This window comes from Toxotes jaculatrix, chromosome 15 (genome assembly GCF_017976425.1).
Source record: "Toxotes jaculatrix isolate fToxJac2 chromosome 15, fToxJac2.pri, whole genome shotgun sequence".
Classification (NCBI taxonomy): domain Eukaryota; kingdom Metazoa; phylum Chordata; class Actinopteri; family Toxotidae; genus Toxotes; species Toxotes jaculatrix.
The window spans coordinates 21161852-21233940 of record NC_054408.1 but is presented as its reverse complement, the minus strand read 5'-3'; the positions used below and the strand labels follow the sequence as shown (position 1 = coordinate 21233940).

At 39.5% G+C, this 72089-nt stretch overlaps 2 protein-coding genes across 4 annotated transcripts in view; both read left to right on the top strand.

Moving 5' to 3' along the window:
* tfpia (tissue factor pathway inhibitor a) overlaps positions 1–22736 on the top strand; it is a 34752-nt gene extending 12016 nt beyond the window's left edge. The window contains exons 2-7 of the mRNA XM_041057746.1: positions 8142–8342; positions 17695–17871; positions 18890–18967; positions 19176–19235; positions 21547–21735; positions 21841–22736. Of these exons, the coding sequence (XP_040913680.1) occupies positions 8142–8342; positions 17695–17871; positions 18890–18967; positions 19176–19235; positions 21547–21735; positions 21841–21896 (761 nt within the window). The 3' untranslated portion in view covers positions 21897–22736. The remainder of the gene's footprint in view (positions 1–8141; positions 8343–17694; positions 17872–18889; positions 18968–19175; positions 19236–21546; positions 21736–21840) is intronic.
* Positions 22737–23547: 811 nt separating this feature from the next.
* On the top strand, positions 23548–52499 carry LOC121194282 (calcitonin gene-related peptide type 1 receptor). 3 transcript variants are annotated; one of them, XM_041057066.1, is made up of 13 exons: positions 23548–23621; positions 41403–41511; positions 42151–42304; positions 42507–42617; positions 43429–43541; positions 44073–44164; positions 44271–44397; positions 44677–44830; positions 44990–45050; positions 45293–45359; positions 46056–46274; positions 47017–47058; positions 48121–52499. In XM_041057066.1, the coding sequence occupies exons 2-13, from the start codon at positions 41437–41439 to the stop codon at positions 48340–48342; spliced, it is 1437 nt and encodes a 478-aa protein (XP_040913000.1). In that variant the 5' UTR covers positions 23548–23621; positions 41403–41436; the 3' UTR covers positions 48343–52499. The 3 variants fall into 3 exon arrangements, with proteins under 3 accessions (XP_040913000.1, XP_040912999.1, XP_040913001.1); XM_041057065.1 differs by lacking the exon at positions 23548–23621 and adding an exon at positions 24287–24439; XM_041057067.1 differs by lacking the exon at positions 23548–23621 and adding an exon at positions 25526–25672.
* The last annotated feature ends 19590 nt before the right edge of the window (positions 52500–72089 follow it).

Below are 72089 nucleotides of genomic sequence, written 5' to 3'. Positions count from 1 at the left end.
CTCACCAATTATTACTTTCCATTGTCTGTAGAGATTGGAATATAATAATTTTCTTAATTAAAGTTGTTCAGAGCTTCAAGCAGTTACAGTCATTATAATCTAATCACATTACAATATGCCAGTGCTCTTTGTAGTGAAAGCCTTTGATTTTTTTTTTTTTTCGTGTTTTAACATTTTCTATTACTGGTTTGAACACCTCCACTCTTTGTGAATCATGTGGTTGTTATTTCAACAGATGCGATGAATAATTCACTGAGCGTTTTGTAATTGGTTCTTCCTCAGAAGCAGATGGTGCTGCGGTACTTTTTCCCCTACAGGCCTGTGTAGCTTATGGCAAACTCACATCATGTCATCATATGTCCACATCCTGGTTTGCCATATGCTCCTTCTGGACTAAGAAGCTGCCATCTCCTGTCACATTAAAGCGCCAGACAACCATTTTCCTCCTGTAGATTCATGCTTGATTCGTTGCAAAGTCATGAGCCGTTTGGAGATATCTGTCACCAACCTGCGGGCTGAGCTAATCACACGCACACACCCCCATTAGAGTGCAGTGCTGGGAACGTCCTTTGTCCAACTGATTGGCTGAGAACAAGCCGAGACAGACCAGATTTGGTAGAATCGCTGGAGCGAGAGTTCCCACCATTGCTTTGTTATCGGGGCCGAGTGGGAAACAGGTAGGGGCTCAACTTAGATTTTTCCAGGAAAAGATAATTCCATTTCAGAGAAGAAGGAGAGAGGGATTCTGCCACTGGGCTGACATTGGAGAAAAGTCGGTGGGCTTGATAAAAACAGGTATTCAAGTTTGCAGCTGCTGGATATAGGAAGGAGAGTGGAAGCCCTGAAAAGGTAGACAGTCAGATTCTTTTATTTATCTGTCCAGTGTCTCCTGTTTGAAAGAGCAAGACACACACACACACACACACACACAAAATCTTAATGGTTATGGGTGGAAGAGGACAGCTGAGATGCATGTTAAATCTGGCTTGGCATGGACAAATGCTATCGAGCTATCGAGGTGTGGAAAGACAATTAACTTGATCATTGCAACCCTCCTCCCTCACCACCTGCCGTTCCAACACGCAGGCTCTGATTAAAAATGCATGAGTCTCACAAGCCTTTTAGATAATTAAGGTTTCCCTGCACTGTCACTAGTTAGAGCAAAGGAGAAAGCACAGCTGCATTTCTTTTTTTTTTTTTTTTTTAGCAGCACCAGATAAAACACATACAGTAATTGCTTTTTAATGCTTTTAGTAACAGCTAACTGTGTGGTACAAGATATTATATAATCTTTTATGTGGCTGTGGCTGGTGGTTTTCCACTTGGGCGTCCCCACCAACCATCAAACCACCAAACCTGGCAGAGTTTGCAGAGTACCGAGCTACACTGTTGCTGCCCAGAGATGAGCAGGTTCACTACTCACTCACTATCTCAGGCTTCAGGGTAGCCCCCAGGTTGTTTCCCAGCCACACAATGAGAGCTCTCTGAGCTTTCACTATTCATGGAAATGGCAACATTTCCTACCGGAGGCACAAAAGGGTCCGTGTTTCAGTGGGACTCCTTTGATCTGATGGAGAAAGGGCTTTGGAAGGTGCTCGAAGCTCACTTTGATCTGCCAACATGGAGTGCCGCAGGGACGGGGTCATCCCTGTGTAGCTGAGCAAAGGCCAAAGTCTATTGCTTTAATGAGCTGCATCTGAAATGATCTGTGGGGTCACTGTCACTGCTTCTGTCCAGTCTCCCCAAATCCTCTCTGCTTCAGAGTCACTGTAACTGAGCTGATCTCCTCCTTGTTTCTCTGCTAGCAGCCTTGGAGTCATCCACATTAAGTATCTGTCTTCACACTTGATTTAAGTGTTGTGAAAGGAGCTCCGCTCTTCTTTTATTTCATCCAGTTTGACAGAGCCTCTTGTCTCCTCATGTGCAGTCTGTTTTACAATGTGTGCTGACATTTTTTCAAAGTAGAAAGAGTGAAAATTGTGCCACACTGAGCCACCATCCTCACCCATTTGTCTCAGCATGTCAGTTCCAGTTTCCTTCATGCCTTGTTTCTTCATGAACAAAGATCTTTTGCCATTATTTGACATTAGATTTTTTTTTTAAATCCTGGTTCTGCAGCGAATGTTCACTAGGTCTACTGTGAGCCCAGAACATAACACTGGTAATAACTGTTTCTTAACTGTGTGGTCCAGGCACTACACATGGAATGAAAAATTAAAATTTGAAAGTGTAATTTTCACAACTTTATTGGAAACATATCAAAATTAACAAGCTGCAAGAAATTAAGGTTTATACAGACAGTTGATTTCACTGACTTCATTGACAACCATCCACAGTACATTCATTCAGCTGTAGTTCATCAGTTGTAGCTATTAGCTAACTAGCTTTGCTTAACCAAAGGGGATTTTGTTGATGAAAAAAAATATCACATGTATCATTGTGATTAGAAAAATGAGTCAAATATGTTGGGAGATATTTTCTACTTGTTAGGGAACTAGGAGAAGATGATCAGACTGAAACTGCTCAGCCCAGCAACATAAAGGGTATCTATAACCCATATTTGATTTTAAAGTAATCATTCCAAAGCACAAGAGTTTGCTCCATTAAAAAAGCAAACTGTTTTTGGTCACATAATCAGTTTGTCTAGTCCTTGGTTTAAATAGAACTGCACTTTTTCAAACTTATTTTTGTAAAAAAAAAAATGCTCTTCATGCTCTGTAAAAAGACAAATAAAACACGTTTTAAAATGTGTGAAGATGCACACACACACACACACACACACACACACACACACACACGCACACAGACAGAAACACACAAACACATATACTGTATACTGTTATTGAAAGTAGCCTGTAAACCTTGGGATAGGCTGTGACTCACCCTCAGCCTTTTGTCCACTGGCATCAGGGCACGGCTCTGATAAACACTGACAGCCTTTCTTACTGTACACTGTAGATCTGTCTGCACCGGCACCATCCATGCCCAGTTTCTGTTTCTTCGCCGAAGCAGATGAAGTTTGCAACTGTTTAAAAAACCAATATCACTCTTATTTAATGTAATTTGAACTCTTTGCATCATTAACCATTTCATGAAGTGAGTCCTTACAGAAATGAGTGTTCAAACAGTGACTAATTTGACTATTATATCATACATATATTCATCACACTGTGTTCACTGTGAGTTCACTGTTAACTGTTATTTTTGAAGCAGTTTTCACCTCACATGTTTTACAAATGTATCAGAGAATCCTGGTGAACTAGACTTTATCTGCCTCTTGCTTTGGAAATGACACTATTTCAACTTTAATCTTTAGAAGAGAAGGAAAATAAAAGCCCCCGTGAAGCTGTACAAACATTGTGATTTCTGCTCCACCATTTTAATAATTGCTGTAATTATGCTGCTTTATATTAGAACATAATCACACACAGTGAATACCTCAGCAGTGGAGGGTGGTGTCTGTGAATTACTGCATTATATGATAAAAAGGATGTTTTGCAATTTAATGATGAGTACAGATCCGAATGTACTCTTCTCATTCATTTCTTATCATTTCTCCTGATATTATTCTCAACATGGTTATTTTTTAGACTTATTGAACTCAGTGAGCAAATGTTTTTATACGTGCTGTATGCTTGACCTCACTGTTGAAGCTGTAGATGACAAAACCACCAGGATCTCTCAAGAGTTTGACACCTCTCTGCTGTTTTTGTTTCTGTACCTGTCCGTCTCACTTTTCCCAGTTGTTTTTTTAGTACATTGTTCTGTACTGTCATCCTGATGATGGTGTGTGATCTTTGGTGTTTTTGTCTTTTACAAAGCTCATCAATAATGTTCTGGTTTTATGTTGTTTTCTGCTCTGTGGCTGCTGCACATTTGGTGCTTAAGCCCCTTTTGCTAGAGAACCTAGAAATGAAGATGAAGGATAATCTTCTGGTACACTAAACAAGCTGGGGCTGGGCCTCAAATCAACTCAACCTGCCCATATCGGGATTTACAGAGGTGCTTGGCATAGTTCACATGTTGAGAAACTCAGATCTTTATCCAAGTGTGTGTGTGTGTGCGTGTGTGTGTGTGTGTGTATTAAAATCTTAGCCAAGCTGAGCCTGTCTGCAGCTGCCAATGGAAATTTGACGCATCTAAAATCTGTTTTCCCTATTCAGCATGATCCATATTTCAAGGAGCTTGCTGATTTGTTGGTTGGCCTCCAAGGGTTTTGCTAGTGCATTGTGTGAGAGGGACAGTATTTATTTGCTTTCTGTTCAACAACATGGCAGATTCCTGATAACAGATCTGGAGCTTTGGGTGGATTTGTGAAGTGCTGGAAAAGGTTGTTGTTTGCATTAAGAGTCATTGCAAAGGGTGTACAAATCCCTCTCTCTCTGTTTCTTTCTCTTTTTTTTTATGACTTCAATAATTAATTCCTAGTCTGCAAACATGATGATGCATAATTAATTAATTAATTGTGTTTTTTGAACAAAAAAATACTGAAATGTCAGCCTCTAAGAGTCCCAGGGACCACCATTTTAATTTTTAATCACCATGTTGTAACAGTATATTCTGATCAAATAATGGCCAATTTGTTTGTGGCCTGCACGAACAAACAAAGGCAGGTCACTAAGAAAACACTGAAATGATCTGCTATAACAGCTCTCATGGTAAATTTAGAATAAGGCACATTACTAATTCCATCAGAGTCTTGTTATACTCACTACTGTGCTGCTACTACTGTATTTGCGGCATAGGTAGGTAGGATCAAAACACAGACACACACTAACTTTAATAGGTAAAGTGAAGAGAGTCAGGGTTACAGATGTATGACTGGACAAGCAGGCAAGCAGCTACACAGGCAGGTACAGGCAACAGGTCACTAAACACAGGGGATCAGGCACATAGGGAAACACATGGGAATATAAATAGGCAACTTGACAAGGAGCTGGTGGCAATGGCAGGTTTAAATACTGGCTGTAGTGATGAGCAAACTGGGAACAGGTGTGTGAGTGGGCAGTGGATGGGAAATGGCAGGTCTGGGGAGATGAAGGAACACACTTGGCCGGGTAAGCAGAGACTGGACACAAGGGATAAGCAGATCAAGACAAAAATTCTAATTTCACACTCTAATTAAGTCATTTCTTCTTTGCCATAGTCCAGATCGATGTTAAGCTATCATTACAAAACTCAGCATACTGCTAGTTTTTCACTCTGAAAGCCTGCCTACAAAGACAAGGCTGCAAGACTTTCAATATAAAAATTCTGGTAGACAGGTTGAGGTTTATGAAGGAACATGTCTGAAGTTAAAACTTTGCTCTTCTCCTGTTTATCTCCACTGGACAATGCTGCTATTCACATATTTGCATGTGTCTGTGAGTTCTTCAGAGACCATCTCTGGTTTCCTTGCAGAGAAAATGTTTTAATTCGGCTCTTAACATTGTCCCTGTGTTATGTCTCTTTTGGACTACCTCACAATGGCTCTGTCTGGAAATTGGACATGAGCAATTTGAAGAACACACACTGCTTATTGTACTTTGGTCTGTTTCAGACAAGAGGAGTAGAAATCAATAGGAAAGAACCAGTTTTCCTCCTTCTCCTTGGGCGGTCAAATTCTGTCTCATTGAACATTCTTATGTGGAAGAGACTGTCTCTCACAAAGACTGGTCTGCATCGCGTCTGTACTTTTTCTTTTTCTCCAAAAGGAATTACTCTGCTGCAGCCATGGTAGCTTGAGGCATCTAGTCGCAAAGACGAGAGCAAGCGAACTTGCCATTATTGCTCTGTAAACTTTGTTTAGTGAGGCTCAGCAGTGAGCAGGTGCCTAGCAGTGAGTGGAATGGTGGAGTCAGGTACCCAGGGCCCCAACATGGGGAGGCCTGTCAACATGCCTGGAATGAAAAGTTTGTTTTTATCTGAAATTGTTTATTCTGATGTTATTTACATAAACTGCTGCTGTTGGCTGAATAAATCCGAGGGCAATACATAAATTGTTTTCATATATTAAATATATGTATATGGAAAGTTTTTTTATGCTGCTTCTGTGTTGCAGCAGACTGGGCTAGCACTTCATGGAAAATAATTTACCTTACTTCTGCAATTGATCCAGTGAAGTCTTATTCAACAGTCTTTTATTATAAAATACAGTAATCCTCTCTGTGTGCAGTGCAGAGTAAAATGTCTTTCTCCCCTCATTTTATGCTCAAGTTACAGTGAAAAAAAAAACTTCTATGTTGTTCTAAAATCTCATAGTGAGAGCTTCACACAGTAATTACACTGTGTTGAGGAAAGGGCAATGAGAAGTGCTGAGATTTCAGGTTTGTGCAGACTTTCCTCAATCCATTACAAACACTTCAGAACTGATTGTTCTAATCAGCACTACATATGCATGGGCTTGCCGTGTTGATTCAAGTATTCGTACAGGTGTGACAATGGATGTATTAAGAGGGGAAGAGGGCCCATTGAGGCTGCTTGCGCAAAAGGCCCAGATTTTTCTGCTACACCACAGCCAATGAGGTGTTTTTACATCCAGTACGACAGAGACCCACATCACCTCGTCTTGATGTGTAATTTCTCCCTTGCTAGATGACCCTTGCTAGATGATCTGCTACTGCTTATCAGCCATGATAACAAGAATGTAAATAAAAAACAGCACAAGTCTCTGCAGGGAAGCCCTGCTGCCCTCAGGCCACCTCCCACATGCAACAGCAATACCACAGTCTGGGTGGAAGGAAGGAAATTGGGAGTATTTAATTTGTGTCCCCAGTCCCTGGTTATAAGTTAGAATTGGACGGGAGCAAGGGGGGAGGGTGGGTTGTCGTGATGAGATTACCTTGTCTGGCAGAAGGACTGTTTGTTGACTGCTGTGCTGATAGGACGGGGCACAGTGGTTCCCATTAGAGGCTGTGTTTTGATGGAACTTTGTACCTAACAGGAAAGAGAATTTAAGCCTGCTGGAGTGCTAGAGCTGGACTGCTAAATTGGCCGGGCCAATATGACAAACATATGGAAAGAAGTAGAACTTGAAATGGGAGTTCATGTAACTACATCAAGGTTATTGAATATTAGCATGTGCAATGCAGAAAGACATTCACAAACACTGTCACTTAAGCTTAGACCATCTGCAAACCCATTTGGACAGTCATCCCTCTCTTCTCAGTGGGTATTGAAGTAACTGCTACAGCTACAGCCGGGCATAACATAGACCTGACCTAAAAACAGCAGGGATAAGGGCAGAGAGAGCTATTTCCCAGCAACACACTGAGATAGTGAATTGACATTGGCAACAGTGGTTAGCAGGGCTCAGAGGGTTTCATGTCACCTTTTGCCTGGATCTGACAAACCCAGCCTTCATGAATGATAATGAAAGTAAGGAGGCATGTCCGTGCAGAGTTCACTGTCCACAGCAGTGTCTGATCTTGACAATTATGAATAATGTGACCTCAGTCTCTGTTCAACATGATATTCACCAAACTCTTAGTGATGAAGAATGCTCTCCACAAAACGTCAGATTATTTAAAACCCACGCTGATGATCCGGGCTTTGAATCTGTGCAACATACTGCGTGATCTGCTGCAGTGCAAACTATTGCTGTTATGCCGCGTGCTGTGAAATTTCCACTGCTTTCTCTCACTCTTCTCCTGCCAACTGCCACCTGCCTGCATCAGCTTTTATGTGCTGGGGGGATTTAGGTTCTCCCTCGTTTCCTATTCTCAGTGCAACAAAAACAGCTGTTGGTCTGTGTCTAAAGCAGAAGTTGTATTTTTTAAGTTATTTAAAATACAAAAATATAGCATGTGAGTGACTTTTCTGACTTTCAGGGTATTTTTTTGTGATTAATTTTAATTATTCAGTCTAAATGTTCAGTCAGGTCACAGAGCTCACCATTTTCTGCAGTAAACAAATCCTCCACGCCGCCTCTCTCTGCGACCCAGTACAAAGACAGTAAGCTGTCAAACCATTTATACTGAAGTCTCTTGGAAATTATACTGGCATGCAACTTTACCTTATCTCAAAGCCTGAGGTTAGAGTTTGATGCTATGACCTAATTCCTTCTCCACAAAAAAAAAAGAAAAAGAAAAAAAAAATCTCTTTGCACAGAGTGCCACAGGAAGCAGAGTACTATAATCTGTCTTTCTATCCCACCTCGGCAGATGGAGCACAACCCGAGCTCTTCATCTTCAACGAGTTGTGCGCCTTGAAGGACGAACCAGGGCCTTGCAAGGCCATAAAGGAGAGATTCTTCTTCAATGTCGACACGGGACGCTGTGAGCTGTTTGAATATGGAGGCTGTAGGGGAAACGACAACAATTTTGAGACCTTGGAAGCATGTGAGGAAATGTGTGTTGTCTCAGGTGAGTCTGACACTTACAGCAAGACTTTAAAAAAATTGTTTTCATAGATTCACAAATTTAACTGTCGCCACTTAAAGTTATGCTAACAGTGAACACACACACCAACATCACTGATACAAAGGGACACAAAAGAAAGAACAAGGATTCATTGTAGCTTTGAATTGTTATGTTGTTGTTAGCAAAGGATGGGCTTTGTTTTTAAGGACTGTTGCTCATTAGCCTTTATTGCCACCTTGGGCATAAAATCCTATTACAAAGTCATTTAGTTGGTATGCAACTAAAGAGGAACATTGCCATCGCATTACTTCTGAACAGTTTTCCTGAAGGCATCTGGTTAATGAAGACAATGGGCACCTTTAAGAGAGGCAGTCAGTATTGTATTATTTATGGGTCACGTGTACTGCTAAACTGATGATGAACTGAAGTTTAATTAATTGATCATAACTAATAACAATAAAAATAACAATAACAATATAAATAATGTGTAATTCCTCAGTTAAAAACACTGTAAGACATGTTGGATGTGTGCATGTCTTGAGAAAACTAATATATAGTAACCACAGGTCACTTTGCCAGCTTGAGAAATAGAGTAACTAAGAGTTGTGGTTAAAGATAGTAACGTTCCTACACAGAGGGCAGCTCTACCACTGTGTGTCCATCTACAGTCATCTGTCCTGTTGACATGTGACAATAACATGATGGCTACTTGGTTACTGTTGCTATGCACGTCAGGCTTGGAATTGTTGTGTAGCAAATATTCAGCTCAGTTCAAAATAATCAAATGTGAGCACGTACACACATACACATCTCGGCACAAACATAAGAAATGTACATTCATGCAGATACAAATACATAGATATCCATAGTACACACACATATACATGTGGGTAGCCAGTGTGGTTTTCAGAGGACAGAAGTAACATGGTTGGATATATTTATCTCAGGTAGAACTCGTGCAGCCGCGTTCTGAATGCAGTTAGTCAGAAAGCCCATAAACAGGGAGTTGCAGCAGTCCAGGCTGCTCGTGACAAATGCATACACAAGTTTCTCAAAGTCAGACAGGGAGAGGAAGCCTCTGATTTTGGAGACATGTCTTAACTGGTGAAACATGAGCCTAGTGATGCTGCCGATGTGATTCCAAAAAGTTCACCAATCCTAAGTAAATTTATTGTTCATTTGTTTTTAGTGGCCACGACTCCAGGTGCTCACACTCCAGCTGCCTACAACCAAAGTTTCAGTTTTCTCCCTGTTCAGCTGTGTGACGTTTACATCCACCCGCTCGTTAATTTCATCCAAACAGTTGGTCAGAGATTTTATGGGATGCAAGTCATCACAGGATAGTGAGATAAGAAGCTGTGTGTCATCTGCATGACTGCGATAACTAATGTCATGTTCACTGATAATGTAATCGAGGGGAAGCTCCTTATCAGAAAAGCTGAGGTCCACTGATGAACCCCTGTGTGACCCCTGCACAGTAATATGATGTTTTATTTGGAGTGAAAGAGAATCGTGTCAGGAAGACTCACTCAGCGTTTGTACGTGCAATTTAGATTTTCTCTATCTGCTCTCAGAGTTTTGTCTAAAGCACAGTAGAAAGCCCTCCACCTTCATCAGCAGGCTGTCATCTTCAACAAACGTGGCAATCCCCTCATTACAGGCAATATAATGTTTTATTATGCAGTTAGATAAGATAAAAAGTTATAATTGGGAAATAATTCATCAACCAAGTATATGAACATAGCGATAAGGTGGGAGGAAGGTGTATCAGAAACAAAGTCTCTATCATGCATGTTAGTCAGTATTTTTCTGTGTCTATGAATCACAATGGGATTCTCAAATAATGTAGGAAAGGTTGAGCATTCAACTAAGACTTAAAATATAATGGGTTTTTTTTTTAGTTCGTTTTTTTTTAGTTCAGTTAGAGTGAAATGAAAAATGTAGCTAAAAATGTTTTTCCCACTGGACTGTGAATGGGTGGGGAGAATAGCTGCTGTATGGCAGTGTTCCCAGGTAAGTGATGAGTTCAAAGACATTTACAAGGATTCAGTTTGTTTTCTCTCTCACCACCCTGAAACAGGGTGGTTAATATGCCTGCCACACCTAGACTTTATTGCAGGTATAGTATTCTTCTCTAGGTTAAAGTTAAAGTTGGTGTCATGTATGTATTTTTTCAGATTTGTTTCATTATCAGCATCAGATACTCAGAATCAAAGACAACTCCTCCTTTTTCTGCAGCTACTTTACACTGACAGAAATCAGTAGATGATTAAAGAGGAAGAGACACAAACAGACACAAGACATGTTCCTTTTTTTTTAACGCTTTTTTTTAAGTGGAAAATTTTCCTCATGATGATCATCATCATCATATCTTCTCCCTCATGCAGAACAAAGCTGAATGCCACGAGTTCAAGCATGTGTTTGTGGTGTGACTGTTGTAAATAGAAATACACAGGAAAAAAGCTAAATTAAAACACTACGTGACGCACAGCATTGTAATGTGATGTTTTGTAACAATGTCAAAGCAACTTGACTAAAAGCAGAAGGGTAAAGGTCACTGTGAAGGTGTGTGTTTGAAAAAAAAACTAAAAAATGGACTAAAAAAAAAAACAACAACAACAACAAACAAACTCATTCATTGATCTTTGCTGAGTGATACTTGCTACAGATAAGTGCAGTCTTGACAGTGCAGGAATACAGTGTGCCATGGTGGGATGTCAGTAATGTATCATAAAAACTGCAGCTCTTGAAAAGCAATCAAAGCTGCAACAATTGGACTTCACACCTGGGAGTTCATCCACAGTTTATCCACAGTAAGGCAAATTGTTTTTCACCGGCTTGGCTCAGAAGCACTTCAGGTGGGTGGAACAGTGCTGAGATGCTTGTTTGAAAAACACTGGATGTCCACAAAAGGAAACTTGAGAACGGCAGAAGAACGTGCTTTTTTTTCCTCTTGTGTAACAGCTGCGTACAGTATCATCTACAGAAGGCAAATAACACACCTTAAATACTCAAGCTTTTCTGCTCAGCGTGAAATATGCCCTTGCATGCATGGCAGTAACACATCTATCAAAGTATTTAGATGTGGTGTTATTATGTGCTGTGAGAAAGTGCTTACGCCCACTGGCAGTAACAGTAACCTTCACCTTTTTTATCGCAAGTCACTCGGTTGCATTGAACAGTCAAACAAGAGGATTGTGAATGAGTTTGCAACCTGCAGACATTGCCTTATATAGATGTTCCATTTTATATGTATATGTATATGTCCATCATTGTCCACACAGAGAAATCTGCACTGTAAAGATAAATCTGGAGGTGCGGCGTCTTCAGCTCCAGCTGATCCAAAGCTGACATTGAATAAAAACTGTTTGTACAGAAATGTGAAGGCGGTCTGTCAGCACAGTGTCAGATGTTAACGCTCGTCTGTGTGCTTAGTCTCGCTCGTGTGTAAGAAACTTGCTGCATTTTGACCATAAAGAAAATGACAGTGCATTAAACAGAGCTATGAAACTTTTACATTTGTGCCATGGCATTTAAAGGGTGCTTTTCACAACTATTTTTATTGGCTCGTGGTCGAACACAAAAACTACAGTGTAGCACAACACCTTGTAGTACTCGCTTTTATCTAAAGTGAATCCCACTCCCATGAGTGTGTCCATTTTTTTGCTGTGCTGGGTGGTGACATTAATTTAATAGCCAAAGTCAAAACTACAGTGGAAAGAAAAAAACATACAGCAACTACTCATTCGAAACAACCACGGCAAGCACAAAAAAAAAACAAAAAAAAAAAACACAGGATACTAGCTGGCCAGCTCTTTTCTAAAAAAAGACAGTTGTGTGGGTAGTTAATAACACAATATTTCTGGAAGTGAGCTTAATTTAAAATGACCATGACTGAAGGTGACTGCCCAAAGTTGTAACAGCTGCCTTTACAAGCACCTGCAGACAGACAGTGTCACGCATCAACAAGACACTTCCGATATTTCTCTTCTGTGGCAGTAAACACAGCGCATGGGGCTGTAGATAACTGTGCTATATTCAGAGCAAGATATTTTGGGCCAACAAACAGGATGTTAACTTCAGCATGATAAACTGGCTCACACTCAAACACACTGGGAGAGAGTGTTAGCCAAGATGCTAGCCCAGCCACAACACAGGTAAAAAAACTCCAACTGGCTAAAAGGCCAAAAATGAGCTTTTTCTACCGTGAGCTTTGTTTGGCTGGCTATCATTGTTTACTAACACAATTAGTGTGCTTACTCTTTAATTGTACTAAAAACAGTCAGTATGTGTACATGCATGCATGCATTGATTTTTGAGTGTATCATTGATGGACACTGTGTCCAAGTATGTTAGACCTCAAAAAACCTTAGTGACCCAGCTGATGGGTCACTACAGACTCATGCAGCAAAGGTTTCCAGAGATACTAAACATGTCAGACTGAAATGTGGGGAAACTGGTATAAAATTTTACACAAGACATCAAGAATATTTTACATTGGACTCAATGGTACAGCTATAAAAACATAAACTCTAAGATTTGAATAATGTTATTCAGCGCAAATGTTATAGAGCTGCAATAAGGCGAGACAGAATATACATGATGATACAGTCAAACTGTGGAATTATATTATTATAATTTTGCCTGGCATATTAAGTCTAATGCATTTGTAAATAAATTTAAATAACTCTATGGCTCAGTGTATTAACAGTAGCAAGCAGGTGAGGTCAGAGTTTTCCAAGAGTGATTTTATTTAACAGCTACAGACATTTGAAAAAGTCACCACTTCTCAAGGGCTAATGTGTTTTTGTGCCCTGCATGTAATTGTACCCACTCTGTGCAGCATAATAAAATCAGCGACATTTTATTTCTCACTCACAGTACACACTGCAAACACTGCTAGGTGACACATTCGTATTTGAATTATTCCACCTTTCAGTTAGCTGTATCTTCTCATGTTTCTTACAAGTGATAACACAGACTGTTCTTGTAAAGGTCACAAACCAAGATGAGGAACATTCTGGCTCTCTGGAATACTTTTTTTTTTTTTTTTTTACCTTTTATCTTTGCAGCCTGGCAAAAGCTTTTACTTTCTGGCCCTGATGTTTTGCTGAAACTCCAATGAGTCATTGTGTCCCAAACTCTTCCTTTGGTCTGGTTTCCCTTTTACTCAAGGCTTATGCTCAGTCTGTGAGAGATGTAGCAAAACAAAGTAAGCAAAGAAAAAAAAAAAACTAACAGCACAAATAAGATGATGTTGCTGGAGGAGGCAGAAATGGGTTGATTCCTCAGGAAATCTGGAAGGTAAAAATGTAAAACAATCAGCTGATGAACTGATTACTTGATCGATAGAAAATGAATCATTACACCGCCAAACAATCCCTATTTTCAGCCTTTCTACTGTGAGCATTTGCTGTTTTTCTTTGCAAGATTTTTAAAAAGCATCTACTTGGACTCTTATAGGCTCTTTTGTTTTTTGGCATATGATAGATCATCTCATTAACTGATTAATCTAGAATATTGTTGTTAGTTGCAGCCCCATTACTTTACTTCACAGAGGAGTGTAAAAAAAGCTCATCCATCAGACATAGATAGCCACCCCCCTGTTAACAGTCAACATAGATTGGCTGACGTATCTGCTGTGGTCAGTGTCTTTTTGAAGGATGGGAGCATGTCTGTGTCCATCCAGTGGCCACTGTTGCTTTTAAGCCTGAGTTAATTTATTTTGCTTAAATTTCTATCCCATTAGTCCCACCCCCCCACCCCACAGGAGACCTCGCCAAGACTGTGTCAGCAGATTTAGAGACAGAACAACAAAACCTTTCAAAATAAGCTGAAATATATTGAAGAAAACTGAAGGAAGAAACTAAACAGTGAGAAAGCAACGGAGAAGAGATAAGGGAAGGGTGGGGTGAAGTCTAAACATTGTTTGTTTTCAATAGATTCATTGTACTAAAATCTCATCGCTCTCATCTTTTTGGGCATGACAGCCAAAGGGGCCAAAATATGAAAGCAAACGTGAAAATATAAGTTTTTTTTTTTTTTCATTCACAAACCAGGCTACTTCTCAAAGGCTTGTCTTAAACTTTGAAGTCCACTTTGCTGAAATATTGAGGTTCTCTTTGGAGAGCAGCCAAAACCCTCTGGAACAATGGACCATATGATTCACACCCAGCACTTGAAAAAAAGAGCTGACCGATAAAATTCTCTTCAAAACACAAATCACCTCTTCCACCTTCACAGCTTTAATAGAGAATTGTGTGTCTGAATTATTCATCACTGCGTTGCTCTAGATAGAGTGCTAGGCTACCCTTTGACACATCTCCTTCTCCACGCTTTTAAGTCAAAGTCACCTCATAAAATGTATTTTAGATGTTACAATGATGCCATTTTCCTAATGGCCAGACTCAGTGTAGTGGGCATATACAAAGACTGGAAATAGATGGTGTAAGAGCTGGTGTAAGACATGCATCCAACTTGTTGTAAACCTACGACGGCTGCAGGTCCTGTAAAAGCTAGTGGATGACTGTTAGAGGTTGAAATAATAGTTTGACAATTTGGGAAATACACTTATTCACTGTTTTGTCAAGAGTAAGATTAGAAGACCAGTCCATTAAATATAAAGCTACAGCCAGCAGCTTGTGAGCTTAACTTAGCACAAATACTAGAAACGTGGAAACATCAAGCCTGAAGCCAGATCTACCTACCAGCACCACTGAAGCTCTCTAATTAGCACATTTTTTCTCATTTGTTCCTCATGCCCCATAAAAACAGGGTTTTGTAGTTGGCTCAAGCATTGCATTTAACACACATGATCATCTTCTCGTCTTTCCACAACAAAGAAAATAGATGTTGGAATATTCCTTCAACATTAAATTGTTTGCTTTACTAAATCAGCCAGGTGAGCTATAGCTTAGCCAAACCAAGAATCAGCTGTTTTGAAGTCTGTTTTTCTGAAACATTGAGGTTCTTTTTGGTAAGCAGCCAAAACCCTCTGGAACTGTTTCAGGGCAAACTGTTTACTCAGGTTTACTGAGCTGATATATACAACTTTGGGCCAATAATGCAAGATGTTTATTATTCTCATGTAATTTTTTTTAGCAAATCAACACATATAATTAACCTCTATGTGAAAAATACGGCCTTGTTTCTCCCCATTAGATGATGAAGCTAACTGTACTGGGCTTGTGATGTAGTTACGAAGTATGGAAAACATGCACAGTAAAGTGGGTTCATGCATGAAGACTTTATTGTCCTGGTCTGTGGTTTACTGTCTTGTCCTGGTCTGTGCTGGAATATCAGGCTTTTATTAATAAATGTCAGTGAACATACAGGTTAACATTCCTTATGATATTTTAAATTATTTTTATTGAATGTCATCTGTGAAGTTGCACCTGATAACTCAGACCCAACATAAAAATAAGTTCATAATACAACAGCACAGTAGGCAGATAACACAGAAGTATATGAATTTAATACAATACTATAGCCTTGCATTTGGAAACGCTCTCTCTCCACGTGAATTTAAAATAAAGTTTAGTGGGTTTGATCATAGTTTGGGTTCACAATATTGGTTTGCACTGACTAATCCTTTAGTCAGTGAGGTTTCATTTCAACAATCTTTAAAATTTAAATTTAAATCAATTTTAAATGTGATGATGTCTCATGTATGTTATCATGAAAAGAACCTGTCTATATCTGGAGTTAAAACTCACTTACACACACTGAAAATCACCCATCCGTGTGTTGAACCACTCAACCCAGTACACATGCCAGGGTTGGAAAGCTTCTCTGCTGTTGAGAGATGTTGATAAGCTAGTCAGCTTGTCAGGCTGCACCTGTGTTGGTTTACAATGCCAATAAAGTCTGTTCAACACCAAGCCAGTCCACTGGAAGCGATGCATTCCACACCCTGGTTGTGATTGTATTACAGACTCAAATCAAGCATGAGCCCTGTCGCTAGCTTGTGAATTTTCTAGGTTTTGTGACAGCTCATTCAAGTAAACAGCAGAGTTCCACAAAACCCTCCACCACAACTCTGCTGTCTTTGCTGTCAGGTGCTCCACACTGCAGAAGGTGATAACACTGAAAGTAACACGTCTGATTAAGGGGAGTGCAATGTACAGATAGCATTCTGAGATATGGCGTACGAGTAATCTCTAACTTTTAAAATCTAAACACTTTGAAATGCACAAAAAATAACAATTGAATTCAAGTAAAGATAGACAAGAAACAAGAAACAAAACTGTTAGAACAAAAACAATCTTACACTGAAAGATGCAGAATTTTGATGAGCATCAAACTGCGGCTTAGAAGTGTAACGCCCTGATCCTGATACTCCAAGACCCAAGGGTGATAATATATGCGATAACTGCTGAGAAGTGAAACAGAGCCGGGTGGGAGCTGAGGTAAGAGGTAGAAACAATATGACAGAAAAGAAAGCGTAGACAAGGCAGAGGAGGAGATATGGTTCACTGGGGACAAGGCAATGTAAGGAAGTTCTTGCTGGAAGTGATGACTTTTCAGTTTGCAGAGGAATCAGCTTGAATCTGAATCTGAGAACCTGACTGGAGTGGAAATGTCACCATAACCTCTGGGGAGGCAGGAAGGAGGCTGTGACCGAGTGGCCAGTAATTGTAAAGTGGGTGATGGCCTGTAGTTTAGTTACAGCACCTTATATTGTGCACAGGCTTCGAATAGTTATGTCTTCCCTCCCTCTGTCTTTATTATAGCTTCCCCATATTGGTCTTAAATTGCTTGGCTTTTCTTTCCAAGAGATGTTTCACTGGACTGAATTGTACTCAGTGTTCTCTTTCAAATGTGTTATTCACATCTCAAGGCCTTGCATCATACATGATGCCTTCACAGCAAAACTGAAAATTCAATCGAGGCAGTGAAGTACATCGTGTTTTTTTTTCTTGTATTTTGTTTTCATTTTAGTTAATTTCACAGTCACTGGAGCTCTGTGTTCCGAACAAAAATCTAAGAATAAAGAAAGGAGATGGAGCAGAAGAAGAGAAGTGACACTGATCAATGTGAACACAGTGAAGATGGTACTATACAATGTGGAGAGTAGAAGCCAGTTCAGCTCTTCTGTCTGACCCGGTTTGACTCTTGGCCAAACAAACCCGCTGTGAAAGAAAGCTGATTTTTTTTATGTCAGTAACTGAGCAGTAAAAATCATAAATTTTATATTTCAGACCAAAGTTGAATATGAAGGAAAAACTGTTGACTGTCATGCACTGTAAAGAAAGACACATTTACTATTTATCAACAGACTTGGTAATTAAGTGTTGTAAAGGAGTCTTTTCCTGGTTTCTAACATTTTTCCTTTCTCTCCCTCCTCTTTTCCTAGATGAAAAGAACCCATGTCATTTACCAGAGGCTCCTGGTCCCTGTCGAGGGATGGTGACGCGCTACTTCTTTGACACCGCGACTCAGCAGTGCAAGCGCTTCTTTTATGGCGGCTGCTTTGGCAATGCCAACAATTTCAGGAGCATGGGCGAGTGCCAGGAAAAATGTCAGAACCCAGGTAGGCTAGGTTGAGCTATTGTCCTTCTGATGTAAAGACTGGCAAATGCCCAAGCTGTCATGGCAGCAGCATTGTTAGGTTCTATTCAGGATCACACATAAACCCTAGAGGGTTATTGAGTTCACCCTCTGTGAACACGTCCACATCCAGAGATGTCGTCATTTGGTGGAAATGGATTGTATCTCTGAAAGAAAAACAAATGTGTACTATTCTGAGGCTTTATAAGAGCCAATGCATCTGCACCTGAGCCTTAAAAGTCATGTGTTGATGCCAGACGCAAGATAATTGTAATTGTAGTCTGTCCCATTTTTACCTTGTCATTGTAAGTTCTTTAATTTGACCAAACAGAAATAATTACTTTCCTGCCTTTACCTCACAGCACTATGCAGTGAACAGTGTCTTTCATACGCTTGTGGGTTCATCGACAGCCGGGGCACAACCCATCACATTTGCTGCACAACAAATGAAAACTCATTTCAGAGTGGTGACATAATCAAAATAGTTCTACCTCAGAAAATTCACTTTCTGATTAATTTTAGCTGACCATGAAATCACATTCCACCTTGATTTAGCATTTAAATCGTTTCAAAGTGACCAAAGCACACTCAATTATGCTAGACTTAGGCACAACTTAGAAGTCATTTAGATACTGAAATTGTCAAAGAAAATAACGAGCAAGTCGCTCAACTGTGACCAATTCTGCCGACAGCTGGTGTTGTACTGAAAATCAAATGGAAAAGGCTGTGTGATTTTTTTTTCTTCATTTTGTTTATGGATAACAGTTTCAGATAGATGACTCTGTCTGGTTTCATTAGCAGATGATATCTGTTGGCAGACGAACACCATTTCTAGACTGATACAAATTAAATTAAACATACTTTAATTAGGACTGATCACTTGGGTTTAATGAGATTTGTTCTAATTGGCGGTGTGAAAACCCTGGCTCACAATCGGTTGTCTTATGGAGATACCTTTTCAAATGTTGATTTTTTTTTTCCTTTTTTTTTTGTCTATATAGCAAAACCCACTAGGGCACCAGAAGTCCATACACAATCTCTTAGAAAATTTGATGCTGTGCAGCCAACCATAGTAACTGGTAAGACTGAATATATACCCACTGTACTTAAAGTGTAATATGTTAATGTTCTGTTTCTTGTTGTTTTTATTTGAAAAATAGCAGCTGGTAAGACATCATTCTAATAACTTTCTGGGACGGAAAGTTAATATGTTTATTTCCCAAAATGCTGAACTATTCATCTAAATGACTGAGCTCTTAATATACGTGTTATGTGTGTGTTTCTCAGGGGAACTGACTGCAAGCGAACCTCAGGTTCAACCTGGTGTCCCTTATCAAGGAACAAAAAGTAAGAAAGTATGACTGTAAAGGTATGTTCAGACAGAACGTGAAGCTAATTGTAGATGTGGTGCGACTGCATATGAAGGCAGTGGAAAGACATGAGTGGTTAAGAATAGATGCAGATTCACCTGGTCTGGTTCAGCCTCAGGTGAACACTTCCGCATGGTTGAAAAACGTTTTCAAGTTAACAAAAACAGAATTTCTTGGTGAGTTCTCAGATCAGTCAGAGGCCGAGCCGCCACACAAACACACATGGGCACGCACCAAGCACACACTCGGACAGGATAGCTTGCTAGCTTCAGCTATTGTCTCTACACTGTGTACATCAGGCCAGCTATATTCACAGTCACAGTGGTATTTGCTTCACTTTCTGTCTGGACGCACCATAAGAGGTCTGTTTATCAGTCGTAATCACAACAACATGGTAAGACACAAAGCCAGAAGCAGTAAGTGCAGTGCATTACAGTTCATTTAACAAATCACAGAGCAGCAGAAATGTGGGACAGATCAACTGATGTAAGGCATCATTAAATCAATCATATTGTCCTCAGAGTAGCAGTTAGTCCATGCTGAATTCTGAAATATATTTAAACCTCAACGTAAGCAAATCCAGTTCATTTATTAAACCAATGCGTGCTGCCAATAACTATTTTTGTAAAAAAAAAAAAAATCAAGGTGCAGCGATGCATAGATGGTCGACAGCTTGTAAAATTGCTTCTGTCATAAAACGCAGTTGGCAGAGACAGTGCATCAGTGTCTCCTTTCCACAGGCTATTTGTCACATATTCCCCCTTACTAATTTTTTGTGTATTAGCAGTGAGGGAGCATACAATATATCATTGTTATGGCTCTTTTGTGCTGCACTAGGAGGCCTGCTTCCCTCACCTCATTCAAAGAGATCCGATTTAAAAAATTCAATTCCACTTTTGTCAGAAAATATGAAGAGGGAAAGATTGAGGTTGAGTTGGCCTCAATAATCCTGCCGCCTTATCAATCTGTTTTCTATTATCGATTTTTAGTGCATTTCTGTGACTAGATCTTCAGCATTTAACAAAATATCTCTCAGAAACAAAGAAAGTAAAACTCCTCAGACTAACAATGAATTATGAATTGTTCAGAGCCTAAATTGGACAGATTTAGAAATTAATATTAGTTAGATTAGATTCAAGTCAATAATAAATATCAGGTGATATTTATTTTCCTCTACTGAGCTAAAATGTATTTGGTTCAGTTAGTTTAGTATTTTTGAATTTAAATGAATCCAGTCATAAAAGCTGGAAAATGAGCATTACAGAATGGGCATAAATGATGTCAGTCTCCCAAGATGAAGCCGTGGTGAAACCAAAGACTGACATCTTGTGGTTGTGTGATGAAGCACACCTTCAGTGACAGGGAGAAGTTGTAGTGTAGACCCCTGTGTATAAATATAGGAACATAAAGTAATCCTAAACAAAAGCAACTCTGGATCCAAAATCTGGAAAACATACTTGTTTGGAATTTGGCTTCCTGTGATTCCACTTCTACTAGTGTTTCAATTAATAATCTACATACAGCATTACTTTCTTAGGCCAAATCTAATTACTTTTGCTGTGAAATAAATATCACACTACACTTTGGATTTAATGATTTTGAGGCTTTGGGTAATGCAGCACTATGACTATTAGAAATATTTCTATAAATTCCAGATCCAGCACAGAAGGTCTTAAAAGTGTTTCCTAATTGGTGACATCACTTAATGTAATAGTATCAATGTTTATCGACAGTTTTTTCACAATTAATCAATTCCTCAGATTTTCTTACTGCTCTAGTTAGCTCCAGCTGACCCCAGCAAATTCTGTAATAATGAGGTAACTGTGGGACCTTTCAATCCATAGTTTTTTACCTATGAAGATCAATGTCCATCTCTTGTGTGAAAGACCGCTCATGGTTGCTAACGAGCTCTCAGTTGGAATATGGTTCAGACAGAGGATAGCTCAGACAGCCCTGTGGGGAGCCATGATAACAACTCTTACTCAGACACTGGACAAAGACTACTACCAGTCAGACTCAAGCTTAATTCGAGAATACACGAACCCATGTGGAGTTTTAAGATAAGAAGATGTCGAAACGGGCTAACAAGCATCCTTTGCATCCTCCACCCGCTTCCAAACCCTGCACTCAAACTGGAATAGATACAAGTTGTCTTAAAGTGGAATGATATATAACTGAATGATATACAGGATGATATATATTCTTTGGTGTCCTGGCTAAACAGGGATTGACTGTGAAAACGATGGTTAGTTGTTGCCCCAATTTAAAGCTTTTGCTGTGATTTGCAGAGTGGAAGATTGATGAGGCCTGCTTCAGTCCTGTGGACAAGGGAACATGTCACGGTGCAGAGAGGAGGTTTGCATACAACCCTGAGGTCAGGAGATGTGAGCCGTTTATGTACAGTGGATGCGGAGGAAATGAGAATAACTTCAAACACCCGAAACGCTGTTTTAGAAAGTGCATTGGAAGCAGAAAAGGTATGGTTGTTTCGAGAGATAATTTTAAAAAATGCACATTTCAATTTTAGGAAGAAAATCATGAAATTAAAATGAAATCTTTTTCATTGCTCTGTTCTGTTGCAGGGGTGATCCGAATAAAGAGGAAAAACATAGGAAGCATTGTTAATCGCTCAGTCTGAATGCTTGGCTCTGCATTAGATCCTGCACTACTGTGGAGTCACCTGTATTTATGTCCATATTTTACTTTTAGCTTTACTCATGCTATTTTCTAGTGCAACAGTACTTGTGTAAAAATGATGTCTAGTGTACCTGAGTTAACTTTGTAGTAACTGAATCATTATCCACACTGTTGCAATATTTCTGTGACAAAAGAACATATTTGTTTTGCTAACGTCTTGTCTCGTCTCTGTATACAAACATCTTGTGTCTTTTTAATTTTACAGCTTCAGTGCTCCTTTATGATCATACTCATTTAAACATTTTACTGGAGCCTTTAAGAAAAACAATCAAAACTGTAATAAGATTTTTGTTCAGTAGCTAAATCAATGCTTCTACTGCAAATTTACTGTGCACATTCAGTGACTGAGGCTTTTCTAAAATGGTTAAAGCTTCACTATTATTTGTCAGTGTGAATAACATCATTAGTTAATTAAAGCGGTGGACGATCTATGTTCCAGGATCAATGACAACAATGTATGAATGTCCTCAAGCAAACACATTAATCAAGAGTACCATGCCCTTGCAGCTATAAATCAATATATACAAGGTAATGACTGCTTTATTTCTGTCAGATTAAGCATGAACTTTTTTTTCTTTTCTTTTTTAAACAATATTATGCAGTTTTATAAATCACTATTGCAGTATTGCTGGTGTTGTTAAGGAAAAACAGAAGGGGGCAGTGTTGTGTAAAGGACGTTTTCAGCATGTGGGCTGCATAGTGTTTGCTTTACTGCCTTGTTTTGTTGCTGGAAAGAATTGGACGGTAAGATTTTATGAAATAAATATCCACTATTACCTGCCTTTCTTTCCTTGGTTTTATCTGTTATATGTCCCCAGCAGTAGTTTGTGTGTAATGAGCACAAAGTGCTTCAATAAAACAACTAAGAAAAGCAGAGATAAACAGTAAAAAAAGATTTATATAATGCAAAACCAGAGATGACAGAGATATAAAAACTAGTTTGCTTTTTTTTTTTTTTTTTTTTTTTCAAAACTCCTCTGGACAACTGCAGTTCAAATTGTGAGGATGACAGTGTGATTGGTTTGTGTTACTGCAGTGGTTTAAAATAAAGATGGCCATAAACAATACCATTAAAGCCACTGAAGCTTACCAGGGTTGATCTTTATTAAGAGCTGTCACTAGCAGTGAGGATACTGAGGTATGCCCCTTATTTCTGAGGGGGTTTAGGAGTTTTTGAAATGTAACAGGTAGTTTAAATTCTACAATTAAAACACTTTGGTTTATACAGGATTCTATATGGGATTTATAATTCCATTATTTTTGAACTTACACATAAATAAATATGCATAAATTTGAGCACTTAATTTTGACCAGTGAATAAAAAAGAATAGGATTCAGTATTTCCTTACCAGATTGCTGCTGAAGAAAGACTTGCACAAGTATTTAGATTTTCATGTGGGGAAATAAAATACAAAAGAACATAACTGGAGTGGTTAAAGCACATGCAGCTATTCTCCTCTCTTTCTCCTCTCTCCCCCAATTCTCTGCTCTCAACCACTCAAGGAAGACGGCCACCCACCCTGAGTCCGGTTCTGCTGGAGGTTTCTTCCTGTTAAGAGGAAGTTTTTCCTCTCTACAGTCGGCAAGTGCTGCTCGTGGTGGGAACTACTGGGTTTCTCTGTGTGATATCGTAAGGGCTCGACCTTACTCTGGAAAGTGCCTTGAGGTAATGTAAGTTATGATTTGGTGCAATAGAAATAAAACTGAACTGCACTGAATATTTTTATGAGAAGAAGGGATCAAATGACTGTAATGTGAAAGGTGTCACACATAGTGACGAACCCACACAGAATTATTACCTGGCCCTGCTGGTCCCCTCAGCTCTACTTAACATTTAAGTGTCTTTCAGCTCATTGTGTCAGTAATATGGGCCACAGCTTTACTGTTTGATTCAGTCTAATTGCTCTTGCTATTGCAGATCGGGGACCCTGTCTTTCTTCATAGCCCATTATTAGACAAGGTATATGCACCAGGGGCTAAAAACCCAGGCAGCAGCTATATGGTCCAAAAGTTCAAAACAGCTTCTGTCTTCTGAAGTCCCCATGAGCAAGACAGTGCATCTGTAGCAGCTGCTCAGAGCTGCATAGACTGCAGAGAGGAGAAGGGAAACTGGATTTGCCAGCATGAAGCAAATTTAACAACACAAAGTGTATGTGCAGGTCTGTGTTACAGTGTGGGAGTTGAGTGGCAAACCATCCAGCGCTGTGTGGAGCTGGCAACAGCTCCCAGGTCCTCAGCTGTAGGCTCCAGTGTGATGTAACAGGAAGTAGTGGGTTGCCTCCCAACGTCAACCTGACAGTCGTTTCAGCTGCGCTCATTGAACGCCGGAGATCTGCTGCACTTGGTGCTCTACGCCGAAGCCGAGGACTGAAGACTCCTTTTTTTTTTTTTTTTGTTTTTTTTTTTTTGTTTTTTGGAAGGGGGATTGCCTGAAGAGTTTGTTCCAGTCCAAACCCCTGCGCCGCTGTTGGATTTTACTCTCTGGTAGGACACGCTGAAACGGGGTGTGAATTGTGTGCGGTGCGCCGCTTTCTGGGGCAATTTGAGCGACAGGATTGTCGAATGGAATCAGTTCAGAGTTGACAGAGCGTTTTGCTCGTCGTTGTGTGTTTATCGAGGCCATTTCAGCTGTGTGTCTGCACGGATTACACAGCCGAGGCATGTGCATTCATAAGACAGGCTTCATAGAACTGCTCTTATGTCCTCAATCCATTAGAAACTGTCTGAACACGAGTATGAGCATCCGTAACCGGGTCCAGTTAATCTGCATTATCCTTCTGTCCAGAGCTGGATGTGAAAAAATATGGATATGATAGGAGCCTACAGTGAAGCACAGATCTCTGTGGGTCCAGAACCTGTAAAGATTCGACATCCAAGCGCGTGGTGCATGATCATTTAGATCACATAAATTGAATAGATAGCTCTCATGTGATAAAGACTCACCTTTACCCGCTTTATGGAGGGTTTACTCACGATGTGTTAAACTGATCGAGTAATGTATTGAGGGTAACTCAGCCCGCAGTACATCCAAGCTATGGGAATGCGTGAAAGCCTTTGGATGGGGGGAAAAACTACGCAGGATCTTAAGCTTATGCAGATTATTATTATATCCACATTGTTGGTATATATATTTATAATGGCCGTCTCAGCTGTGGTTGGCTAAACGTCCACGCACTGTTCGGTTTTGACATATATTCCAAAGATCGAATAATCACTGTTAAAGTATGCGAAGGGACGAAATGCGCTCAGGCTTTTCAGACTGATTGGAGTGAAAAATCAGCAGATTGAGCTCCATTCAGCACCCAGGCTTTGATGTCAGCGGTGGTCACTGGTTGCTAAACCATCTGCATGGTTACATAAGCCGCAGATTTGGACATGCTGGAAGTTTGTGGGCTGGACAGTAAAAAGGAAAGCGGTGATGATGGTGAATGACGGTGATGAAAGTGTGTAGGAGGAGGATGTGATGACGGTGGTCACCGCTGTCTGTATGCCATGCTGAGGAAAGACGCACCGGAGCATATTGTTTATTCACTGCAGAGTCTCTGGACATGAGTGAAGCCTTTCTGTTGACATGTCAAATGTGATACAGTCCTGCTGCGAGCTGTGCTGCAGTTTTTTTTCTTAGATGTTGGATGGGTTTTGCAGTGATGAAGTGAAGTGTTCCCAGATGGCCTATTATGTTTGATAACCACAGCTTAATTTAGCTCTTTCATACTGGTAAGTTAAAAAAAAAAAAAATCATGTCAACAGGTTTTATGTGCTGTTTTTATTTGCTGGTGTGCTTTTAAACTTTGTTCCAAATTGCTTTGCATGTTTAAAATACAACAAAATGTAACCAAAACATAGGTTAAGTTTAAGGTCAACCTATGTTAAGTAGGTTAACCCAGCCCCCCCCAAAAGAAAAGACATCTCCTCGAAGTTCAAAAGAAAGACAAAAGTTAAGGCAAAATTGTTCGACACAACAAACAGCAACAGTTTGACCCTCAAAACCCATTAAAATGTGAGAGCTCAGAGCTCAGAGATAAACTGGATTTCAGAACTTAAGTTCTTCAGTATTGGTTTGATATTTATGATTAAATGACCAACAAAAAAAATCACAATTTTGAGAAAAAAAGCAAACTGTCGGTAAAATTTTTATGCGTTATCAGAACTGTACAGGAGTGATATGATCAGATGTGATTGATTGTTGCCTGGCAACACAAACAAACCGCTGCATACTTGTCATCACATTTTACCCCACATGTTGCTAAATATTGACTGCTGCACAGAAGTACATGACATCACCTCGCATTTCAAACCAGTGAGAAGAAAACAGCAGATGCACAGATACAGAAATCTCTCGTGAAATAACCAGCAACTGTTGTAACTCTGACAGATTATTTTGTGTTCACCGACCCCCTCCCCCTTTGCTCTTAGTGAGAGACTGGTTGAGAAACTTTCGAGCAAATCATTGTTTACTTGGAACATCTGTGTTTTTTTCTCTGTTTGTTGTTTTGTTTGAGAAGTTTTTACAGGCCTGAAGAGTTTAGCGATTCACAAGAAAAAGATTAGCAAAAAGTCTGGACAAATAAACATAATTTTGTGCAGCAGAAACATGTATTTTCTCCTCCGCCTTTGTGTTCAAGTTAGAAACAACTGCGCTATGGCTCTGTTGTTTTCTGTGCCATGTGAATGTCACTCCACTTTCTGCATGGACACATTGATAGATGACTGTTGTCCGTGAATCATTATTTTGCAAACTAATTACTTTTGATCATAGGGAACAAGGACACATATAATAGTAAATACCACATAGTAAGCCTGGTAAAACTGGGTTCTTATCTCACTGTCCATGCATGTTGGCTCTTAGGACACTTTGGACAGTGAACGCGTCGGAGCTGCCAGTTGGCAGCACCGTCAAATGAGTCTGTGAGGCCTTTTTGCTCTGACATCTTCCAATTGCCTGGGCCTACACTAAATACATAAGCCGATTGTGCAGTGGGGATGTCGTGCAACCCATCACATTCAACCCCCAAACTATCTTGCAGAGAGTTTACTGCCTGAGTCCAGAAAACAGCTATTAAATGTGACTGAGACAAAGGTCTTGGCGGCATAGCTCCCAAAGCCTTTGCTATCTCCATGGCATGGAAGGTCTGTTCCTAAAGCAATGGCATTTAAACGGTTGCTTCAGTGGAATCTCATTCACACTGTAGCTGATACTATCATACAGTAGCGCTGTGGTACGTAAGGGTTGAATTTAGGATCACTTCCTTGCAGTCAAGTAGCAAAGGGATGATTTTCTTTCTACCTTCCATGTAGGAACAGTTGTTGTCATATCAAAATGACTGTGGTGACTGTACTTCACTCTTCTTGTTAGTGAGCAAGAGCACTGGCAGTAAGTGTCAACACCTTCCTCATATTATGTCTCTGGAGATGTTTGTGTTGTCCACAGGTTTAAAGAATGTTGGAAGTTGTGAAATTACAAAGGAAAACTTAAATGTAAAATGACTGGAATCTACTCATTCTCTAGCATTTGGTGGCAGAGAAGCCCAAAATGGTATGACTGTAACAGCACAGTGACACTGTATGGCAATTCTGCAGGGATTATATGTATTAAACTGATACTATTGTGAGGGACTACCTCCCTGTAAGCAAAGCTGGCCACACTGATGAGTACAAAGACCACCATGTTCATAGTCACAAGAGTAATGATGATGTTCATGAAGCTTAACCCCTCATAAATCATCAAGGTACACTGGGCTTCTGTGCCCTGTATCTAATTGATTTCTGATTGTGTTCTCTGTGCTGTTGTGAACACTGTAAGAGCTCTCACATTTATTTATTAAGGGATGAGACCACCAATTTCATGTTCTTTCAGAATCTTTTACTGCCCTTCAACCACATTCAAGTTGAACCTTTATTGTGTTTCAACTGAGATCAAATGAACAACCCAGGTATACATTATATGTTTTTCCCTACCTCAGACTGAAGTTATCATATTACACAAAAGCACAATGATGCGCATATGCACCAGTCTCAATGCGTTCCCTTCAGGTTCTGGATTCAGTTTCGGGGATGTGAAACCTTTTGAGGTAATTTTTCCACTCATACATTATGGAGGGTCATTTTTTTTTCCCTGTCCAGTTTTTAATTTCAGTACAAAAGGTGCCTGATGACACCTTTCACATTTTAATGTCTGTAGAAGCAGCATCTGAGGAGCTTTGTCTGTGTGCGTTTGTGAGTTTGGCAGTGTGAGCTGTTTTGTGGACGACAGGGGACAGTGGAAAAGAGGCTGTGCAGTTTCTAAGGGTGTTCCATGTTTGCGTGAGCTAAACAAACCATCAGTGACACAGGCTTCCTGATTTACTGTGTGGGAGGGGGCTTCTGGCATATGGAATAGAGGAAATGGTCTCTGGGATGCTGTGTGTGTCTGTTTTTCTTTGTTTTCCTTTGTCTGTCTTCCAAAGGTGAACCTGCAGTACTGCGTAATCGTTACTTACAAAGCAGTATTGACCCACAAATCATTTTGCACTCTAAAGTCTCACTGTCCCATAGTACAAAATTACCATGCTCTGTTCTTTGGGACTTTACAGAACAGTGCATTAATGAATGACTTGTTAAACTAAGTACAGAAATCTGTGTTTTTTAAGAGCTCCCTTTCCAGCCCGCACACACTGCTTTGGACCCCTCTTCCACTCTGCATTTTCTGCTGCTGTAAGCAAATGTCTGCAGCAGACATTTCTGCTGGACCTCCAATTAGCTAACTTACTCTACTGTGAAAATATGACTATTATAATTGTCACAGCTGCCGTAAGCTGTGCCAAAATCCTCTCCATATTATTGCAGTTAATTGGTTTCCAAGGTTAATGAAAATCTCGTATTGCTTAGTTCCCCTTTGAAAAACAGCAACAGTGTATTATTGTCCATATTCTTTACAGTGGCCATTATCACAGCCTCCTAGCATGACCTGGATGAATGCGCTATTTTAAACAACTGAAAATGAATCAGCAATTATTTTGCTAATAGATCAATCATTTCACCAAGTTTTTTGTTTGTTTTCATTTTATTAAGCAAAAATGCCCTGGTTACAGCTTTTCAAAAATGGTTCTTACCGACAGTTTTTTTAGATTCTGATTTTTACAAAAACCCTAATATTACAGATCTGTATTCTCTGTTTTCATAGGCGCTCACACATGTAAGCAGTTAAATGTTTTTGTTACACAAATCCATGCCATACACAGCAACCTGAGCCTGTTAGTAATGACGTGAATAGCTCCCTTGGAGGTCAAGTCTAGGGCCCACAGCGAGCACATGGAGGATTCTCCTTGGCTTCCTTAGGGCCGTCTTAAAACAGCTGTGAATTTGACCGAGCTCCAGGGTTATTTTCGTCGTGGCAGTACCAGTAGGGAACCACGCACACCAGTCCTGGAAGGCCCTATGTTTGCTGCTGATGTTGTCAGACTGTGAGATAAAGCCTTTCAAACCCCCTTTTCCCTGGACATACCATGGAGATGTAATGGAACATTTCATTTCATTCTTTTATTGTCACTTTTCTACCAATAGAATGAAGGTGGAATGCATTAGTGACAGTGGACAGTTACAGCTCACTACCTCGCTGCTCTACCATTTTCAATTTTTATACGTGCTTAGTGTCTGTATCACTGTATGTTCCGTATCATCCATTTGGAATTCATAAATCCCTTTTACTAACTCAAAATGTGAGTGTGCTATGGAGCTTTGGTAATGTTCAGATGGATGGCACTGAACACAGGCAGGATTCATGAATGGTGCTTGACTAGCTTGTGGAGTGATCCCAAAGGGCATCTGCCCGGGTTCATAACGTTACCACGCACAGCCGGAAACAAAGAAGCTGATAACTGAACCAAAGCATCGTCATTGAAATTAAGAGACATGAATAACCATTTACCTATCCCCAGATAGAGTCAGAGAGAACATGTAAACACCCATTTAAACTCTCAGGGCAGTTTTGGCGTGAAAATTGCCGCTGTCATTTTAATGACTACTGATCACTGCAACAAACACAGCAATGAAACTAAAATCTACGGAAAGCAGGAGAACACAGAGAAAGGAAAAAAAAAATTCTGCTAGGAAAGCTTAAGCTGTTGTGCAAAGCTGTCAGCCTATCAGTGCACTCAGAGCACTCGACAAAGAAAATCTAGTGACCTGTGAAAATGTGGCTCTATGTAGTGGAAAGAATTGGTTGAATTAGCCACTCTTTCCCACCAGACTGTACTGTATGCCTCAGGTTAAGCAGTGAGCACATACTCAGCAGGTTAGACTGTTTTAAACACAGCTTAGAAGCCCCACAGCTACATCAAAACATTTACATTAACACCAAGGAGAATTGCTAGCAGCCATGCAGGTGCAATGCATGATGGGGCCTGGTTTATTTTTAACTAGTGTATTTTTATCTCGGTATTTGTACTATTTTTTCCTTTGCGTAGACTAGAGGCCTCTGGAATGGGATCCTCCTCTATGGTGAGACCTTTACGTCTGAGGGCAGCCATGCTGTTTGCGATGTTTCTTGTCATGTTTATATAATGATGGCATGGTGTAATACCATATGAGATTAAGAGTGAAGGTGTAATGTTATCTTTACAGCAACTAATGCATGCCACAGGAGCCTGTTCAGTGTTTGGTATCCACTTTTAAAGAAGGAGTTTGCCATTTTGGGGAATACACATATTCACTTTTGTGCTGAAAGTTAGATTGATACCATTCTCATGTCTGTACAGTAAATATGTTGCTAAACCCAGGAGATGGTTAACTGAGCCCAGCACTAAGACTGGAAATGGGGGGAAACAACAAAACCAGGCTCTGTCCAAAGGTAAAGTAACATAATGCAAAGTAAAGTAACTTTTCTCTGCTTTTTGTTTTTTGTGAGATGTTTTTCCTCTTTGAGTTGAGAATTTTAGAGGGGAAAATCACTTTTTGGCAGAACTACAAACAACTCATAAACATCTGAAACTGTTACCCCAACCAGACACTCTAAGGCCAAAGGGCCAGGGAGCCACAGGTGTTTAACTGGTAACTGTCAAATGAATGCAGTGGAGTAAAAAGTGCACTATTTCACTCTGTAATCCAGTGAAGAAGAAGTATCAATGAGCATAATATGAAAATATTCAAGTAAAGTGTAAGTACTTCAAAACTGAAGTATAGCAGTTGAATAAATTACTTAGCTACAGTATCAGAGCAGAAAACAAGCCATGAGGTTGAAGGAAGAGTCTGAGGAGCTCAGAGACACGATTATGGCAAGGCAACAAAAAAAATTCTGCTGCTCTCTAGAAGCAAGAGCCTCCACAGTTCTGAAATGGAAGAGGTTTAGAACAACCAGCACTCTTCAGAGAGCTTCCAAACAGAGAAAGAAGGGGAGAAGTTCCTTGGTAAGAGAGGTGACCAGGAATTCGAAATCTAGCTGAGCTCCAGAGATCCTGTGTGGAGATAGAGGAAACTTCCAGGAGAGAAATCATCTGTCACAGGGCTAGTCCAGAAATCCTAAGGGCAGAACGCAGAGGCAAGGAATTGGAACCAAGAATTATTTATTAACAAACTGAGGTTGTTGTGTGAGAATGGAGCAGTAGAGTCTTTGAGGTCGGCAGGGAGCAGAGGCTGGGTGAAGAGGAATTGGGGGAAAGGTTGAGGCTGGCAGCTGGAGTCCAAGGCTCAAGATAGAAGTGGGGTAGCTGAGCAGGGCGAGGAGAAGAGGGATGGAGGCAGGAGTTTTGCAGAGGCTGTGGGCAGACAGATACAAAAGATTAGCGAAGGCTCAAACAGGTAAAGAAATTCAACTCAGCTGGAAGGAGACTTACTGTGTAATCTACACTCTGGTGGCCTGGTGGAGTTGAAGCCTGGTATTGAAAGCAATGGTGACTGGAGATCTCTGGAGACTGGAAATCACCTAAAGGACTCTCAGACTTTGAGTAACAATAGTTTCTCAGGACTGAACTTGCCTGAGTCATGTCTAAAGGAAACCAGGTACCACTCATCACCTGCCCAATACCATCCCAGCGGTGAAGCATGATGGTGGCAGCATCACTCTGTGAGTGCGTTTTTCAGCAGCAAGGGCAGGGAGACTGGTCAGAGTTGACAGAAAGGTGAATGGAGCAAAGTACAGAGGTATCCTTAATGAAAACCTGGTCTCAAGAGCACCCAGGACCTCAGTATGGGCCAAAGCTTCACTTTCACCTTCACCTTCCATATAAGAGAAGGGGTCTGAATACTTTGTGAATGCACCATACATTCCAGGCTGGCTGCTTCCCCATTTCCAGCCTTTATGCTAAGCTAAGCTAACTGGATGTTGGCTCCCTCTATATTTTTATTTATACAGTTGTGAGAGAATTATCAATCCTCCTCCTCTTGCCAAGAAAGTAAGTATGTTTCTGAAAACGTCGAACTGGTTAAAATGGAGAAAAATGAATAAATCCATAATTTAGTTTTACAGGGGCTCGTTTTGTTTAGTGTTCTGGATGATGGAAGGCTCCTGAACCAACAGTACTCACAGCAGGTGTTAACTGAATTCTGCATTCAGTTTTGAGGACAGAGCTTTGTGATGTTATGCAGTCGGCCTGATACAATAACATTTCTCTCTCTCTCTGTGAGCTGTGACTGGTGCCCACTTCTCCTCTTTGATAACGCCGCTGTGTTTGGCAGTTTTTCAGACTGTTCCCCTGGCTACATGAAAGAGCTCTAAATTGTGTGTGACTCATGTACTTACTGAAGAGTTCAGGCTCTCGATATTTTGCATCACTGGGACTTTGTTAGCTGCCTCATGGTGTTTTCAAAACTCACATTATAAACAGTCAAACCTTTGTTGAAGTTGACACATACTTGACATTCAGCACAGTATGACTCACCCGTGTTACTGCTTTTTTTTTTATGGATGCTCAAAATTGCAGCTTCATGATATTTTCACTCATGCTTGTGTGATAATAAGGATGTGAAACCACATCCAGCAGCAAACTTTGTACTCACTCTTTGAACTGGTTTGCTATTTAGAGCACCCAATTCCTCTGTGATGGGTTTTCAGCAACACCTTTTTTTTTTTTTCTTACAAAGTGTTTCCCTAATTGCTACCAGACTTGGCAGGAACTCTTGGACTAAGCTTTCAATGTAAAAAGTTGCCAAAATATTTTAAACTTATTAACTGGCTGATATGAATCAGTGAAATGCAAGAGACTTCATAACAGTTTGACCAAAGCACGTTCAGGTCCACTGAAAGGTTTTAAAGCTGCAATAATCAACATTTTTATACTATACAATGGATCAATGACTCTGCATCATATCACCAAACTCTTGGCCTTCTTTCCCCCACCATAATAGAATCAAAAGGAGAGTGAATATTGGACTTAGATTCGCAATGTGGACAAAAAACATGAATCAAACAAATGCCAGGGACACTCTGTGTCTGCAGGATGTGAAAATTGCCAGATGTTTGCCAACAGGTTAACCTTCTCACTGTCACATGGTGATAATTTGTCAGTGTTGTGTTTCCAGCTTGTTTCACTGCCCCCAAGTAGCCTAAAAGCAAAACCAAACTAACTTCAAAGTTAAAGCCTAAGGCAGCCAAACTGATCCGAAGGTAGAGTATTACTAGAAAGATGTGAAAGCCAAAAAGAAAATTGCTGAAGTATTCATAATCCAGCCCTCCAAACCCCAGATTACATTCACATTCATTTACTATAAATTATTTATTCTTACAAACCTTTGACTGTGAGTGTGATTAAGGTGTGAATAAGGTCAGGGAAAGAATGTCAGAATGCCTACTGTTAAAAAGTAGAGCTCATATTAATGGTTGGTCTTTGAAGGGATGAAAACTCCTCCACACACTTACTTTCAGGCCTTGTTTTCAAAGGGCACTCTGCGCTCTGCACTGGTACTAAGCTTTGGCTCTGGATGAAGATCATGTGCGATAGACTCTTTCAGTATTCGTAATTCCTTCGGACACTTGGCTGCATCATCTGTCCTTGGACCATATAGCCTTAAGGGTTTAAATGTCCACAGTGACTGGCTGTTTCTCTAGCACCTGACATCATTTATAGTAACAATATTTAGCAACAGTATGAGCCTCTCTTTTCGTAATTTCCCCATGAACTGCTTTAGTCTGTCTTTTCTTCTTTTCAGCACCAGAGTTGTAAGTAGAACCAGCTGCTTGCCCTGAGAACGTTGGCATGGCAGCAATGAGGACGTAAATGCAGTGATATGAATATTTACGCATCTGGCTTGTTGTACGCTGCAAGACCATTGGAAAAGAGCCTCCCTGTTGCCATGTTAATGCAAAGAGCATTGAGTGCATCAGTCAGGGCGGGCGGACTCAGAGCGAAGAAGGTCTTTTCATGCAACAAAGACAACTCCTCCTTCACATCTGTGTGGGATTGTTATTGTTTTCCCAGATATCTGGTGATGCCCTTTGGCAACTTGGAGGCTTGCAAGAGGTCTGCTCTCATGTCCCGGGCCTGGTAACATCAGTGAGTGAGATGTTAACCTCTAATTCAGACATTTTTTTTTGTCACATAGGAGAGATTATCAAAATGTACGAGTGGCTAAATTTGCTGAGTGAGAGAGGAAGCTTCCAGAGGGCACTTGAACGTTAACACATTACAATCAATGACATAATCAAAGAAACGTTATACATAATTTTCTACATTCTTGTGATTTAAATCGTAAACATGTGTATGCACAGATAATTCATCTGCATGCAGGGTTTTTCCTCTTGCTCATTAGTGTGGAGTGATGTGTTGCACCTGCACTCCTCAAACCGTTTCCCCAGTAACATGTTTGATGTTGAGGTGACATAAGCTTAGCTGATAACGTCATGGACCTGGGCCACGTGTTGCATGTGCTGTGTGTAAAGGGAAACTGGGTTTGTCAACATCTGAGGAAAAACGTTGTGATACAGAGTATGCTGAGGAAGAGTGGACTGGTGTTAGTGTGGTCACATTTAATCCTATACTTATCACCGCCTGTGTTTTCAGAGGTTAGAACACAGTCTTTCTTTTCCTAACATTAGCTTAAAAGTACATTTTAAAACTTAGTGGGTAGAAATCATATAATTCATATGTGCATAGACTGTAGAAAATATTTAAGTGGGAGAATACTGTACTGTGATAGTGTCAAAGACGTGGTGTACATTCTTAGCACAGCAGACTTCATCCAGCTGATTTAAAAAGTTTTTTTTTTTTTTTAAGTTGTTATGTAACATCTTTCCGTAGCTCCACTAAAGATATATAGTGTGGCCATGGCTTGACCTTCATTAGACAGTGCTCCAGCTGAACTTGCCAAGATATCATTCTCCTCCATTCATTCACCAGCTGTAGACCTCTGATACTGGACAGTTTCCCAGCTACTGAACTACTCTGTCACTTTTTTTACAGTCCAACTCATACTGGGTTTTTGATACACACACACACATTTATATATATGATATCTTACCTTCTTGTGTTTGCCATTATGTACCTGTAAATGTGGATTGTGAATAAATGTATCTTGGTGGCTTTGGTGAGTCAATCAGTACAAAACCTGCACACAGTTCACATATCGATTGTTGTGTTTCTGCATTCAGGGGCTTCATCAGTTCTCGAGGCTTCTTCCCTCTCTAGTTAAGTCTGCATCCTGCTATAGAACGAGGCAGTAATGATGTTATAGGCCCTCACCAGCCTAATGGACATCCGAATGCCACTGAGTGGAACTTAGAGTATGGGGCGCCAAACATCCTGTGAGGGCAAAAGGATGTTTACAGCACAGCCCAACATCTCCGCTGGGACAGTGGGAGTTGATAAGTAGAGGCTGAGCTCTGGTGCTGGGTGAGAAGACAACAGCTGCTATGCATACGCTGTTTTTCAAGGTATCTCTCGGCATGCTGGCGGATGTAATTGGTGATGTCAGCTCTTGTGCAAAGTGTACATGACTAACCACTTCTGTGTAGCTCTCTGAGGTACTACAGATAATAGTGGACCACCCACAGTGTGCACTGGTCTGCGGTTGGTTTAAATTGACCCAAACAGATCAATAATCAAGTGTTGTGCATCTGTGGAGGTTGCTCTCTTAGCTTTGAGCTTCAATTAGCAAGAAAATATTTACAAAAGTATGTCCTTTGTTTTTGATCTATCAATTGTTTTGATCTATCAGTTATTTTCAGGATTTTTGTTTTGGTGGACCATTCATTCATCTGTTCGTTCTGTTCTTTATCTGATTTGTATCACGTTGCTGCTGACATATGCAGACTTGTTTAGTAGGAAGGACAAACAAATAATGGGTGACATTTTGCTGTGGTTCATATGTGCATAGACTGTAGAAAATATTTAAGTGGGAGAATACTGTACTGTGATAGTGTCAAAGACGTGGTGTACATTCTTAGCACAGCAGACTTCATCCAGCTGATTTAAAAAGGTTTTTTTTTTTTTAAAGTTGTTATGTAACATCTTTCCGTAGCTCCACTAAAGATATATAGTGTGGCCATGGCTTGACCTTCATTAGACAGTGCTCCAGCTGAACTTGCCAAGATATCATTCTCCTCCATTCATTCACCAGCTGTAGACCTCTGATACTGGACAGTTTCCCAGCTACTGAACTACTCTGTCACTTTTTTTACAGTCCAACTCATACTGGGTTTTTGATACACACACACACATTTATATATATGATATCTTACCTTCTTGTGTTTGCCATTATGTACCTGTAAATGTGGATTGTGAATAAATGTATCTTGGTGGCTTTGGTGAGTCAATCAGTACAAAACCTGCACACAGTTCACATATCGATTGTTGTGTTTCTGCATTCAGGGGCTTCATCAGTTCTCGAGGCTTCTTCCCTCTCTAGTTAAGTCTGCATCCTGCTATAGAACGAGGCAGTAATGATGTTATAGGCCCTCACCAGCCTAATGGACATCCGAATGCCACTGAGTGGAACTTAGAGTATGGGGCGCCAAACATCCTGTGAGGGCAAAAGGATGTTTACAGCACAGCCCAACATCTCCGCTGGGACAGTGGGAGTTGATAAGTAGAGGCTGAGCTCTGGTGCTGGGTGAGAAGACAACAGCTGCTATGCATACGCTGTTTTTCAAGGTATCTCTCGGCATGCTGGCGGATGTAATTGGTGATGTCAGCTCTTGTGCAAAGTGTACATGACTAACCACTTCTGTGTAGCTCTCTGAGGTACTACAGATAATAGTGGACCACCCACAGTGTGCACTGGTCTGCGGTTGGTTTAAATTGACCCAAACAGATCAATAATTAAGTGTTGTGCATCTGTGGAGGTTGCTCTCTTAGCTTTGAGCTTCAATTAGCAAGAAAATATTTACAAAAGTATGTCCTTTGTTTTTGATCTATCAATTGTTTTGATCTATCAGTTATTTTCAGGATTTTTGTTTTGGTGGACCATTCATTCATCTGTTCGTTCTGTTCTTTATCTGATTTGTATCACGTTGCTGCTGACATATGCAGACTTGTTTAGTAGGAAGGACAAACAAATAATGGGTGACATTTTGCTGTGGTCTGTGAGTTTTCACGTGATATATAACCAGAGATACACAAGTAGTTCTTTGACCTCAGACTACCATAGAAAACAGGAGATGAGTCTCCTTCCCAAAAATTTTCAAATTGTTTTGTAGGTGCCCATAAAAGGACAGCACAGATACACACTCTCAGGGTTTCAACATCAGTTTCAGGTAGCTGCAAAACAACAAGCAACAAGTGAGTGTGTGTTTTGCAGCTTCACTTCATTCTTGGAAGGACAGAACATATATAAGTAACCTCTCTAACTGAGTAACTTCTCTAAGACCCAGATACTTTTCTCAGGAGTTCACAGAGATGATGTTGAATATTGAACTTAGTTGTTTTGTCGTTTGGCCAGGGGTGTAAATCCATTGGCACGACAGTGGTGAAATTGGCAATTTTTTGATGAAGCATTAGCAACATATTATTATATAAGACATTTGCAGGACTGTGAGTCTGTGAGCTGGTTTCAGAGTTCTGTTGTAGGTCCTGCGTTGGAAACTAAATATCGCCAGTGAACATGAATTGCTTTTATAATATAGTTGCATACTGCATGAGCAAAGGAGTACAGGGTTGGTTTGGGACACGCAGAATTAAAACCTTACTCTCTGTCTAATACCCACTGCCATTTGGTTTGGGTAAGGGGTATCGATGTTAAACATTGTTTCTGAAAGAACTGAAAAACACTTATTTAAGACCAACCATTCTCCCATTCAAAAAGAGGGTGTCTGGAGTTGACAGTGCTTCTCTGTTATACAAACCCCAATCACCATTAAGGTACAGCATGTATTATGTTGTTTACCACTTGCCATTGCTCAAAACATAGTACTGTCTTTCCATCAAGTGAACAAAGTTTCATGCTGGAAATTCCCACCATGACAAATGGATTCCATTTAGATGGGAGGGGTCAGGGTTTTTTTTTCTTTTTCATTACCACCTTTAGGATTTGTTAAATTGTACTGCATGACCACTAAAAAACAAGCAACAGCCCAAGAAAATGGGATGAAAAACAGATCACAGCTATTGTAGCTATAGGCAACATTCAAGCATGGGGGAAGGCATTCTTTAACATCTGTTCTCTGTTGCCATGTGACAAGATATATCCTCTGTATCGGTCTGCTAATGTATGAAACAGTTCTTGCCAAGAAACAGCTGGGGAACTTGGCAAAGTGGAGCGCCATGTGTGCGTCTCTGTGTGTGTGCATGTGCATTGTTGTGTGTTTGCGCTCACGCATCTGTGCCGGAGCAGCTGATCTCTTCCTGGCTGTTTCTAATTTGCACATCACCATAGTGTTTTACAGTCCTACTTTCAGTAAGCCCCTCCTCCTCCCTTCATCTCCCCAGTGTGATGCTGTTTTAACTCAGAACAGGCTCATGGAGGCTCGGGGCCAGTGCCTCTGGTGACAGAGCTGCAGGGAGACTTGTGGGAATCAAAGGGGTCAAATCCCTCAGTGATGCACTGACTAATGGCCCCCAGCTTTGTCTCCCCATTGATTTGGAGGCTCGTTAATTTTTAAGTTTTCAGCAGTTGAAGCCGCTTGTAGCTGCATTACTTCAAATCAGATCATGCAAATATCTTTTTAAAAATCCATTTACAAAAGTTTTATGGATAGGTTTCAACCCATAACCTGTATACCTCTACATTCATTTTTCAAATTCTAACTTGTGGTTTCGTTGCTGATTGTTGATTGAATTGGACACTGGCTGATCCGCAGCATAATCAGCAGCTCTTCTGGAATCTCTCCTCATATTTTCTTGAAGATTCATATTCTCAGCTGTCACAAGCTGTTAAAAAAACATAACCCTATTTTCCCACAAGCCAAACTTAAATAGTATCCACCTGTAGCAGGAAAAGAAAAAAGTGATGTGTGGATAAAATCCTGAGTGTTTAAAAAATGTTGTCTTTTTGAGTGTAAATAGGTTTTTAAAAAAAAAAAAAAAAAATTATTATAATGGTGATGAACTTGCCACACGTCAGTTTATCATCGGTGACAGAAAATAAATATTTGTGTGCTTAAAGCCCCTGCATCTTGTAAATCCTTGCCACTTAAATTTATTTCCCTTGTGCAGTGTTGGTTTAGCTGTTCCATTCCACCAAATTTAATTAAACCTCAGATGTTGCAAATACAAGCGATGACCTAGTTCCTTAAGGGTATAAAAGACGTTATTAAATTTCACTTCTGAATTAGATGTAATCCACTGCTGCGTGCCATCCAGCAACATGTATGTCATCCTGGGTTCAGGTTCTCTCTCTCTGTCTCTCTCATCTCTTTTTATTTGTTATTCTAGTTTGTCACGGAAAGCAACATGGCCACATGACCCTAGCTTACTGATTTGTACCAGGTATTCTATTAAGTTTATTAAGTTTATTCCTTTATTGTCCCTCAACCTGGGGAAATTAATCTCTGCATTTTACAGTTTTACAAATTTTACAGTTTAACAATGCTAACAACCTGTTCTGGTTGCCTTGGGTGCTGATGCTCATGCTACAATGCATAAATGGCAAAAGTAGCACATAAAAAAGCAGGAAATAAATTTTACGATGAGCTATACAGAACCCAGACAGAGAGCCACTACATAGGCATCAAACACAAACCTAAAGGGAAAAAAAAACAAAAAGCGGAGCATCCAAACTCTAAACAAAATGAAGTGGAGAAGCTGCAGACCTGTACTTCTTTGGTAATGAAACATTAGAAGTAGCAGGCAGGCTTAAACTACCGAAAGTTTCCCGAGCATTAGTACACCCACCATTTTGCAGAGCGGATTTGTACAACCTGAGGGACCATTTGAATTTTGTCTCATCTACCATGCAGCAGCCATGACATGAAATCCCAGTGGCCTGCAGCTCTGCCGCAAACTACTTTCTGGGATTCTGCTTTGTTGAGACACTATCATCACCTTTAAAAATGAAATGTGTAACACACCCACTAACCGATTTAAAAACTCCTGTCACATTTGAGAATTTATGGAAGAGTGCAAAGGAGATGTGGCTCTCAAAACAAGCAGCGGCAGTGAAAACATGAGTTTTTAAGTCTCAGCTGTGTCCACATGACTTTTGTGAAGGAACTAGAACTTTCTTAGATCAACAGGTTTTTGTTGGGTTGATTAAGCTATTTATTTTGTCAGCTGTGTTGTTCTTTGATCACCAAGCCAAAATGCTTGCATTGTGGGTACATTTAACTCCAAATTGGCCTCATGTGCACAGTCAGTGATAGCATACCTAGATCAGATCAGATCAGATCAAGATAGATCAATACGCTCCCAAACAATTGTTTGCTTTCCATTCCAGCTGCTGCCTTATGTTCCCATAAAGATGTAAAGGTGGTTAGGGACTTGGTTTGAATTTTACAGCGAAGCTCTGGACTGATGACATCCCAGTTAGCAAATGGAAAAATGTTTCAGTGCAGAGTCAGACCTCTGCTGAAGGTCACCTCCCTCTTACAGAGTTCACCCACTGTTCCAAACAAGTCACTATCCAACAGGGAGCTGGTTGCCCACATCTCTATCTGTTGTTTCTAAATTTGATCATTTTCCCCCAATTTTCTTTGCTTTCCCCCTTGATTTTCTTTTCCTTGTATATCATATATATGTCGTATTTTCTATTGCTGTACAGTCACGTGTTGTTTCGGGAATTACTTAAAGACATGACTCTTACATTAGTCTACCTGCATGTACTCAGTCATTCAGTATGTACATCTTTTTTGCTATCAGCACTGAGACGCAACCAAAAAAATCCCACACACACTGAAGATCCCTTTAATTGGTTATATTACTGCTAAGTCAGCTTGTCCCCACCTCATTTGGGAAATACAGTAGTAACATTACAGTAGATTAAATCCACAGATGAAACACGTTTCAGCAGTGGGCGAGATAGCAAGTGTTGTTCTCTAAAGTTCTCTTTATCAAATGATTTTATTTCACTCTAATGATATGGTTTGAATGTCTATTCTCCATTCCAGATCTGCAGCTGGTAAATCATCAGCCAGCACTGACATGGCCAAAACCAAGATGGACAGCATGGGGCGGAGCTGGATGGTGGCACTCATACTGATGTGTAACCTAACAAAGGTAGGACATGTCTGCAGGCACATAAATACTGAAAGCACAACAAGTTTATGTGTGGAGGAATCAAACATAAGAGAAGCTAAGCATATGTCAGAAAACCATGCTGGTAGTTGTCAGACTTTCTTTTCTTTTCTTTTCTGGAAGTGCCTTTGGATTTATGATTGAGTTCATCAAAAGGCTCTGTAGTGACAGAGCACACAATTTATCTTTCTGTACAAATGTCTAAATTCTATACAAATATTGTAGTTTACTAATCACCATTACTTAGTTTGACCTACTTAGATTTATTTACCATATGTCTGTTTATGTTGGAGATTTTTATAAAGGATTAAAAAGCTGCTTCAGGTTGGTATCTGCTGTGTAATAAAAAGCTGGACACATCTGGTTGGCAGTGTGTCTACATAGATGTCATATTTTCCATGGAGCGCAAATGGATTTAATGGAAGCTTGTGTATGTTAGACTCCCTTTCCAGGCATTCTAAGTGAGATGTGATGATTGGCTGACTTTAATACACTTCTGTATTAAAATGCTCACGTCCAATAAGTCTTCTCTGTGAGATTTCCAGGACCTCTTAAGAATAATATCTCTTGTTTAAAACATGACTGAAGCAATTTATTCGCCTTCTCACTTTTTCCTTGCAGCTTTTTGTGAGGGCAACGCTGGAGGTCAACGAAACCCAGCAGCAGCATCAAACCAATGTGTACCATGACGTGGGCGTGACCAGGAACAAGATAGTCACTGCACAGTTTGAGTGCTATCAAAAAATAATGAAGGATAATATCCACAACAGAGAAGGTAGCTGTGATGCTTCATGTGTCTGACATTTACAGCCGTCGAGATTGTTTTTTATTGGAAAACACCAACTGAACAAATCACTTGATCAGTAAAATGACCAATCTCTAAATGATTAATAAATCAAAACGTTTATGTTGTTAATTGTATGCTCACTGATATTCTGTCAATGCTTGGTAGCCCCTAACACTCTCTGTGGTTTTAGAGCCCATGTGTAATAGCACTTGGGATGGCTGGCTGTGTTGGGACGACACTAAGGCAGGAGTTGTCTCAGAGCAGCACTGTCCGGACTACTTCCATGATTTTGATCCTTCAGGTGAGATCTGTGGCTTTAAGTAGTTAAATATCCTCAGTATTTTCACAGGTTTCCAGCAGTAGAGGCTGAGCTATCTTGACTTTTACTGCTCAATATGGACAATTTAAAGAAAACACAGCACTGCAGTCTGTTTAGAGGCTGATTATACAAACCTACAAACTAAAGCAATTGAACATTAGGCCTCATGACTGTGAGTGGGTAGAGACAGAGATATTTCTCCTGTATATACTAAATGTGTTAATATTGCTTGAAGTATCTTAAACTGAGAAGGGCAAGGCTCTGTGTGTTTATAATACAAGCTTTTATGGGAGTTTATTAATTGTGTTCCCATGTGTGCAGCGGTATAAATGCATAAATGTGTTTATTACAGTGAATGAGTTTAAATAGCTGAAAGATTCTGAGCTAAAACTGCAGCACAGCACGTTGTTCAACAGGATATATACAGATTCATAATTCGATTCAATCCCTCTAATCACTGCTTTCAGTAGTTTCATGTATATTAATGTGTTTTTGTGTTTCATGGAGTTTCAGAATATGATTTTGCCTTTTTCTGGGGCTGTGGGCCAAAACCTCTTTTAAACTGTTGGGTTGTTTATCAGTTCACTTCAAATCATTTTCAAATAGCACTCTTGCTTTTGATTTTACCTTTCGCCAGTGTTTTATCCACTTGCTTGTGCTTTTAGAGTCAGCCCAAACAAGTGAAATTTTCTTAGAAAACATAGTTCAAAATCAGTGAAGAATGTCAAAACTAACAGTATTTTTTGAACATGTTGTGTCTCATTTCTACTGTATATATAATTCTTACATGCAGAGATGGTTACAAAGATTTGCACTGACAGTGGTCAATGGTTCCTGCATCCTGAGAGCAACCGGACATGGACCAACTACACCCGCTGCAATGAACACACCAGTGAAAGCAGAGTGGTTAGTCACTTTATAATAAACAGTATAATACAGTATAAAATATGAAGAATTAAGTCATGGATAGCACTGATAGATCAGTTACTGTACTTCATCTTTGCAGTGATAATAGGATGGTAAAATGTCACTAATTTATAAATTATGTACTTCATTTTGTGGTGTCGGTAGACATTTATCTCTTATTTATACTGTTTAATTAAAATCACACACAACACAAATGTCATGATGATGTTAGCTGTAGTATCCTGAAATGTTTCTGTGGTGGGGCTAAAAATGTGAAGTTTATCCTGAGGGTGACACAATAAATTAAAAAAAAAAAAAAGAATGAAATCAAAAATCAAAATGGTGTGTGAGTGGCCATAAAAAATTTCTCCTTACATTTTTACAAAACATTTTTTCCTGACAATGGTGTATTTATGGAACCATAGCTGTATAGAAACACCCTGGTGTCACTAAAGTTCTGCATTGTCTCACAACTTTAGTAGTCATTAGGAGATCCAGATGATCTAACTTGTGTCTCTTGTTTCTTTCCAGACTGCAATGAATCTTTTCTACTTAACCCTGATAGGACATGGGCTGTCACTGACCTCCCTTTTTATCTCCCTTGGAATATTCTTCCATTTCAAGTGAGCCAACAAACCTCATCTTAACATGTTTTATAGAGAGATAATTCTAATCCCTGGCATACATCCCTACATCCTGTGATGTAATGTCATCTTTCTCTTCTTGCAGGAGTTTAAGTTGCCAAAGGATCACCCTTCACAAAAACCTCTTCTTTTCTTTTGTTCTGAACTCTGTGATCACCATCATTTTGTTGACAGCAGTGGCAAACAACCAGGAGCTGGTGCAAAGGAATCCAGTGAGTTTATGTATTTATTTATTTACATTTTTTTTATTATTACTTTAAATTCATTTTACATCATAGCTGTTCCTTTTTTCATCCTAGGTTCAGTATTTAAACTAGGTGAACTGCATTCTTGTTGATGGGGACTTAAATACATTTTTCAGTGCAACAACAGCTATATTATTTTTATTCATTTCACATCACTGTGAACGTTTTACACAAAGGAATAATAGAAGCAGAGCAAAGAATGTCACAGTCACTATCTACATTCATTATGTGAATCTTCTTCCTCAGACGAGCTGTAAAGTGTCCCAGTTCATCCATCTGTACCTGTTTGGCTGCAATTACTTCTGGATGCTGTGTGAGGGAATATACCTGCACACTCTCATCGTGGTGGCTGTGTTTGCTGAGAAGCAGCACCTCATGTGGTACTATCTTCTAGGCTGGGGTATGTGGGAGATGATTCCCAACAAGCTGTATATTCCATGATTGTTATAAATATTGATTATCCTTTAAAGGAATCTTTATCCTTTAAAGCCCATTCACAGCTCCATGAGGTTTTATTCAGATCTTATATCTTAGGTCTTTCTCACTTTGTTTTTTTCAGGCTTTCCTCTCATTCCGGCCTCCATACATGCCGTTGCTCGAAGTTACTACTACAATGACAAGTAAGCATTTGATAGCATTGATTATCTATTAGAGTTAATAATACAGTTCATATCAGATCTATAAAATGAAGCCAAAGCCAAAAAAGCAAAAATAAACTGAAGGTAAATACAAAGTGATGTTCACTGTCAAGATGGCCTGTAAAGTTGAACTCTACACCTCTCAGAACACCAGTCAGTTATCATGTGATGCATTGACACAGTTGTGTAAACTTTTCTCTTTTGTTTCCTCCCCTCCACTGTAGCTGTTGGATTAGCTCCAAAACATCGCTACTCTACATCATCCATGGTCCCATCTGTGCAGCTCTTTTGGTAAGGAGGTTCAGTCTTTTTCCTGACACCAATCAATTACAGTAAAGTAAATCACAATAGCGTTGATTTACTAAAATAAACCAACTAATTTGCTCCATATTTCACTTGGTTCACTGTTTTTATTGTGCAATGAGCAGCAATAAGCTGCTTTTGTCTTCTTCGCAGTGGACACTGTGGGGGGCCTGCAAGCAGGACACAGTTTCATAGCATGCATAATTGTGTTTATCTTGTGAAATCAATGCTTCTGCCCCTCTGAGGATCTTCCCACTGGTCCCCAGGCCCGTGTTACATTCCAGGAATTCACCTAATCAGCACAGCCGGGCATGCTTCAGAGAAATCTGGTCCCTTAAGACTCTCTTAGGACTAAATGTTCAGCCTGAAACAACCTTTACAATGGTTTGTTCAGGTTTCAAGTACAAAAAAATACTTGGTGTAGTTTTGCTTATCATGGATTTTGTGTTTAAACAACAGTTTAAGTTTAGGAACTGAATTATGTAACAATTCACTTTTTTTCTTTCATTTTAAAATAGAGTAAAAGTCAGGTCAAATCTGTCATTAATACCAGTCCTCTACCTGTTCTTTATGGATTTATACCTTTACAACTTGTCCTAAGTAAGTCTTAAACCAGCTGACAGCAGCTAATAGCCACAATATTATGATGATGTATTGGTGTCCTCGCTGCTGTTACCTCCCCAGGTCAATTTGTTCTTTCTGCTGAACATTGTGCGAGTGCTCATCACCAAACTGAAAGTGACCCATCAAGCGGAGTCCAGTCTCTATATGAAAGCAGTGAGAGCCACCCTTATCCTGGTGCCTCTTCTGGGAATTCAGTATGTCCTGCTTCCCTACAAGCCAGAGGGACGGGTCTCTTCTGAAATATACGACTACATCATGCACATACTAATGCATTACCAGGTGAGATGATCAGTGCTCAGAGTGAAGGTTTGAGTTGTGTGGTGTTTTGTTCTGACAAAACCTAAACTATACGATTAAAGTCTTTTAGATGTTACTGAGTGATTGATGCCAGCTTCTTAGAATATTTCCATTTATAAAATACATACAGCTGTACATTATGCCATGCTGTTTAAATGCATACTCAATGTATATTTTTAGAATGGCATTCAAAGCTTACTGTCCATTGCATGTGCTGCAATGTTCCTATGTACTGTTTGTGAAGTCTTGTTGTCCTTGTAACATGTATGTCAGTTATTATTAAAATGGATTACTTGTTAGTGTCTGTCTCTTTCAGTGCAGAAACATTTACTAAATGAACTGTTGCCCGGACATAAACGCCCTTATTTTCTTAGGTTGTAGTAAAAGCCAAACATCCCCATCAGCCTCTGATGAGACTTTGTTTATGTTGTAGCCCGGTGAAGAACAGAAGGAAGGAAGGCATAAATTATCTGAGCTGAAAGGGGCTGAAATTAGTTGGATGTTGACGAGGTGTTATCTGATCGTCCTGTGCTGTCCCAGTGCAGGGAGAACGCCTCAAACCGGCTCTCAGACTTTATTCAGCTTAACCTTTATTTTTTTCAACTTCACAGCATGTTAGACCTTAAGATATCATCTACAAACAGCTGACTATCAATTCTTAAGACCAGTTACTAAGGTGTTTGTTATTTTTCTTTCTCATGTGATTCTTTCTTTTTCGTTCCAGGGTCTGCTGGTGGCCACCATCTTCTGCTTTTTCAATGGCGAAGTAAGATGGGATTATGCCCTTTTGCTCTGTTTTTTTTTTTTTAGACCTGCATGCAAACACCTACCCACATTTCCCCTTTGTGATCAGTGATACACTAGGCAACTTCCTCTGCTTTACCATTAGAGCAGCTTGGGGTTGTAGTCTTATGTCCTGACAGGCTCCGTCCCCCAGGGCTTTGCTGCAGAGTAAAGATTATTCACTGTTGGCAAACAGCCATGGGCTGTACCCTGATTGCTATCAATTATGCAGGTGATTGATCTGCATACAAAATAGCTTGTTTTTGCAGTTAACAAATAATAAAATGTGCAAGAAAAAAAAGCCTCTTGTAATGATCCTGAGCTCAACATATGCTCAAAGAAACAGTGACATTGTTATGCATAAAGAGGAACATATGGCACAGGAAATGTATGCAAACGTGCATCAGTGAAAATTTACAGCAAAGAGAGAAAAATTGAAGATGTGTGATCAAAACCACAGGAAAACATGAGACCAAAAGCCAAAACGGACCAGCTGAATTCGTGGTTTCAGTGGGAGTTGTGCTGATTTTTCATATATTATTTATTGACAACTGTTCATCCATTTGTCCAGCACTTCTGCAAAATCTATGGCATGATGTATGATAGTACCAAACCTGGCAAACTTACTATGACAACACAACTTCGGGAAGCTGCACATATTCAATGTACCTAACTCTTGTTGACTAGGAAATAGTTACAACATGTAAAGCACCCACAAAAACCCTGTTGCCCCCCTGCTTCCAGCTTTATGCTCGGCTAACCATGCCTTAGCTGTAGCTTCGTACTGTAGACATAAGACTGACATGGCACTCAGAGACTGAGATGACAGCATAGACACTTTCTCATGTCTGTGTGTTAATTACAGAACCGGAGAAAGGAACAATAAGACTGGAAACAGCGTCATTTTTACATTTCAAACAAGAAACTGTTTTTATTTTTCCAAATTGTTAAACTTTTATTTTCAACACACAACTTGTAGTTTTATGTCAACTAATGATTCCTATGCAGTCCCCATTAATATCTGAAATGTGGTTTCTCTGGTAAGGTCCAAGCAGTTCTGAGGAGGCACTGGAACCAGTATCAGATCCAGTTTGGCAGCAGCGTAGGAAACCACTCAGATGCCCTTCGCTCAGCCTCCTACACGGCTTCCTCCATCACAGAGGTACAGGGCTGCTACAGCATCGACAGCCACACAGAACACATGAACGGCAAGGGTTGCCACGATGCAGACGCCTCCATCTTTAAATCAGACAGCCCCTTTGCCTGACAGCAGCACTCTTCTCAAACTCTATCCATCCCATCCCACCCATAAAAACTGCAGCATGTTTGGAACTCCATGGCAACCAGGGGAACTTGTTTCTTCCTAAAGATACAATGTCGGAAGAAATAAGAGAAGAAAAGGTCTGAATATCCACCGGAAAAGAAATAGTCACCTCTCTGTCACACTGACTCAGACCCTTTAACAGTACTGTAAGGTGAGCTCAGTACAGCTATCCCTGCTCTGTCTTTTATCTACAGTTTGCAACTGAACTGCTTCACTTGGACTAAGATGCATTCTGATAATCACAATATTGTTGCAGTCTTTCTGCCTGACAAAATTGTTGTTAAATGGATGAATATTAACTGCTTGACTTTCCTCTTGGGGTCATGTTGTGCACAATAAGCCTTTGGTTACACTGTAAGCTCTTTTGAAATGGTTAGTGCCAAACCAAGAAATCCTGCCTGCTTCCTTTATTTTTTATTTTCAGTAGAGAATCAGAACTAAGACAGGACATCTAACAGGTGCACAATAATATATTAATGCTATGTTATATCTTTCACATGTTAAACTTAATTTATCTTAACATATTCTTGTTTATTAAATGAAAATAGAATAAATACCACACAGTATTTATTTACGTTGACAGTACATAAAGTTGTGCTACATTTTCTTTAAATTTGTCTATTAAATACCAGTATGACTTGTTGCCAGCTTCACGTAAACTTTAAACAAATTGCTCGTTTGTTTCAGTGTTTGTTTCTATTTGTGCAGTTAATGCAGATGATGGCATGAATCATACCATTAGCTTTGCACACTTCATTTTTAGAGATTTCATCATGCTAATGTTTGAGCGTGTTTACTGTAAGTGATCCTTACTGACATGTGTATCCTTTAAACCACTTGTAATGTGACTTGTGAACACATCATGAAATCACACATACTCCAATGTCTGCTCATTATACTTGAATGTAACAGTTGAGTTTAAAGACCTGGCTTTGTTCAACATAAATGCATCACATTCCCATTCACTGCTGTTCTTAGCCTTGTTCTTCTCAAAATACGAAAGATATAACTAAGATGTAAGCATGACTGGGCGTTTAGACCAAAAAAGCACTGTGTTAAAAAAAATTCAGGGGACTGCGTGACTGAGGGCGTATTGCTTCAGGTACTGGTGAGAAGATGAAATTTAACATTTAGTACATCCTTCTGTTTGTACAAGGTATGAATCAGTTCCTTCATACACTTTTAGAGGTGGGGGACAAGTCTACAGGGAGAAAGAGGGAATTTCGCACAAAGAAGCCTGTAACTTTGGAAGATAACTTCATTTGGCCAACACAGACAGCAGAGTCCTGATATTAGCTGATCACACCTTCAAAAAAAACCCCTCAAAATATAAAAAAACTGGTGTATTGATAAGAGCCAAGTGCAATGGACACAGACTTAGCAAATAAATCATGAAGTATATGAAACGTGACTTAAACGTCCACTGGAGCTTCTACTCCACTGATGACAGGAAAAACAGCAGCAGATGAAAACATCAGATCTGGAGCGATGAGGAGACTGTAACCTTCCTCACTTTAATACATGAAACAAAACAAATCATAGCTCATTTTCACCTGACTGAAAAAATAGTTCAACCAATTGCTTATCTCAGTGAACCAACTCCTTCTTCTTCACATAGTAGGTAAACAGAACAGCCTTGTGGCAACAGTTGTCAGGTTTAGTGTCTTTGTCAGATGACCCTATGTGGTTTTTATACCAGAGCCCTCTGCTTGGCCGACCCCTGCAACAATGCAGTGACCTCATTCATATGAATGAGAGAGCTATGTTTTTTTTTCACATAGTGCTAATATCAGTCTGAACACAGGCTTATACATGTGATGTGATTACCATGTCTCACGAGATGCAAAAAAAAAAAAAAATAATTCTACAGAAAACATTCTTCGTAAAGCATTTAGCTGAAGCAGGTTGTATCCACACATTGCACTTTTTCACAGTTATGTTGCCATTTCATCCATTCAAATCCCAAAGTCTTTATTGTTTCTTGTTTTTGTTTCTTTTTTCATTTTAGATTATCTTTAACACATTGTCCACAGTGCTGGGGACACGAGTCACTATCAGCTGATGTAAATAATTTCGTAAATCTAGCATTTCTGAAAAGAGGTGAGTGTGAGTGTATGTATGTGCGTGTGTGCATGATTTGAATATACAGTATTTATTAGTACACCATATTATTCAAAAGCATTCAACCATGAAGCGACCGTCTTATGTGACAGTGTGTGGGATGTTGATTGAGAAGCTGTTTGCTCTACTTCTGTTTTTTTAAAAAGGGAGGGGTGGGAAATGGGCTGTGGTGCTGAGAGCTTTCAACAGGCTACTGCATTTGTCCTTTTCATTTGTCATCAGCTTTGGTATATATATATATATATATATATATATATGCCCTGTCAGCTTTCTATTTTTGCCTGTATTTGAAAGTGAAGAAGGAAAAGTACCACTACCTTCTGTGTAAGTTATTCATGCCATATTATCACAAATCAGACATAAATATGTTTCATGAAACAAACCGTGTGAGTCTGATAAGTGAAGACTTACGTTCAGCCTTCCAAAGGACATGTTCCTTTTGCTGTTTCAGTGGAAAGTATTGAAAACAAATCTGTACATCCTGTTGCACAATTTCCATGTTTATTTTTTTTCTTTCTTTTTGTATGTTTGAGGTGGATAATCTGTTGATGCATTTTTTTTTAAATTCAGATACACTGTCCAAATTTTCAAACAAAGAGCCAGTAATACTTATCTTGGGTAGATGAGTCACCCCTCACATAGCTGGCTATTCATTTTTTTAATGATAACTTTTGAATGTCTCTATCTTCTCAGCAGCCTTTAGAATAAACAGTGAGAGCTTAAATCGCTTGATTCTACATACAGGACAAGGAACATATTTCTAAGAAACATATATATTACTTTTCAACAGTGCAAAAGTATTCTTGGCTGGAGTTTGAGGTAAAGGGTGAATTTCAGACAGAAATATAATCACAGTAGTCTAAGAAAGAGGTATCAAGAAGTATCATAAATACAGTTTGTTCTTTAAAAAAAAAAAATTCAAATCTGCAGTTTCTCATTTTAATCATTAACTGTACAGCCCACATTTATGGCTGTCAGTACTTCTCTGCAGCAAGTGATTAATGTGCAGTGACAACATTATGAAGTCTACATAAATCATGTCATCAACTATGTAGTGATCCAACATCATAATTTATGAAACTACACTAATCTCACCACAATGCGTAGAAAAGCCAAAGACTTTTGGCAAATGTAGTATCTCATGTGTACCATTTCACTTGTGAATTTATGTGTGAATTACAAAGGGTTTGTGAAGATTCCTTTGACACTTTGGTGTGATGTTATTAAGTATGACAAAAATGACAAAAGCATTGAGGACAATGTCTGTAGTTTTTGTCTATACTGTACTGTATTTATCTTTGCTAGTCTTGACTCTGAACTACTGTTTGAATGTTACTGGCGGTGTTTAATTCTCTGGATGTGAAAACGTATGTGTGAAAACACACACACACACACACACACACACACATATATATATATATACACACATACATATACATACATATACATACATATATACATACATATACACACACATACACAATTTCTGTTTTTGTTATTTGACAATGTCGCTATCGTGTGTGTATCTGCATACTAATACAGTATAGCACAGCACTAATACATTTTTTTTGTTGTTGTTTTTGACACAAGCAGATCTGTTTAACAGATGTTACCATACAAATCATTAATCCTTTCCTGCTTGTCTGATCTTCTGTATACAATATGAGTTTAGTGTCAAAATCGAGTCTGCAAAATCTTTACAAAACACAATGTAACTGATTTGTGGAAAGGACGTGACACCTCTGTGGCTCTGTGGTACTCTGTTGTAATGAGAAACATCTGCTACGTTGGCAAAGAGACCCTCACAGTAACTGTCAAACGGAACAGCCAGCTTTCTTTTTATGTTGTTCAGCTCCCCAGTCCCCTTTTATTATGAGTAGCCAATTGCATTAAGTTTTCACTAAAGCTCATCTATTGTCCTGTCTGACAAATCCATTTCACTTTGACCTTTAAAGGAAATAAAAAAAAATGATACATCACTGGCAAAAATTGATTAATGGCTAATAATCCAATATTATTGTTTATTGTGTCTCTGTATATTTGGCTCATGACAAAGTGGCAGTATTTTAATGCTCACATAAATGAATAAATGAAAGTATAGACTCATAATCCCTTCACAGCTTGAGATAAATATGTGAAAACATACAGTATATATTTATGGCTGTTTTTCTCCTTTAGTCTTTTACTTGACTCTTGGGGTTAACAGTCTCCTTTGTGAGTTTTTCTAATAGTCATTATGAAATGTATGATGATCGTCAGAGTTCTCTCTACATCAGCCAGCTCTCGCCTTGACACAGAAAAACATTTTCACTCTTTTAGGCTCCTTTGAGAGCCACACCTCACTGAATTGCCTCTTCCTGTGCATTAATGTGGAATTAAATCAAATATTAATGTGTTGTCACACATGCAAAATCAAGGGAGCATAGGGCTTAACATTTTAAATCCACCAATAATGCTGTTACTGTGATGAATAAAATGCTGTTCTGAAATGATACATTATGGATAAAGATTTCAACAGAGCATGGTCCTAATGGAGTGTTTATCTGTGTAATATTATTCATGAGATTATGAGATGTGCTGATGCAAGATCTGCTAGATTATTCATCAGTAGCAGATCTTGACATTAGTGACACCCCATCCCAAAGCCTTGCAAACCCTGCTTTGACATATGTGCACATTCACAAAAAGAGCCTGAATGATCTGTTGTGACGGTCTTTTTTTCCAGCATGTGCTTAAAGCCAAAGAAGTCCACCACTACTTGGTAAACAGAGCCTTTTCATTGAGTCGAGTTGTCTCACCACAAGAATGTGTACATAGTGTCAGTTCACTAGCTGCTCCCAGTTAAGTTCAAAAGTTCATTCACTATTCAAGTTGTGGAACAACACCAGGCTAAATACATGTTTCCACCACCAGCCTCCTATATATCCCACTTTGTCCAATTATAACTCCCTGTAATACTAATTAACCACCGCTCCACTGCCTCCAACCAGCCTGAGCTGACACACGGAATTTCTTTAGCCCCTTATCTGGCTTTTCACAGTCACAGCATGTCACCTTAGTGAGTTTTAAAAAATGAAAGGTTTCATTCAGTGATGAAAAGAGTTAAGGCACACATTTCCTGTAGTTCTATATGAAGACATTTCATGTCTTTTTCCCTGCTGCTGGTGGCTTGTCTCCCTCTTACGTGACCTGAATAAGTAAGACTGCACACCACTGGCTGGTAAACAGCGAGGAGAAGCTGCTTTAGGGTGCTGTCGCCTGGACTTAGCCTCAAAAGATGTGATACACTGCACAAAGTGCAACACAGGGACTTTTACATTGTTCTCTCATTTACACTCTTTGACTGAGGTGAGGTGGTATTTTTTTCTGCACAGACATATGAACATGTTCTAGATGTGTCCTTCGCACGGTGCACTATGTATGCAGTATGTTTCCCTCAAGAGCCAAATGGAGAGTGCATATTGTACTTTTGCCAACTGAATGATAAGGTTGCTCTGTATTTGCTGGATGTGTAGGGTGATAATGTGTCAATGTTGTATTCACAGCCTGTTTCTGCCCCCCCACCCATGGCCCAAAAAAAAAATCTCTTACTTAGCTTTAAACAGTCTTTATCATATAATTTAATAAGATATATTATTGAAATAGATCCCAAACAACCAGTCATTGTTCATAACACCATGTGGACTTGGATCCACAATGTTTTGAAGAGTGGCACTCTTGTTACATTACTCCTAATGGTCTCTTTTATTAGATCCTCTGTCAATGAATACAACAAAGATACACAGATTTCCTCAACCCATTTTCTCCACTACCGGACATTTTGATCTGATAATAGATAATCATTAGCCTAAGATCATCAGTGAATCGAGCAGATCTGTTCTGTTCCATACAAGGAAAAGAGTTTTGCAGCTGCCAGTACTTAATCAGACTCTAATACACTGCAGCCACAGGAGTTGTTGCATTCCTCACAGTGCATGTTTACAGTGTTAAGCGCATGAGCTTCCCACTGAGGAAGAACCCCCCCCCCCCCCCCTCCCTTTCTCAGGAGTGCAGCAGTAAGACGGTCTCAACCCTTCACTGAACCACACCAAAAAAGCTACACAGGATGGCACCAGTGTGTGTGCTTGTCACTATCTAATCACCCCCATCCTGTACCCCTCCATGATAGCAGAAAAAATGTGGACGAGGGGAGGCCCGTAGCTTAATGAAAACATTTCGCCTGTCTCAGACTGATAACTGCTGTTGTGTACATGTAGGATAACAGCCAGCTTCACTGGAAAGACGCTGACCAAGATTGTTTACCTTTGGGGAATCTCAGAAATTGCTCTGTGCATTTCAGGCAAGCAGGACTTTTCAAGACTGTGGCCAGAGCTCAAGGCAGATCAGAATCAGGGAACCAAGGCTAACTGTTTCTCTGTGGATTACATTTTTTATCAAGATCATCTTGTTCTTCAAATGTTTACGTGGATATTCAGAAGGTACTCATCAGTGTCAAAGAAAGGGCTGAAAGTTGTAATTTAAAAAAAACAAAACAAAACAAAACATGAATTCATATTTAGATAAATGTACACACCGATTTGATCTTCACTTCTGATTTTGTACACATTAAGATTCATCCTGTATTATAAAATTCATCCGTTCATTCAAACCTTTATTTAAGCCTTAAAAATCATTGAGGTTTCTTTCATCATTCCCCTTGCAATGATGTTGTAACACAGAGAAATATAAAGAGCTAAAAAAATTAGAAAGGAAAAGAAAGAAAGAAACTACATGAACCACTGCTACTACTTGGAGTAAATAAGTCAGCTTTAACCCAGATTTTGATGCAGCTACCACCTAACAACAAACACCAAACTTTTTTTTTTTAAAGTTTGTTTCTAATAATAAATCACACTTTCACTTCTACATTATTTTGTGGATTCAGCATTAATCCACTGCAGAGACATCTTTCAGACTCTCTCTCTGCTTCCTTCTCCATTTGGCCTTTCCAGCCCTCTGGTTATGGTGGCAACAGACCAACATCCTTTTCCCCAGCAGCTTCCTCCAGTTCCCTCTGTGGGATCCCTAAGTTCTTGCATTTTTTATAAAACCTATGATATATTCGGTATAGTGCTTATTTATATACTGTATATTTGACTTAGACTTGTTTTTATTGTCATTCAAGAAACACACCGTCGGTGCACATATTGAACGAAATTCCGTTACCTTGGCTCACAGTGGAGTTGATACATAAAATTATCTAAAATACAAACATTCACAGAATATAAAATGCTGGTATGACTTTAAAAAAGGATAAAGTGACGGGGGGCGGGGTATTTATTGTGTGTGAGTGTTCAGCAGTCTTACGGCCAACTGTTTCTGAAACTGGACGGCTTGCTGCTTTGTTGTAGTAGGTTGAAAATGCTACATGTGTAATTTTTATTTAAACCGATGCCCTGAACTATTTAACTATTCTAGCATTCTTTTGACAGTTTTTATACGAACGTAATACACGTTTACATCAGTAGGTGGCGCTCCGGTGCTGCTGCAGAGCCACAGTGGACACAGTAGCTGCTCAGCTCATGCGCAGATCAGGAAAACAAGCTGTTCAGAGCAGGACGCCAACTTTGGTCCTCTATGCATCGACAGGTAGCGCAGAAGTTGTTTTCCAGTCTGCGGCTAGGTTACGCATGTCATGTGAATTCAGTATAAATTGTTTTGTAATGTGTTAACACGGTTTTGAAATGTGTGTTAAGCTTCATTTTGTAGCCGTTCGTCCCAGCTAATGTCGTCATGCTAAGTAGCTATCTCTTTCCATGAACCTCGGCTTTACGCACTAGTTTCGTTAGTGTAAGTGACTGACACCACTTTGTAGAAAGTGTGTTTATGAAGGTCGTTAAGAGTACTAGCTAGCCAGCAGTGAGTGAATGATTAGAATGATACCATATTCAATTTGTTTCGCATTTCCAGTCGCTGGCTAACGGGGTGGTGTGGTCGCGCCATATCGTTAAGCGCTGCTGTGAAGTGCAAGTGGGTGAAAGAGTGTAAGGTGTACGACCAAAAGCCTTTTGTGTATCTTATGCTAGTGCTAGATAAATGTTAGCAGAATTGTATGTATTAAGATGTGAGTTATTGTAGGAATGTACTGCACTGAATTATATTATTTTTGTACACCTAAGTACTACAAGAAAAGCCATTTTCTATTGATGTGGAATTCGTGTTAAAATATTGTGCATTCATGTGCCTTTAGCGAGAATGTTTATACTGTTTATTGTTTGTTTAGCTTTTAGTTTATACTTTTTATTGTTTTTTTTTCTTAGTTTGTTTAGGACATTTGTTATTTCAATTGTGAAACGTTTTGGTTTTTATCTGAATGTGCACTTTAATTAGAGAGTTTAGACATAATGTGATTGGGAATTGTCTACAGTTGTAATCAGAAATAAACGAGTTCTGGCCTGAGCAAGATGCTAACCTTGGTCCTCTCTCTATCAATTCACAGACAAATTGTGCACATAGCGGCTACACAGTGTGTCTTAGCCCGTGCAACCCTTGCTGCCTGTGCAGATTTCCCCCAGGTCTGGGACCAGCAGTAACTTAGGTATCGTTTGGGATGCTCTGGTGTCACGGCCTGGTGCAGACATTGATGCATTGTCACCCTCGCCGCTGGATAGAGATGAGCCTGCTAATCCATCTACAGAGAACAGGTATTCACACACTTCCATCATCTGTGAGAAGAGACAGTGATATTCCAGCTGAGAACCACGCTACTCCAGCATCGGCCAAGCCATTCACTGCAGATGTAGGTAGTGGCTCCCCTTGGTGTGGTGTGTGAGGCTGTCTTCCAACATGGGAGATCAGGTACTCAGGTTCAATGATGTTGCAGGTCTGCTCCCATGCAGAGAGTTTAAGCTTTATGGTGGACAAATATCTGGTGTTGGTTCTGGCACGTCATACAGCAGCCTTTGTAAACAAATAGAAGATGGTTTTACAGAGCTGAAGGTAATTTGCACCGTGCTTGAGATCATAAAACCATTCAAAGACATGTTATTTAACTGTGGATGAGTTAAAGTAGATTCTCTGCATATATATCAGGGACAAAAACAGTACTGAGCTTCTCTGAGAATTTATGTTAAGCAGCAAGATAATGTGAGCCCCTAGTAGTTTTTGTACAAAAGCAGGTTTTTTTTATTATAGTAATGACAACCAGGACAACAAGTTTAGCTATGACAAAAGGCTTGTTCAGGCTACTTTTCTCCACATGCTTTACCAAGGCTAAAATGAGAAAACAACCATGTTCAACAGGATCACAAAAGGTTAGTGATGACTTTCTCTGAGATCAAGTCTCTAAGTCTACTAGTGAGGAGGCAGAACGACTAAAATACCTTGGGACAGTAGCTAAAACTCAACCTGTGACAGTAAGCACAGTTCAGCCTGACAGTAGTGACTCTGCTAAGCAAGCTACAGTTGAGTTACAGGCTAATTGTGCTGCTGTTAGAAAACTGAGTATCCATTCTTTTGTAATGTGTTAAGACGATTTTGAAATGTGTGTTAAGCCTGGCAAGCTTCATTTTTGTAGCTGCTGGTCCAGGCTAATGTCATCATGCTAAGTAGCTAGCTCTTTCCATGAACTTCAGTTTTACATAGTGGTTTTAAATTATTTTGCATATATATGCATTTATTTTCTTTTGGTCAGAATGTTTATATTGCTTATTGTTAGTTTGTTCATTGTCATATTTACTGTCATCATCAAGTCAAAATTTTAATTTGTCCAACATTTTGGTTTTAGTGCTAAGTAGCAAATGTTTCTCTTGCTGTAACTACAGTATAATCATAGAGTGGCTTGTGTGGCTGCAGATCCTTTGTCGTGTTGGGGATCAAAGGTTTCTCTTAAGTTAGTTTGGTTTACTGCAGTTCATTTTGGTTTGGCAGTGTTATTGGCTAGGTTTTGGTCTCCAGTTTATATGATTCATTTCCTGTCCAGACATCTATAGAACAATACTGTGACAAGTGAGTAACTCTCTTGACCTTATGTCCAAATCCAAACTGTTGGTTTGGTTTCCTGCTGATAAAGGCAGTAGTGAGCCTTTTTTTTTTTTGTTCATTTTATGGCAGTGATTTTTCCTGTTCAACAAATATCAATATGTTGTCCTACTGAATTAAAAAAAAAAAACAACAACAAAAGAGTTAATTATTGTTGTTTTAAAGAGTCTATCTAGGCAATTTATTATTTGAGCAAAATTAAGTTACAGGAAATTGAGCCTGACTCTATCTGAGCTCTTCCCAGCACTCTTTCCCTGCTTCCTGTTTATCTTGCTATAGTTCTCTGAACGCTCAAAAACTTCTCTCTATATGCCCTAACTTCCCAGCAGGGACATCCTTGGGATCACAGCATTGACCGGTGCACATAACTGAGAGCCTTGCTGTTGCTTCTCCCTCTCACTGTGTGTGGGGTATGGGTTTCACCAAGCGTTCCCATTCCTTGGGAAACACCCAGGAGACTTTGGTTCACAAGATGCAAGATTGTGAAAATGTTTTATGCCCATGGGGATTTGACTTAATTGAGCCAGTGAGTCTCTGCAGGGATGAAGGTGAAGTGGAAAAAGCCCCTTCTCCACAGGTCTAGTGTCTGGTGCTGGAAGGAGGTTTAGAGTAAGATAATGTGACCCTGTACATAGAAAATACCAGTAAGGGAAGGAGAGGACATGTTACTGAGAAGTGTGTCATTGGTGACTAGTAATTTGACCTGAATTCTTTTGTCAGAGGAGGACTGAGAGTGGGAGTAGGTGATCGGACATGCTGCAGAGATCTTATTATTTTTTTGGAGGATACTGTTGCAGTAGTGGAGTCTGGTCTCAGCCTGTTTGGGTTGAGGTGTAAAATGACAAAAAACACACAGTGTCAGTATTACCAGTATTATTATATTAACAGAAATGCTACAATACTTTCTCAGTGCTAGAGAACCAAATACAAAAAAGGGAGGATAGGGCAGAAATTATAGAGTTGGAAAGCTCTGATCACATAAAAATCAATATACTGATAGAGTTATACTGATAAATCCTTTGCAGACATGCTGATGTGTCAGTTGCTTTACCTTATTGACCACTGACTGTCAGCTTCTGATGAATCTGATGCCCATACATGAAAAGCACCGTATCTCACAGTTGGAGAGATGTTAGTGGTCTGCTTTCAGTTTTTATTTATCTCCAGAAAAAAACACCCATACTTTTCCATTTGAGAAAAGTTTCTGTCAACAGCTGGTTGGTTTATAGGTCAGTCTGTAAAATTTTGAATCTATATCCAGCTTGAAGCACTTCCAGGAAGCAGCGAGTGCCTATCAGCCAAAAACTGTTTGGCAGCTGACGCTGGGGAGTTTGATGACAGGTGTATCGTAACAGTGACACAGACACCGCAGAAAGTGAGAATAGAAAGATAAGCTGTGACAGAGCTTTTTGCTGGTGTGTAATGACAGCTGTGTCTTTGTATGTGCATTTGTGTGTCCCAGAATGTATATTTCTTTTGTCTGCATGCAGCTTTGTAGGTGCATGTTGTGAATAGTGCGTATGTTGCAAGTCTGTGCAAAAAAACACACACTGAAAAGTAACTGCTGTATATTCAGTGCTGAAAATTTGCGTATTGTGCAATTTTGCTCTCGGTGCATGTTGTGCATTTGTGTCCATGGCAACAAATATACACTCACTGTGTACTGTAACGCTCATACTTCCTGTGCCCTTGGATCTGACACCAGAGGTTTAGGGATTTAAGTCCTTTCTAAATATGTCTGATGGAACCCGGAAGAGATCAACAGCTCAACTGACACCAGCAGAATCAGCACTAGTTTCTATTATGAGACGAGCAAGATCAGCTCCAAATGTGCCTTGGTGTAGATACGATGGACTGCCATAAAATTTTGTGCATTTGTAGTTTGTAATTTGAAGAATAGATCCAATGTTGAAAGGTTTCACTTAACCAATGAAATATATCGACACCCATTTCTTAGATTGGCACAAATTTGGTGCAGAAATTCCAAGAGGATGTATCCAGATGTCTCCAGAAATATTTATTTGACGGCTGTGAAATTTGCTACAGACATTCATGTTCTCCTAAAGATTAACTGTAGTAATTTAGGTAATCTCCTGACTTTTCATGTTGCACCATCATCACATATCTACCAAATGCCTGCAAAACTAAGCATTGTGCAGTTTGGATCTTATCACCATGGTATTGTTCATAACAGGGTGCTGCAACAGAAATTTTAGGTCAAGGCTGTGTGTCTCATATTTACGGTTTATCTTAATACTTTGTATACACTGCAGTGTATGCATGTTTCCTTCAAGGCATAGCACAACAAATGGGTGAGACTTCCTTAATTAAGTGTTTAACAATTGGTTCCTTTTGCTTCGTGAAGTCAAAACACGTTTTCCTCAAGTAAAGTCTCTCATTGAGCAAGCCATACTGGAATGTTCAACACAGGTCCTCTCATGTTAAGTAGAGAAAAGGGAAAGAGGTGGCTTGTTTGTGGAGCCGACTATTCAGGACCTCTGCTAACAAGATAAACTATAGAGTGGAGCTCTGCTATCACACAAGGAAATGTCTGTCCAGGTTACTCACTCCTGAGAGGGGCAGAGCAGCAAGGAGTCTTCCTGCAATTGTGAGAAATCACCGTCTTGAAGTTTGTGCTTGTTGTTGGAAAGATCAACCCAAATGTAACGCAGGCTGGTGTGTTGTCGAGTAGCAGCTTGAGGGGAAAAAAAACACATTAGGGAAAGCAAAACACAGGTTTCTATAGTTCATCGACCTGTCACGTCTCTATTTCTTGTGCTTGGTTTTTTTTTTTTTAAGTGTTTGTGTAGGTCTTCAGCATTTGTCACTCTAGAAATCCTTCTTTGCCCTGTGAACCCTGAGTAGCCGTCTGGTCCTGCTCCATAATACCAGTCTGCCAGTATTACAGAGTATTAGAATATGCAGTTGCCTCTTCAGTCAGGAAGACTTAATTGACCAGATAAATTTATAACAAATTGTAATCAGTTGTTTGACAGTCATGTCTCTGCACTTAGCTGCTGTCTGTGCTGCAGCGACTTAAAACACCACACACACCACAGTCATATGGCAAACATAATTGAAGGCGATGGCTCTCAGTAAATGATGAGCTGATCTGTAAAAGCAAGATCAGTGTGTCTCAACCAGCTTGTTTGCAAACCTCAATTATTCATATGAGTCATGCCGACGAGAGGAGGGATAGAATGTATTCTGATAAAGATCCGTCTTCCACTGCCGTCAGACAGGAGATACACAGCTGCAGAATCGAAAGACCGGGGAAATAATTGAGTAGCGTTCTCTTGTGTTACAGTATATGCAAAACACCTCTATAGCGAGTAATGGGAACATCTGTCAATGTACTTGAAGCCTTTCTGCTGAGATATCTTAAGTGCTCAGCTGAATATATTATGAGAATTATGAAGAGCAGGGAAACAAATGAACAAATTCAGTGCTGTTCACTATTTTCTGTGAAGCAACAAGGTTGTGGCAGTTGAACAGCCTACACCCACACTAGGTGTGATACTGTTGCAGTTCTCAATCACCTCTCAGAAACAGAAAGACATTTTAACCAGTATAGCTTTCCACACCAAGTGGACTTTAAATGTCAAAGAGCTCCAGCAGTGTGTTTACATAAAAGGGGATGGGGATGGCAGTGCCTTTGGAGGTTCGTCATCTGGCTCTGAGTAAGAACATCCGAACATAAGAAAGCAGCAAGCAGTGATGACACAAGGCAGGTAGAAATAACCAGCATACCGGTATAAGTTAGTAAAATTCCAGTAATAGTAGCAGTGGGATTAGAGCAGTGGAGATCACCTTACAGAGCGGTAGACTGAGACTATCAGTCAGTGCTGCAAGAACCAGAGTAGGAGCAGGTCATTTAAACGGCAGTGTGATGATAATGAGCTGTGATAGGTACGGGCTGTTCCCACATGCGCACCATGGTATCCCTCAGCATTGCACCTTGCAAAATGTATTCCACATGAGTGTACACACAAAGCCCAGCTCATATTGAGGTGTTCTTACTTAATAAGTTATGTGATGTAGTTTTTCCTCTTATAATACAGTGTGTCATAAGCTTCAGCAGCACCAAGCAGCTCACCAAAAAGCTAAATATTTTTGTATAGACGACTAAATAAGTGAAAGCATGTTATGAACAGAAACTACTGAACTAAAAAGATATTTTGCAGGGGTGTTAATGTCTTTCCCTCAGATGTGCTGTGTGACAGTACATGAAGGTTGAATGCAGATATTTATTTATCATAAAGTACTGCTTCCCTACCGTTTTGGACCATGGCCCTTCACCTGCTCTTGACCGCTCATCGCACCTGGTCCATGAGCTGTGAGCACCTAAACCGTGATGTTTCTGTCTGTTTCATTTTTGGGTTTTGCCATCTTGACAAATTAGAAATCTGTAGTATTTCACAAGAAATAAAAACAAAGAGTGAGGAAAGAAAAAAAAAATTGCAACAGTGATGTTTTGTCTTCTTCTATGGTCATTAATCATCTTGCGACCCCCTCAGATTTATCTTGCAACTGCCTGACCTGCTGCTTGGGAACCAGTGTCATAATGTGAGAAGCGTCGGGCAGAACAACAGATACAAAGCCCCAACCTGACAGCATGTTTTTGAGCCAGCGAGTAGCCCAACCTGAAAGACCATACTGGTCATTTGTTCCTACCATCTGATATGACCCAGAGGAGTGTTTCCTGAATAAACACCCTACAGACAGACTGTTACAAATCACTGCTGGAACATAAATAAATTGTGGCCCTTTAACATCATCACCTGACTTCCTCTTTTGCTCCTGACATAATTACTACAGCCACTAGAGCACTTTGTCACTTGAATGTAAATATTGTTTTGGGGGCATTCACTGACAAGACTGATGCTGTCTCATACACTGATGTTTACAAAATCTCCACTCCCTCCTTTGCCCTTTGCTCATAATTAAATGCAATTAAGGAAGTGATATTGAATTAATGTTGACATGAGCGTGGGAGTGCTGCCAGGCTTTGCATCAGGAGACAGACTGAAAAAACAATTAAAAGTTTATCATTGCTTAACACCTCGGGCAAAAAGTTGGGCTGAGTCACACTGGGTACATTTGTAATGCACACAAATATATACTTACCATCTGTGACAGGAAGTGTTTACAAATACTATTACCATATTTAATCTGTTCGATGAGCCAGAACGGTGGAGTCTTATGAATGTAGATTGCCTCACTTAAAGAATAGCAGAAATATACACAGGAGTGGCCTTCACCTGCCGGCAGATTATTCTTTATAGCTTTTGATATGCTGTGGTTTACATGGAAAACTGTATCTAACCTCAACCCTAACTCTTTGGCATTCCAGTGTTAATAACTGTCAAGCATCACCGAAAAGTTCTCTTTGAAGTAAATGGTCAAAATCATACCAGGAAAGAGAGACTGTCATCTACTATTAGCCGAGACAACTAAACATAACCTTTTATACCGCTGCTTTGATTTCTCGAGCACTTTATGGAGCTTTATTTATAAAGCACTACTTCTTACTGCCAAAGCAGCTTTCATCCAAAGTGGTCTTCCCGTCTTAGGACATCACTTTAAACATTCTATTTTCATCAGGGAGAAATTTTATTACATGACACATTTCTTCTCTAATTTGGGGTTTACAAATGTACAAGCTCAGGTCCATTACTGAAAGTACAGGCATTATTTGTTATTTGATGCAAGAGTTTAATTCAAGAAGTGTAATTATAGATAACACAAGTGTGCAACATCCTGCAGAATAAATACATCTAAATGTTTTTCAATGTCTGTGTTTGAAAATTAAGCGATTAATTCATGCATGAAAGTCCATTCTTGCTGCTGGAACTGGAAGTTTGACAAAACAAGACCAATTGAGGGTCAAATTCAAGGCCTTCTCTTGACCTTTCATCTGTACCATATTGTTTTCAGTGGATGCAGTATATAAGATCTGCTGATATTAAATGATTTCATCCCATATAAAAGTGCTATGGACAAAACTGATAACAGCTGCTGAGCTTGTATGTCAACAGTCCATCTCTGTGGAAACTTATATACTCAAAATGCTGATGAAGACCATGTGATTAGATTGAAAGGTCAAGAAAAAGCCTGAAAATAAGTTTGCATTTTTCTGATGCGTATGTATAAAGATCAAACAGTTGTACTGGGCACTTCATATTTTAGAGCTCCTGAATGTTAGACTTAGATACCTACTGTTTGCAGAAACACTCTGTGTCTGACGCAGAGTTCTTGTCCCGTTTGTTCCAGCACTGCAGCATGAATGACTCATCATCACAATGACTAACATGACCTGTGAGCCAACTTCAAGTGACAGTCAACTCATAGAAAATAGAATTTGCTCTCACACTTTTACATTATGGAAAAAAGGCAACACAGAACACCCACGATTTCAAGTACTCAACACACAGGTTTTGATGGGTTTCAGGAATAGTCCAGCCACCCCCACTCAATGCTTATGCACATTGACTGCCCATGTGCATAAAGACAGTCTGTCCACTTCGTGTTTTGGTTTTTGAAATAAGCAGTAATTATGTTGTGGTTGGTAAATATGAAATCGGGTCCTAATTTGAGTTTGTGATTTGTATCAGTTGATGTGTTTCATTGTGATTCTTGCATCATCAACTTCATGTGAAGTTAAGTTAAAAAGGTGCATTTCAATTAATGCATTAATATTTTGACAGGAGGAATAATAAGCAGTATGTCATTATGCTGGAATCGTTCAACTGTTTTGATGCCACTCCATGCTGAAATACCGGTTCTCCAATGGCTTACTAATGTGAAATTTTATGAATATTTGCATACATTTGCAATTTATAATCATTATCTCAGTCATCATCATTGTCTTCACTTATGTAGGACTTTACAAAACACAATATTCTGTAAAACAGTCGAAAAGTAGTAAAAGCAGTGAGGACGTGGTAAGAAAGGTCAAAATAAAATTGATATGGAAAAAACTACACAAGCTAGAAAACTGAAATTTAATAAGTAAAGAACACAGTAACAAACTAATCTCCTCATATAAGTTGTTTATATGTTGGCAGGCCCTAATGTCAAAGGCCAGATCATTTCTCTTTAATCTCCAGCCAGAAATCTGATTTAAACAAAAAACAAAAAAAATGCTGGAGGACATGCATCTACAGTTAGCCTCATGTGGAGTTTAACCATCTGCCTCATGAGATGACGCCGCTGTTTAACTTAAAAAGGAGTTCAGTTCACTGCAGAGCTGGCCCAGTACATTGATGAAGCAAGCAGTGGCTTTGTACCACTTAGCAATTTGAATGTAACTTTTAAAAACATGCAAGTGCACAATAGCACTCCTCCTGTTTTCATGTCTAATGCATTAGCAAGTAGTTGCTCATTTACATACTCAGCAAACATGCATCAACTTTAGCATTCATGTGGAATCATGTTTCAGGTGACTTGAAGAGTGAGCAATTAGTGTGTCATGGTTCTGATAATATCTTTTAGCTCTGTTTTTAGTCTCCACCAACCTCACGTAATCTATTTGGCTTTTTAGCTGCTAAACAGTCCACCACTTTAGCTACCTGCTAAATTTGCCTGCTGTTTGGCAGTGAAAAGATAGCTTACAATATGTTTGTCAGCTGTGTGCTGCACCTGGATATGATGCTGATAGAACAGCAAGAAAAGAATAAAAACAGTGAAGTATTGGGCTGTGAAAATCAATACAAAGGACTTAAAGATGCTAAAATCCGTCTGTAAAACTGAGGCAAACTGCAGCGTTGGTTAATAAGTCTTTGTGGGTTTGTCACTACAAGTCTCCCCTTTTACATGCTCAAGTAATTTAATCCATTGTTGATATAAGAAATATTGTTACAAAAGGAGCGTCAGATCAGACAAAGCTAATGGGATTGGGTCTTAGGGGTCAAATCGATGAATTTGGAGGGTGCTGACACTTTGTTTATGTCTGAGGACTTGAGGTTATTACATGGTAACCTGTGGTCAGATGTCACTGACCCGGGCAACATATTCTTCCTCATATTCCCATTCTGATGACATCAACTGTGTTCCTGGCAGCAGAGTAGAACATGTTCATCTAAACCCATGCCTATACAGAAAACAATGAACCTATTCATGCCTTTTTCTGTCACAAATAATTGCTACAATAAGATTTACAGTAAGCTTCACTGTGTTTGTCACCATCTGTTTCCTGTGATTCTGATATTGTGGGATTCTTAATCTGACAGCTACAGTAAGCATATCAAATTTGATAAATGATGTGCTTTGTGTGGGTTAGCTACTTGCGTGTTGTACAGCACCATGATTGTATTGGAATGCTGTAGGTGTATAGGTTTGGTTGTAGAGGGTTGAGAATATCATCTAAATACTAAAATTTTAATGTATATTTTCATCATATCTTTGCATATTTGTTTATGTACTTTGGTATAGTATATTTAAAAGTATGTAGCCTCTTTTAACCATTTGCAGTATTTCATTTTGCTCCTTCTCTTCAGCAAATCATTTTAATCACCTCCTGCTACACTGCCTGTTGTAACTATACTGTGCCACTTTATCTGCACATACACAACTTGAGTGTTGTATGTTTAGGTTACACTAGAATGTGTTTCATTTTGGAAGCTTCAAATTGCAGGCGCTTATGATTTTGCGCTATTTATATAGGGCAGAGCAATATCCTCTAGAGTAACAACATCATTGGATACTATGTTTCTGAGGGATTTGGGGCCAATTACAATAACTTATGTAAATAGCAGAAGATTACTGGTCATCCAGGTCTTTATGTCATTAAGGCATGCTTGAAGTTTAGCCAACTGATTAGCTTCCTCTGGCTTCACTGGCAAGTAAAAGATCATCCATCTAACAATGTAAGTTTATGGGAAGTGTGTGTGTGTGTATATATATATATATATATATATATATGCATGCTTACATGAAGTACATGAAGGATTCATTATTAACATGTACAAACTGAAATCGATCTGATAGGTAAGACTTACACCAGCTTAGTGTGGTTCCTATGATGCCAATTAAATTTCCAGTCTCTGTAATAGGATGTAATGGTTAACGGTATCAAATGTAGCACTAAGATCTAAGAAGATAAGTACAAATAGATGTTGTTCTATAGAAAGTCACAAAGTCACAAGCTGATTGGCAACTGCTTTCTCAAGGACCTCAGAGAGAAAGGGAAGGTTAGATATAGGTTTGTAGTTGGCTAAAACACCTGGATCTTCTATTAATGACGAGTAATAGGCTGCTCTGACATTACAGAGGGCCTTCCTATATGTTTTAAGGTCTTGCAGGGCTAAGCATGAATCTTCGAGTTTGGGGGAAAGCCATATCCTTTCAAGTTTTCACATAGTATGTGGATTTGGGAGCTAAACCATGGAGCAAACCTCTTGTTTTATTCTTTTGTAGAGGAGCATTACAGTCAAGTGTCATTTGCATTGAGCATGCAGCTCTGTGAACAAGATGGTCAGTTTGGGAGGGACTGTAATACAGGAGTCCCCTGTAACATTGAGGCATGGCACTGAATTAAGTGCTAATGGAATCACTTCCTTAAATGTAGCCACAGCACCATCAGATAGACATCCTGTAAAGACATTTTTGCCTGATGACTTGTAATCCAGTAATACAAATTTAAATGTAATTAAACAGTGGTCTGATAGAGGAGGATTCTGTGGAAAGACTATTAAATGTTCAGTCTTGATGCCATATGACAGAACAAGGTTTAGGGTGTGTATAAACACTGAGTGGGTTTATTTACACTCTGAGAGGAGCCAGTTTAGTCTAATAATGAGATCAACTCAGAGCTAAGGTTATCATTAACAACTTCCACATGAATATCAAATGTTTTATTGTATGTTAGGTGTTATTAGATGTTAAAGCATCTGAATAACAACCATTTTGGAATGGTGTTCCATTAGTGCCATTAGGTCCCATGTGCCATTCTCATTCCAGTCTCATTTCAGGAGAGTACAAACAAAATAACAGATGAGACTGATCATACATTTTCTAGATCTCCTTTCAAAAATGTTTTACACCCTCAAATAATTTTCCTTCTGTCTTAGTATAAGAGGATTTTCAGTTTCTTTAACATAAATCCTGAATCACAGCCTTTCTGCTAGCATCCTTTAAAAGTCCAATGTTAAACAAGCAAAGCCAAAGAATGATGAGCTGCCTGACTCCTAAATAATGATATGGGTGAGCCTGTTAAGAGGTTAGAGCATGAACATTTCAAACAGGCTGTTTGAGCTTTATGTATTTTTTTTAACCATTTTAGCAGTTGCTTATTAAAGGAGAAAGTGGAGGCCACGTGAACTATATACAACTTATGTCTAAAGCGTCTAAAGTGTATATCTAAAGTGAGCTACAACCAAACCCCTTTTCTTACCTGCTTGTTATGTCATACAGTATGAAATGTTTAGTGATAGCATGCAAACTACTGAAGAAGTCCTCTTTTGACTGATTAAACTGTAAAGCAAACATGATCACAGATCAACAGACCCCTCTCACATTCAACACAGAAGCAAAATGTTCTGATAGCTTCCATTCAGCCACTCTCTAGGACTACACCATCTACCACAGAGATTAACTGCGTCCCAGAGTGCTCATCGAGTGGTAGTGGAGTGTCATGTGAAACAAGATACTGCGATCCAACCCAGCCTCTAAAACAAACTCTCAGCAACTGTTGAAAGGAAATGTGAGTTGTTGGTGGTATTAAATGGGATTACCAGCATAACTGGTGTGCCTGCTCTGGGGATGGCCTATGGAAACTTCTTACATGTCTTGACAAATTCCTGTGCCCTTTATTTGGACCTGTTACATACTGGTGCCCCTGCTTCCTCAACAGTGGTTTCCCCTTAACCTTCCCACAATTTCTGCTTTAGAAACCTGCATGGTTTTTTACATGCTCTTGTTTTTCAGATTCTTGCTTTCTACTTTATCTACGCGTGGAAACTATGGTATGGTTAAACCTGCAAGATTTTTTTTTATCACATGGGGGCAACATAAACAATTTGTGTTCAGACTGTCATAATATCACTTTTCAAGTTGATATGGCAAACTTATTAGCAAACTGTTGCTCATTCACACATCCAGTAGTTACAGAACAAATTATCTTTCGTTTCTGCGAATGTAAGCTAAAGCTAAAACCAAACTATGAGCTAATACTCACAATAAAGTTCCATAAAGCCAAGGGGAGATATGACCTTATGCATATTGTTATTTCACATATTGTTATCACAAAAATATCAATAAAAGCCAAAGACACATTTGTGCAAGCTGAACATTTGAACTGGGCTGTTGCCTAGTATTACTAGTATTTGTGGAAAAAAAAGATACCATGTTCCATGTGTTCTGATCTGAGACTCTGAAATGCCTATATCCTCAACAGGCTCTCTGAGATTTCTGTGTGTTCTTTCACCCCTAATGAATGTTGGAACAGCTTTTTTAAAATGCAACGTTCAGACGGGATTTATTGAAAAATAGCCACTTACTTAGTATGCAAGTAAATGGAAGTCAGGAGCAGCAATATCTTGAGCCTGTCTTAATTAAGATGGACAAGTCAGGTCAAGAACTGGACAAATACTAAAGCTACCTTGAGGACCTCTCTGTGGGACATCTGTCTTTTTTTTCTGATGCAGTTTCCATGGGAGTTTTTGTTTTTTGTTTTTTGTTTTTTAATATACGTGTTGTGTGTGGGTGTGGTAAAGTTCCCCTGTATTGTTTTAGTTCAAGGACAGTGGGTCAGTTTTAATCCAGTTAATGAGATGGATGTGGGTAACAGGGCACACGTGAGAAATTTATTTGTGCCACAGCTGTATTGTGCACTGAAGTTATCTGTTCATATTAAAAGAAGGCATAGCAAGCCCTTTGTTAACGTTATATTTGTTGCGCAGGAGTTCCCACTTCACAAGACATGAAGTGACTTCCCGTGAGAGATGCATTTCATAACATATAGTCAGTGTCCAGACCAGGTCTGAGCTGTCATTGTCTGTGTTCACTGGCCAACTTTTTACAGCTTTCTTTTACCCTTTAAACCACAAGTTTATAAAAAATTAGTCACCAGTTAAAAATGTGTTCGTCATAGTTAATTGGTTCTCACATTTCTCATTTTGTGAGTCACAGCGGTCATTTTTATTATTTTTGGCAAAGGATAAAAGTATCCAGGGAGGTGCACGGTCATGTTGAGGGGTAGTGATCATCCACCATGTGATGCACTCTATGCTTTAAGGATGAATGAGAACCAATAAAGAACAAATTGTTTAATGGATTAAGGCTGATAAAATACACGATTGAGGTTCAGACACTTGATTTGTCTGCGTATGTACAGTGTGAATTACCTCATCTATTGCATTACCCATTTCCCTGTCTGTCTGAACAATGACTGTCAGGGGACTTCCTCTTAGTTGTTTTGATCATTAGTGTCTGGATTCCCCTCATTTGTGACTTTGACCTCTGCACTGTTGCCATCAATGATCATTTAGTGTCAGCAGTGCCTGAATGAAAACTGATGCCTTGAGTTTTAGCTACAAATTTGTGTTTGTCTCTGGGGTAATGAAGACACAGTTTGACACTGATTGTGCAACACATGGTTTTCTACAGCTGAGATCTGTTGCTTATCTGTCGCTCGCTCCTTCAAAATACTTCTAGGCTTTTACTGAACTATGAGAGGCTCGATTATCCTACAGAAATCTTTGCCCGTTTATAACATAGGAATCCTCACTGTCAGAGCCCCTCAGCCGTCCAATTCCAGTGGCAGTGTTGGTTGGAAGATCAGTCTTTCACGTTTAGGTCCATTTACTCTTGGGCTAGCTTGACAATCATTGGCCAGATCGTCATGGAGCTTTGCTCTGTCAGACCAAAGTTTTTACTTGTGCAGAGACAGATTAAATGCACCATCCTCAGCCCAATATCATGACTTTTTTTTTTTTTTTAATCAAAATTGGGCTTTTTTTTTTTAGTTTTTGTTTTTCATATCTATTTTGTTCTAAAGAAAGCCTGATACCACTAGCTCTGAGCTGGGCCATACAGTTTGTGACTTCTGACCTCAGAGCTGTGAGTCCCCCAGATGTCAGCATTTGGCTCATCACAGTTCTCATGCAGCAGTAAGCCCTCACAGCCCTGGATGTGTGATTTATGACACTTGTCGAAACTGCATTATGAAGAGTTCCAACAATCCTTACAGCTGTTACTGTTTTGTTGAGAATTATGTTTGAACAAACAATAGTACATTTAAATGTGCAATATAACAATGCCTATAATTTGGATTTGACCAAAGTTGTGCAGGATACACATTAACATGTGCATTTCTCTCACAAGGCCAAACTGGCGCTTCTCTCAGTCTTCCAGTGTTAATATCATTATGTTCACATGAGTCAAGTCGTCAAAAATAGACAGCAATTTTCCCAGACGAAGAGTGTTCCAAAGTTTTCGGAAATATCTAAGAGGAGGGAACCACTGCGGCTCTCATTATTAATGTGATCACGCTCTACTCATATCTGCAGTCCTAACAAAAGCAACTTCCTCAGAAGTGGACATGACCGCCA

Bases quoted from the DNA above. Each gene is read 5' to 3' on its own strand.
- LOC121194282 (XM_041057066.1), top strand. From the start codon at position 41,437: ATGGCCAAAACCAAGATGGACAGCATGGGGCGGAGCTGGATGGTGGCA. The intron at 45,051-45,292 runs GTAAGCATTTGA...CCTCCACTGTAG, and splicing joins AGTTACTACTACAATGACAA to CTGTTGGATTAGCTCCAAAA. The intron at 45,360-46,055 runs GTAAGGAGGTTC...TTACCTCCCCAG, and splicing joins CCATCTGTGCAGCTCTTTTG to GTCAATTTGTTCTTTCTGCT.